Source organism: Tachyglossus aculeatus, chromosome 9 (assembly GCF_015852505.1).
Source record: "Tachyglossus aculeatus isolate mTacAcu1 chromosome 9, mTacAcu1.pri, whole genome shotgun sequence".
Lineage (NCBI taxonomy): Eukaryota > Metazoa > Chordata > Mammalia > Monotremata > Tachyglossidae > Tachyglossus > Tachyglossus aculeatus.
The window spans coordinates 46,430,270-46,502,358 of record NC_052074.1 but is presented as its reverse complement, the minus strand read 5'-3'; the positions used below and the strand labels follow the sequence as shown (position 1 = coordinate 46,502,358).

Here is a 72,089-nt window from a genome sequence, read left to right as displayed (position 1 = left end):
GCTAGAAATTGGAGCAGATTGTCATTAGGCTACATAAAATGCCTTCAGAGGAAATTCTAATTTTAGAATATTAAATAGTATCCTCAAATCCTTAAGATAGAGCTCAGTTTGACTAATTAGAGGGGCTGCCCAAATTGGGGTGAGGTAGTGCGTAAGGTGAGGATGGGGGTTAGGTGTAGGCCAGGAGACAGACTTAACCAAGTTTATGAGGCTGGTACCCCTTGCGCTTTCCTATTGTAATTATCATATTTATTACGCACTTACTATGTTCCAAGCACTAGGGTAGATTCAGAAAATCAGATCAGACACAGTCCTGGCCCACATGGGGCTCACCATCGAAGAGCTAGAAAGAGGAGGTATCTTACCCCCATTTTACAGCTGCGGATGCCCAGACTGATTAAGCGGCACGAATAAGTTGGCCCAGCAAGCCAGTGGCTGAGTTGGGATTAGAATCCGTGCCTCCTGATTTCCAGGCCTATTCTCTCTATTAAATGCCCTGCTACCTCCAAGGCCTAGTCGGTTGTATCATATTAAAATCTTTCCTACTTTAGTATGAAAGTCTGACGCAACAAAATTCATGAAGATAATTTGAAAACTGAGACAATGTTTCTTAAGGAAAAATAATGACTATAATGACCTATCACCCATTTTTATTTTCACCCTGCATAACCCAGGGTTCTGATTCTTTCACTAAAGTTGCTGGGGCAAAGCGGTTTGCAGTGGAGATTTAGAAATGATGTTCCTTTGCAGATTGTCTAGTTCTTTCCTTTATTCTCTTGGGATTTGATCCATTTTCTTTCTGCTCTGGTGGAGAACAAAGCTTATATTCCCGCTTTCATGATTCACAGAACTCGGTTTTGATTTCCTCTCTTCCTAATGCATCACTCACACCACTACACTTGGTTTCCCCTTTCTCTTTCTTGTTCCTGCTGCTCTTCTCTTCTACTGTCTTCCTACCCAGGCTTTATGATCCCAGATTTTAGGCTTATAAATCATGAGAGGTGAATTTCTTGACCTCATCCTAGAATTACAGTTGCCTGAGACTAGATCTTGGTAAATACACCCATGATTTTCTTTTCTTTTTTTTCACTTTAAATAGGTGTGCCATTTAGTTCAATTTTAGGTTTCAGATTTTCATTCAATTGTATTTATTGAGCTCTTACTGTGTGCAGAGCACTGTACTAAGCGCTTGGGAAGTACAAATAATCTACTGTTGATTCGATGTTATATGCCCATTAATTTCAGGAAATGTTTGGTGCAGGCTGTTGACAGTATTACTCATCTTATTGAATATATATTGACATATAATAAACTGTGTATGTGAGAATATGTGTGTAAATACATTTACACATATATAATTTGCACTATATCATTGTGAACTGATTCTGTCCTGGTATCATCCTAGACTAAATTCTCCAAGTAGTTTTGCTTCTGAGTTTTTGCATGCTTAAAGAACATTTTAGAAACCTAAAATTATTGCTTCAAAGAAATATCAAAATAGTTATGGAATGAATTTCAGTGCACTAACACACAATGCTGCTTTTGTTTTAGCTACAGCAGTTTTTTATGTATGTATGGGTTTACACACATACGGATGTGGGTGTGTGTGCATATCCATACCTAAACGTAGAAAAGAAGTCAAATAATGTCTTGCAACATAATTTTATCTTGATATTGCAAGCAACAAATTTGTGTCTTGAATTACTGTGGTAAGGTTCACTGTATATGTAGTGCGGAATTTTAAAAAACCTACACTGGAAATCTGAATGACGGATTGGAGATGATTTTTTTAAACAAATAACCCAAATTATTGGGGATTATTAAAAGCTACAAACTGTTTCAGTATGAAAATTGTGCAATAAACTGTATCCCAGAAATCTGTATGTATTTCCTGGATTTATAAGAAGATGGAATTGAAAAAGTAGCAGTTAAATGAATTGTTTATGCTGGAGAAGAGCTCAAATCCCAAAGAGAAATGAATGGAGTTAAAGCATTTCATTGATTTGCAAGTCTGTGTCAAAGCTGTGCATTTTTTAATAGAATTTTAAATGAATAGGACTACTCATATTTTATTTAGAAATAACAGTATTTTAGAACTTACTAATAACATCTAGAGTATCATTCAAACATGTTTAACATACAGCAAGTCATAAAAGTATTTATTTTAAAACACTTAATTTTATTGTTCAATAGTTCATCTGCCTCTGGTTGTAAATAGTTGTCTAAATATGCATTCATTTTCTGAAACCATATTGTTTTGTAAAGTGGCAATTAGAAATAAAATAAGCACTCCTTGCGTTGTTTCTGTGAAGCAAAAAGCTCTATTTTAAATAAAAAAAGTGTTGTGTCATATAACAAACCTGTCCTTTGTTCTTGAAAATGGCTTCACCAATGGCAAGAGCCAGTTGGTGCACGTGGGTGGGTCTGAAAGGATAAAGGGGTCACAGGCCTTCCATTATCCATGAACTTGCTTGTTGCATTGAGCATCCATTTCTTGTCAGGCTGATTTGGAGCCTGGTATCCTGGTATATTTGGTTATCCTCTTGCTAGCCCAAGCTTGGTGATGAAGACACCTTTGTGAGTAGAGCAAACCCTTGCCCCAACTGTCCCGTGCCAAGCATCCCATTGGTATTATCATGAACAGAATCTCAGGCTGGATGGACCAGTGGTTTGAGTCAGCATACTTATTTTGCTTACATGTTTATGGAGTGCCATTAACACTGTTTCTTTCAGGGAAGGATGAGAAAGACTGGTTGAATGTTTGTTTTTGTGGTTCTTTTGGTGGTTTGATGATGGTAGCAGCAGTCGTAGTGGTAGCAGTAGTAGCAATAGCAGTATTGGTGCCTATAAAATTCAGTGCACTGTAATAAATGCTTAGGAAAGTACAATAGAAGCCCAAGACACATTCCCTGTCCATAAGGGGCATACATTCTATTGGGGGATGTATTAGATCTAGATATGTAGATAAATGCTTTCATATATATATATATGTGAAGATACGTTCAGTTAGTCATTGGAATAAATGATCGAATGTACAGCTGATTTTAAAGATATCAGTAGGCGCTTATAATGGGTGAAAAATAAATACGTTGTGTTAGAGGTGGCTGTTGAATTGATATTACTCAGGGTTGGGGGAGTTTGTTGGGGAGGATTTGTTGGGTAACAATTCTGTTGTATTCTCCCAAGCTCATAGCACAGTGCTCTGCACACAGTGAGTGCTAGGTAAATACCACTGATTGATGTGGGATTGTAGGATTCAACTAGGGAGAGCTGAAGTCTGTTGGATTTGGATTAGGAAAGAATTCCAGGACGGAAAACAGTAGAGAGACAATGAAGTGGAACGGTTGAGGGTGAGGTACAGGTAGAAGGCTGGCTTGGGGAGAGTGGAGAGAAAGAGAACTGAAAGTAATAGGTGATGAGACCATTGATTTTTTCTTACATTTGTCTGTACACTGGAATGGGAAGTTGCAGGATCCAGAGACTCAGGAACGGTAACATGTTAAACAAGGAAAAGGAATGGGCTCAAGCATTTTGAGTCCTGTTTTGGACCTTGTGCTTGGAATTTCATAAGGCTTCTTGACATGGAGAAATTTGGAGTTACTTAATCCTCTGTTCTCCATAAATAAGGGGCTCAGAGAGTTGAGCAATAGGAAACTGGCAAGAACAGCATGTTCAGATATGACCTAAAGCTGTTACTATAAAACGCTTAACCAAGGAACAGTTAAGAATTTGTGGGTGACAATTTAATTCCACCTCTGTTCCTGGTTCTTTCATGTACCTGTGTGCAACTTTGACTTAATATGTAACTTGGTGTGATGCTTTTAAAAATAACTTTCACTTTGCCATATGGGTTATGGGAATTTTGCTTACCACTTTGGGATCCTTCCGGCAGTTCCAAAGATCATTTATGTTGTTTAATCCTGGAGCACTTAGTATGCTTTTCTGCTGTGAACATTATATAAAATTCCCCAAATAAAGCTGGCCATTCACGTTCTAGAGTGTGAACCAAAAGTCATGAAAGAAGTGTGGAATGGGACTAGAAATCAAAGTTTCCCCAAATCTATAGTTCAAGCAACTGCACAATATTTCTTTCCTTTCTGTCTCAGAAGAGGCATTGGAAAATGTTGGTTGTTTCCAGTCACCTCTTCTTCCTCTTAACTGTAAATTATTTTAGAGTGTATCTCCCCTTTCAGTTTGTAAGTACCTTTAGGACGGGGCTCAATCTACTACTCTATTGTACTCTCGCCAAGTGTAGAGTACTGTGTTCTACACACTGTAGGTGCTCAATAAATAGTATTGACTAAGAACTAGCCTGAGGTTACTGAGGTTACCACTTTATATTTCTTGCTCCCTTGAGGCATGGATGTGGAGATGAGAGAAGATTAAGAAAATCCCACATTTTGGAGTAACCCAACTGGACGCTTGAAAAGATTTCTGTTGGTTACTTTTTTAAAATCTCATTTTTCAGTAAAGCACAGGATCGTAGCTGGTGAACTAAAATGGTGATTTCTCCTTTCAGGTATAGACTGTGAACCCATGTAGGATAAGGACTTTGAGCCCATTGTTGGGCAGAGATTGCCTCTTTTTGTTGCTGAATTGTACTTTCCAAGCACTTAGTACAGTGCGCTGCACGCAGTAAGTGCTCAATAAATGCGATTGAATGAATGAATGAATGTGTCAAATATTTTTTTTTTGGTATTTGTTAAGCGCTTACTATGTGCCAAGCAGTGTTCCCATCATTTTCTGTGTCCAATCTGATTGTACTCACCCCAGAGCTTTGCACTGTGCTTGACACATAGAAAGGACTGAATAAATATCATTATTAAGAAGATCTTGTTTAAAAATCTAATTACTTAATGAACTTAACCTAGGTAACTCTTCCCGGCATAGGCAGATTTCCATGGCCAATGAAATCTGTACACATGTGCTTCAATAAATAGTATTTATTGAGTATCTACTGTAAGAAAAGCACTGAACTAAGGACTTGGGGAATATACTACAGTTATTAGACATGATCCCTACCCTCAAGGGATTTGCAATCTTCTTCTTCTTATTATTATTATTATTAAGTGCCATTGAGTCATTTCTGATTCATAGCGACTCCATGGATATACTTTCTCCAGAACTTCCTGTCCTCTGCCATAATCCGTAACCTTTCTAATGGTTCTTCTGTTATTGTTGTTATGGTCTCTATCCCTCTAGCTGCCTCTTCCACATTTTCCCTGGACTTTTTCTAGACATCTAGTAATTGTTAAATGCAACCGTGCTCCACTCTGAAACACTGAGGGGGGAATTCAGGAAGTGATCTGTCTTTCAGCAACCTTGAAGATTTTGCTTTACTGTCACCTGAAACGGGTTGTTCACACCTTCCAAGTAAGCGGCAGGTGGCAAATGAAGGTGTAATTGCAAGGCTTTCAATGCCTGCATACCCCATTTCCTCCGCACAGTTCACCTGCCTCTTTGAATGTTCCCATATGTTCCTATGTGGTCCATATGGTTTTTTTACTTAACTCTAGAGTGAGTCTAAAAGGAAGCTTTCCCAATGTGTTTACTTTCTTTTGCGCACAGGACTGCTTCTACACACTCCCTGTTAAAGCCACTCACGTGTCAACTCCTGGTTATTGAAACAAGGAGGTTAAGAAGTTGAACTGCTGAGCTGTTCATCTTTTATGGAGCAGCGTCAGGAGACGCATCATTACCTGAAAGATAACTGAGATGCAGCAGAGAGAAGATTAGTTGTGTTGGCTACATTAGGGGAAAAGAAAACATTTCAAAGCAGATGTTGTCTATGCAAAGTGCAGTCCCTTTATGTACCATTTATTTATTTATTCAAGATAGTGCATATTTATCTTTAGTGTACACAGATTCTTTGTAAGTGTAAATATATCAATTAATCTAAGTTAGCCATCGCCATTGACATTAACTCTTAACAGGTATTTATTGAGCATCCACGTAGTAAATGGGTCTATCCTAGGTACTCTAAGGATGACTAGTTGAGGCAACACTCAACAAGTTGGACAAATACAAATTCAACCTAATGAAGCAGAATCAACAGGACACTAATGCACATGCAAAGCAAAAAAAATCACATTAACCTATACAATGAATTGAGATGGGGCTTTCATTCATTCATTCATTCAATTGTATTTATTGAGTGCCTACTGCATGCAGAGCACTGTACTAAGCACTTGGAAAGTATAATACAGCAGTAGAGACCATCTCTGACCACAATGGGCTCACTTTGCAATGGGTTGAACCCCTCAGTTAATAGTATTTATTGAGTACCTGCTGTGGGCAGAGCACTGTTTTAAATTTGGGAAAGTACAGTATCATTAGTAGCCCTAATCTCTACCCTCAAGGAGCTTGTGGTAGAGTGGGGGAGAGAGACACACTAAAATAATTCACAGATAGGAAGAAGGAAAGCGAATATTTCAGTGAGCGCTTAAGAAATAGGGTGTCTACAAAAGTGTGCGGTGGTGAGTGCATAAGCATATGGTTGTTCAAAGTGCTGAGGTGGTAGTTGGAGGAATAAGACCGAGATTGAGGAGAAATTAATCAGGAAACGTCCCCTGGAGAAGATGTGCCAGCTCTGCCACATGCCTGCTTTGTGACCTGGGGCAAGTCACTTCACTTCTCTGAGCCTGTTTCCTCAACTGTAAAAAAAAAATGGGGATTCAATTCTCATTTAATCATATTTATTGAGCACTTACTGTGTGCTTTGCACACAGTACTTAGCACTTGGGCGAGTATAACAATACAGAGACATATTCCCTGCCTACAATGAGCTTACAGTCTAGAGGGGTAGGCAGAAATTAATATAAAAAAATTATAGGTATATTCATAAGAGCTGTGGGGTTTGGAGGGGGGGATAAATAAAGAAAACGAGTCAGAGCAACACAAAAGGGAGTGGGAGAAGAGTAAAGGAGGGCTTGCTTAGTCAAGGAAGGCCTCTTGGAGGAGATGTGCCTTCAATAAGGCTTTGAAAGGGGGAGACTAATTGACTCCCTCCTACTTAGACTGTGACTCCCATATGGGACAGGTACTGTTTCTGACACAATTAATTCGGCACACGGTAAGCACTTAACAAATAACCGTCATTATTCCTCCAGCCTTAAGCTCGTTGTAGGCAAGGGATGTGTCTACCGACTCTGTTGTAGACTGCCAAGCGCTTAAAACAATGCTCTGCACACACAGTAAGCGCTCAATGAGTACTATGTACTGATTGATTAGGATTGAGAGAAGGGTCTGTGAAAAGAGGGAAGCCGGGGGAGAAAAGAAGGATCTCTTTCAGTGAAATCTTCATGGGTTTTCTCCTCAGGTTTTTGACCCTGAGCCCCTCTACCATTGCACTCTGTTATCCGATTCCTGGACCAGAGCTCACCTTGTTTAGTTCCTTATTTAGTTGAAAAAGTGTGAAGTGTTTGTGTCTTAAGGGACATCTCTCAGTTGGGGGATTAACTGTGCAGGCCGGCTCTTGGTGAGATCAATCTGCCACCTTCTGGTTAGAAGATGGAAGAGAAGGTCTGCCCAAAGGCTCCCTTAAAATCAATTTATTTATTGAGCGCTTACTGTGTGCAGAGCACTGTACTAAGCGCTTGGGAAGTACAAGTTGGCAACATATAGAGACAGTCCCTACCCAACAGTGGGCTCACAGTCTAGAAGGGGAGACAGAGAACAAAACCAAACATATTAACAAAATAAAATAAATAGAATAGATATGTACAAGTAAAATAAATAGAGTAATAAATATGTACAAACATATATTAAAAGATTTTGAAAGTGAGAGCCAGTGAACTTAACTTTGAGATTGGGATTCCTGCCTTTAAAATGGAAGACAGGTGAAACCTTTTAGGTATTTAGGTAAAACAGAAATGTTGTATTTTTGTTGGAGGGATAGGAAAGAGATACATCCAAGCAAGCAGGAGAGAGAAACGAAGGTCCTTCATACAAGGAAATCATTTTGTGGTCTATTGTCGAATTGATGATGATGATGATGGCATTTATTAAGCCTTACTATGTGCGAAGCACTGTTCTAAACGCTGGGGAGATTACAAGGTGATCAGGTTGTCCCACATGGGGCTCACAGTCTTAATCCCCATTTTACAGATGAGGTAACTGAGGAACAGAGAAGTTAAGTGACTTGCCCAAAGTCACACAGCTGACAATTGGCAGAGCTGGGATTTGAAAACCATGACCTCTGACTCCAAAGCCCGTGCTCTTTCCACTTAGCCACGCTGCTTCTCTTTATAGAAAGGATTCGGACTCCAGCCTCTCCACACAACAAATCAGTTTGAATGATTGTTTCCTAGATAATTTTCCAAAGCTGCTGCATTAACCATAATGGTTCCTTGCCGCCATGAATTTGTTTGGACTTTTAATTTTTCCAAGCATTTTCACTGCAATTATTGCTCTTTATCCTCACAACTTCCTTCTGAGTGAGAAGACGGGGGCATTATTTCTTCCTATTTCACAGGTGTGGGAAATTGAAGTTCAGAGTGGTAGGGGGTACCCTGCCCTTGAATCTTTCTGCATGAGCTCACTGTGGACAAGAAACATGCCTACCAACTGTTGCCTTATACTCTTCAAACCTCTTAGTACAATGCTCTGCACAGAGTAAGCACTCGATAAATGTCATTGATGATGATGATGATGATGAGGTGCTGCTCTGCTCTTCAATTTAGATCTGGGACCTTTTTATAAGTATATACTGACTATATATATATATGTATACATATATATATATATATATATATATAATTATGGCATTTGTTAAGTGCTTAATATGCGCCAAACACTGTTATAAGCACTGAGGTAGATACAAGATAATCAGGTTGTCCCACGTGGGGCTCCAGTCTTACTCCTCATTTCACAGAAGAGGTAACAGAGGCACAGAGAAGTTAAGTGGCTCGCCCAAGGTCACACAGCAGACAAGTGGTGGAGCCAGGATTAGAATCCACGTCCTCTGACTCCCAAGCCCATGCTCTTTCCACTAAGCCATGCTGCTTCTCATATACATATTTATCTAAATTGTTCATCAGGATTGTCTTAGAAAATAAGAGATTTGAAGGCAGAATCCCCATCCCAGGGATTGTACTTGGGAGAATACAACAGTTGGTAGATATTCTCTGCCCACAACCCGATTTGTACATAAACGCTGTGGAGCTGAAGGTATCATGTTCTATAAATGTACAACTCCAAGTGTAAAGGTAACACAGAAGGGAGACAGAGAAGGGGAAATGAGGGCTTAGTCAGGGAAGGCCTCTTGGAGGAAATGTGATTTTCATAGGCCTTTGATGGTGGGAAGAGCGATGATACGTGAAGTGGGAGGGAGTTCCAGGCTAGTGGCAGGATGTGGGCAGAGGGGTGGGAGCAAGATAGAAGAGATTGAGGTACAGTAAGTAGGTTGGTGTTAAGGGAACAAAATGTGTGGGCTGAGTTGTAGTAAGAAATCACTGAGGTAAGGTAGGAGGGAACGAGCTGATTGAGTGTTTTACAGCTATTAGTAAGGAGTGTGAAGCAGAAGTGAATGGACAACAACTGGAGGGTCTTGAAGAGTGGGGAGACAGGGCTGAACTTTTTTTAGGAAAGTGATCCAGGCAAAAGAGTGAAGTATGGATTTGAGTGGGGAGAAACAGGAGGCAGGGAGGTCAGCAAGGAGGCAGATGCAGTAGTCAAGGCAGGATGCGATAAGAGCGTGGAGCAGCATTGTAGCAGTTTGAATGGAGAGGAAAGGGCATATTTTAGAGATGCTGCACTCAAAATACATACTCAAACCACATGGTGCAATTCCACATGCCCCACATATGCTTGGTAAACGCAGTTTAACAATTAGATTGACTGATAGGCTAAATGAGAACCGTGTGTGTGTTTGTGTGTGAACACAGTTACAGAAGATTTAGAAAAATGATTAAGGGGGGGGTATGCTCTGTCGACTATAATAGACAATAGAGAATCAACCGTAATTGCACATGAATGATCATAGATTGAAATATTTTACACAAACATTTTCCAGAATTCTCACATTCTACATTCCTATATTCTTATAAAAACTCTGGTAGAACAAAGTCTATCAGTGGCCTTCGACAGCGGCCGTTAACAACAGTATTTATTGAGCATCTACTGAATGCAATGCACCGTACTAAGTGGTTGGGAAGTTTAACAGAAACCCAAGACCTGTTTGCTATCCACAAGGGGCTTACCCTTTACTGGGGGAGGTAGACATAGATATAATCCACAAGCATTGGAATCTGGATAAACGAAATTGAATGTTTTGTGGAATATACATATATACAGAGATGCCGAGAATAGGCCAAAACAAGTAAGAACATCATTTCAGATTGCATAGCAGGTAACCAAATAAGGGCTTCGGTTCAAACTATCTTTGTCTTAAATTGCTAAAGCTGCCACATATCTTCTGGAACTCTCTGAGGCTAAGGGAGACTTTACGTTCTATGAAGAAGACCCAGTCTCTGCGCCGATTATCTTGCAAGTCTGTGGAGTGACGAGATTTATTGTAAACTCATTAGGGGCAGGGATCCTGTCTACTAATTCTGTTGTGCTCCCCCAAATGCTTAGTACAGTGCTCTGTACATAGTAGGTTCTCAGTAAATACTGTGAACTAAGAAATATTAGAAATATTTTGACTACCTTCACAACATTGCTAAAATCCACCCTTTCCTCTCCATCTAAACTGCTGTTATGCGGATCCCAAGCATTTATCCTGTTCTATGCACCTGCCTCCTGGCTGACTTTCTCACCTCCTTCCTCTACTTACTCCGGTCCATACTTCACCCTGATGTCTGGGTCATTTTTCTAAAAAAAACTTTAATGTCCAGTTCACATTTTCCTACTCCTCAAGAACCTCCAGTGGTTTCCCATCCACCTCTGCATCAAACAGAAACTCCTGACCGTTGGCTTTCTAGCCCTCAATCGCCTTGCCCCTTCCTATTTTACCCTGTTTATTTCCTAGTATAACTTAGCACACTCACTTTGCTCCTCCAACACCAACCTCCTCATTCTACCTCAACCTCACATATTTAACTTCTGTCTTGGACTTCCCTCACCCTTCATACTAGACAGACCAAAGCTCTCCCCACCTGTAAAGCCTTATTAAAATCACATCTCCTCCAAGAGCGATCATCCCCTACCAAATAATTAAAATTATGGTACTCGTTAAGCGCTTACTATGTGCCAGGCACTTTACTAAGCCTTCATTTCCCCATCTCCCTCTCCCTTCTGTCTTGCCCTTGCACTTGGATTTGCACCCTTTATTCACTCCAACCTCATCCTTACAGCACTTATGTAAGCATCTTTAATGTCTCTCTCCCTCTCTAGACTTGTTAGCTTCTTGTGGGCAAAGGACATGTCTACCGACTCTTGTTATACTGAATTCTCCTAGGCATTTAATATAGTGCCCAGCACACAGTAAGAGTTCAATAAAAACATTGACTCATTAACACAAAAATTTATATAATGTATATATAACAGTCAACAATATTTACTGTGGGCCTCCTGAGTTCAGAGCGCTGCATTAAGCATGGACGAGATTATATATTAAGATAAATTTCAACCCTTGAGAAATTTACTTTCTGATAGGTACACATGCAAGCAAATACGCACGGGCAAAAATTTTATCTATGCAAAACACAATAGATGTAACACAGATGGTGGAAACAAGTTCTCTTTAGATGATAAAATAATCCAAACAAATGTTTTAGAGTCACACATGCTTACAGAGGATTCTGGGGGTTAGGACTCATAAGTTGTTGATTTGGAAGTAGGGGAATATGAAGTAGAGTTTTCAAGGAGAAAAGTGGTATGATGTGTCAAAGAGAGGGAAAGTTTTATTAGGTTTAAAGTTGCATTACACCATGTTTTACCATAGCGGTAGTAGGTCTAGTGTTTTGACTTCAAAGCCAAGAATGTCTCCACACTTCCTGGGTGAGAATGGAATGGCTTTGGTTATGGGTAGGACAAGATATTCCACTGGTGTTTTTCTAGACACCCTGTTATATACCTGCAAAATCCAACTTTTCCTTTTTTTCTTACCGTGGCTCTGAGAAGCATCCTCCAGCCTTCTTTTGCTGGATCAGTCTTCCTGGTACAGAATGGATCCTAAACTATCAGTCCATTTTTCTGACAGGTAGGTTTATTTGGTAGAGAGCCTGTGATTTTGGAACCCAGATGAGACTCAAAATGAGTCCCACTGAGCATACGGCCCTGGATCAGTTTCAACTGGCCCCTGACCTCGATGGAAAGAGCCGAGTCTTTCAACCAACCACAATATTGCCGCTCTCAGCTCCCAACCCCTTGTGTAGCCCTTCCACCCGGAGTGGTTTTATTTAGGCTTGTGACTGCTTACCCTATAGCCCTGGCTCCGAGGTCTTAGAAGTAAATACTATGATAAGCATCCTAAAGCTGAACTGAGATTTATGGGAACTTAAAATAATATCTTGTAGATTTTGCCTGTGGGTCCTGGGCAAACACTTGGCATTCCTTTAAGCAATCCAGAGAAGGCTTTCCTACTTCAAAAACAGAGCAAACTCTTCCTCCTTCCCTAGCTTTAGAAAGGCAGTGTGGTTTACCAGTTAGATCACTGGTCCAGAACCCAGGGGCCCGGGTTTCATTCCTGTCCTGCTGTAGGTTGGCTGGATGTCCTTGAACTGGCTCCTCCACTCCTTCCAGCCTGAACATCTGTGAAATGGACGAAGGGAAGTGAATATTCTTGCCGTTCTTTTCACCTGGGTGCTGTGAGGATTAATAAGTTAATGTTTGCAAAGCACTCCAAGCTCCTTGGTAGAAAGGAATTAGATTAGCATTGGCCCTCTGCCAAGGTTTCCAGTGTCCCATAAATTCACCACCCCACCCGCTTTCCTCCTCTTCTCCTTATCCTCCTCCTCTTCCTCTCCTGCTATTACTATTGCTGCTGAAGAGCAGCAAATCTGGTCACTCCAGCTAAACCCAGAAGTCCCCGTGCCACATGGGGCTCACAGTTTCAATCCCCATTTTACAGATGAGGCATCTGAGGCCCAGAGAAGCAAAGTGACTTGCCCAAGGTCCACAGCGGACAAGTGGAGGAACTGGGATTAGAACCCATGTCCTTTTGACTCCAGGCCCGTGTTCTATCCACTACACATCCTGCTTCTACAAAGAAGGGAAATGGACTAGCTGAAAGAGCATGGGATTGGGAGTCAGGAGGTCTGGGTTCTACTCCCATCTCCATTTCTTGCCTGTTGTGTGACCTTGGAAAAGTCAGTAAACATCTCTGTGCTTTAGTTCCCTCATCTGTAAATTGTGGATTCAATATCTGTTCCTCTTTCCCCCTTAGACTGTGAGCCCCATGAGAGACAGAGACTGTGTTTGATTTGATTCAGTGTATCTTCCCTAGTGTTTAGTACAGTGTTTGGCAAATATCAAATGCTTAATAAATACCACAATTATTATGGTCTCTTCTTCATGAAGTTTGATAGTAGCAGTGGAAAGGAATGGCCCCTTCCACATCTATTAATCTAGGTTTCTCCTTGGGTTTGTTTGAATTACAAAGCCTCAGATTTGGGGAACTTGTGATTAATAGGCCAGAGGTGATTTAATAATAATAATAATAATATCATTTAATAAGTGCTTATTGTGTGCAAAGCACTGTTCTAAGCACTGGGGAGGTTACAGGGTGATCAGGTTGTCCCACGGGGGGCTCACAGTCTTAATCCCCATTTTACAGATGAGGTAACTGAGGCCCAGAGAAGCGACTTGCCCAAAGTCACACAGCTGACAATTGGTGGAGCCGGAATTTGAACCCATGACCTCTGACTCCAAAGCCAGTGCTCTTTAATGAAGTTGCTATGATAAGCTTGTATCTTGCTTGCCTGGAACAAACCATCCACCCTTGGAAAGAGGGAGAAACTGTTGATGGGCCAAATAGGACCCCAAAGATAGCCTTTCCTTAATCAATTGATGTTTTAGGGTGGTTTATTTGCTTCTCCAAAGAACAGCACCCAGATTAAAACAGGAAAAGTTTGCAGAAAGTGTGCACTTTGACATTTGCGCAGTAGAGAAGTTGTTCCAGGGATATTTTCCCAGAAGAAGGAAGGGCTCAAGAACATAAAATCAAACTGCAGCCGTTGCATGCCATTTGGAAAAATACAGCCATAGGTAAGAAATGTCTGAGGCTCTATAGAGGGGTGAGAACAGGCCTAGCTGATCATAGCAGTTTGGAGCCAGTCTCCGGACCAAGGAAAATCCGGTTGGTTTTGCAGAGAAAGCAAAAGTCCAGGGGAAACAGAACAGAACCATGCTTAGTGTTTCAAATGGAGAGAGAAAGGGAGCGTGTATGTGTGGTTCTGGGTTACGGAAAGACTACAGCTACCTCATCACTTTTTGTCCTACGTCTGGCCTGGAATGCCCTCCCTCTTCAAATCCTCCAAACAATCACTCTACCCCCCTTCAAAGTCCTACTGAAGGCACACCTCCTCCATGAAGCCTTCCCAGACTAAGCCCCCTTTTCCTCAGCTCCCCCTCCCTTCCACATCACCTTGACTCCCTACCTTTGCTCTTTCCCCCTCTCCGCACCCCACAGCAGTTATGTATACATGTATATGTCTATAATTCTATTTATTTATATTGATGCCGGTTTACTCGTTTTGATGTCTGTCTCCACCCCTCTGGACTGTATGCCCATCATAGGCAGGGATTGTCTCTCTTTATTGCTATATTGTACTTTTCAAGTGCTTAGTACAGTGCTCTGCACACAGTAAGCGTTCAATAAATATGACTGAATGAATGAATACATGGAGAGGAATGGGCAACTAATTTAGCAAAAGCAGTGGTTAACAATTGCCTGTGGCTAGATATCAGTCTCTGCCAATCACTAGTGCCTAGACATGGGTTTATGCCCTTCTCTGGAGGCTAAAGTACAGTTTGTGTCAATCGCCAGTGACCAGTCATTGGTTTCTGGCAATTGCCAGAGGCTAAAATTAAGTTTCTGCCATTCACCAGGGACCAGACACATCAATTTCTGCCAATCGCCAGTGCCTAGATATGGTTTCTGCCAATCGCTAGTGCCTAGATGTGATTTCTGCTAGTTGTCAGGGGTTTTCTCCCACTGAGACTGTGAGGCCCATGTGGGACAGGGACTGGTCCAGTCTGATGATCTTGTCAGTCAATCGTATTTATTGAGCACTTTGTGCAGAGCATCTTACTAAGCTCTTGGTAGAGTACAGATATGTACTTAAGTGCTGTGGGGCAAGGAGGGGGAAGAATAAAGGGAGAGAGTCAAAGTGATGTGGAAGGGAGTGGGAGAAGAGGAAAGAAGGGCTTAGTCTGGGAAGGCCTCTTGGAGGAGACGGGCCTCCAAAAAGGCTTTGAAGGAGGGGAGAGAAATTCTGTCGGATATGAAGAGGGAGAGCATTCCAGGCCAGAGGCAGGATGTGGGTAAGAGGTCAGCAGCGCAGTAGATGAGATCTTACTGCACTGTGTCTATACCAGTGCTTAGTACAATGCTTGGTACAGAGCAAGTGCTTAACAAATAATTCTATTTGTTCTGACGATTTTGACACCTGTCTACATGTTTTGTTTTGTTGTCTGTCCCCCCTTTCTAGACTGTGAGCCCGTTGTTGAGTAGGGACCATCTCTATATGTTGCCGACTTGTACTTCCCAAGCACTTAGTACAGTGCTCTGCACACAGTAAGCACTCAATAAATACGATTGAATGAATTATTGTTATTATTATTTTTGTAATTGCTATTGTTCTTATTAGTATTTCTGCCAATCACCAGGGTCCAGAGGTCAGTTTCTGCCTCCCCTTAGGTTGATACCAAAACAAGGGAAATCTGCCTCTTCCAGGTACGCTTCAGTCCACCCACTACACCCGTAGAAACACCCTTTTCATACGCCAGACCTAATCTGTGCTAATGCTCTCTTGGGAGAAGTGACTTTTACCCATCTTGAAAGACACAATGTCATCTCCCCAGGGAAGTAGAGGGTGGGGATATCTGTGGGATGAGTTACCTCCCCTTTTAAGTGTGTTCCACTATCATATTGCACAGCAGGTGGCTGGTTATTCATTTGGAGAAGGAGAAGGGGAAGGACTTCAGACAGACGGTTCCCAGAGACCCAGGAGTCAGGATCTGAAAACTGCCAGAAAGTCCTATGGTAAGCACGTCATGAGCCAGATCCAGATCTTGGCAAAATTGTTCTTTCCAGTCCTGGGGTGGCCTCATGGGATCAGGATGACATGCAACATGAGTGGGTGAAAATACTGAAAAAGATCATTGCTGGGGGACTGCTCTTGTTTTCAACAGTCTGAAATTGAAGCCATCTGATTTCCTGCTGTTTTTCTTTCATAAAAATCCTGGACCCTTATTTGCTTTAGTGGAATTATTCCATTTACAGAGATCTGTCTTCTAACACCTGCAACTGTTTCATAAAACACCAGTGGGCACTTGGTCAGTGTCGCTGTTGCTGCTAATAATAAAACTAACAACAATGTCGAGTTGGCGACTCACAGTAGTTTTCAGTTTGAGAGACGGAGGCCTAAGGTGTGTGAGAGGCTAGCTGGGAGGTGAAAGCTCTTTTTGAGAGGATTGGGGTGGATGGCGAAGATTGGAGAGAGGCAGGACTTAAATTGGGTAGGAGTCCCTCAGGAACACAAAACTCCTTATTTTCTCGGGGAGACACCGAGGGAAAAGACTGCTGGGAATTGCACCCTCAAGGAAGTAAGGGCTGATTTTTTTTTGGTCTTTAGCCCCTGGAGGAAATTCTTTATTTCACAGCAATGAAGGCATTGGTTCTGTGTGACATTGCCCTGCTATAGGAAGGCCCAGGTGGATTTATTACAGGGGTGGATGGAGGGAGCAGGGGGCTGCTTTCAGCATTTTGCAGTATGCTCAGGACCACCCACAAAGTTCCCTCAGCCATCAAGGTGACGGGATACAGGAGAGTTTCAGTGGCAGAAATGCAGCTGCTCCAGCCCATGGATGCTACTCTGTGCCTCGGAACCAGCGCTGGTAGAGAGCATTCCCACCAACCTGGAGTAGAGCGCATGGTGTTTATGACTGACTTCGTGGCTGGCTTGGAACCAAGCAGGTAGAAGCAATAGAACTTGGGCAGGGAGACTGATGGCTGGATCCGACCCATGAGCCACATTTGGTCTCCCCAGCCCCCTGTCGTGTGAGAACAGAAAATTTTGGATTGTCTCTGACAGAGGGAGGCTGAGGTATCATAAATATTCCCAGAATGCTGTATAACCATGTTCCAACTCTTCCCTAACCACTAACTAGTAACACAAGTGCCAGGCTGGAGTTTCTCTTCCTTTAATTTCCCCTGCTGAGAAATGAAATAGGGGTAAGGTGACAGATGGATAGAAGTCGGAAAAGGAGCCGGGATCCTGGATAATCTTCAAAATGAAAATTGGTCTCTGAGTAATCGAGAGTTATTCAAACCTGGAACTCCCAAGGGAATTCAATGTGTTCAGCTTCAATTAGCAGACTCCAGAATGGTTCTTGGGCTAGTCCTTCCATCAATCCTGGATTTCTCCATCTTCTGGAAGGAGCAGGTGTGTGAAAATGCTCTTCACATCTGCACTGATGGTGGAAACTGGGGGTGTGTGAAACTGAGGGTGTGTGACAATATCTTCACAGCCTCAATTATGGGGGAGGGTGAGGTGTGTGGCAATATCCTCATGACCACAATGACAGTGAGAAAAGGGGCCTAAAACTACGTTCAAAAGTGAATACCACAGAAAACAGATAATCTACGTGCTCAGTAATATGGCATCATCTTGTGAACCCACGTAAAACCAGAGCGCACAAGGGGAAATTCAATTTTAATAGAAAAATAACAGAGTCCATTGATTGATAACACTCTATGCAGGCAGAAGCCTTTAAAAGGTGTTAATCTGATAATTGTTGGTTTGCTGCCTTTAAAATAGAGTAGAATGAGGAACACATGAAAGGCTTCAGATGGCCTCAGGGCCTTGTCTAGATGATTACTTCCCATGATATAATTGGCCAAATGCTTTTCCCTCTGAGAACAGAACACAGGAAATGCATTGGTAGGTCAGCTCAATGGTTCATCCACCAGTTTTCTGTCTCTCACAGTGTCATCAAAGGATATTTGGAGAAACAGAGTAATATGGTTGTCCTCCTTGACATCCAACCTAATGTTTAAGGCCGTAAAATCCAACAAACCTAACGTTTTTCTCTCCAACCCCATCTTTCCCTTAACCTAGTGGAAAGAGCTTGCAACTGGGAATTTGGACTTGGGTTCTAGTCTGGGCTCGGCCACTTGCCTTTTGTGTGACTTTGGGGAAGTCACTTAACCTCTCTGGGCTTACATTTCCACATACGTAAAATGGAGAAAAATAATAGTAATAATAATAATGGTATTTGTTAAGCACTTACTCTGTGCCAAGCACTGTTCTAAGTGCTGGCCTGCTCTCCCTCCCTCTTAGACTCTTAGTCCCTCTTGTCCGAAGCGGGCCAGGGACTGAGTCTGATCTGATTATCTCACAATGTTTGGCACAAAGTGCTGAATAAATATTATCACTATTTTTATTATTTTGGACTTGTGACTGAAGACTCTAGACTGCTCATTGTGGGCGGGAATGTGTCTGTTAACTGTTGTATTGTACTCTCCCAAGCACTTAGTACAGTGCTTCATTCACAGAAAGCACTCAATAAATATGATTGAATGAATGAATGAATGAATTGTCCATAAATTTCATTAATATCATCATTGTGGACTTCGTGTCCATAAATTTATCCAAACACCTCTTGAATCTGTGGATATTTTCAGCCTGCACTACTTCTTGAGATAAAGAATGCCTTATGGTCAGTACCCATTGCACACTTTGTTCATTTTAAATCTTTCACCCCCTGGCCATGTTACTGTGGGGTTGGGTGAACAACAATTCCATGTACATCCCATCCACACCCTTGATGACTTTGTGGGCTTCAGTCAGATCTCCTTTTCAGGGCCGATTTCATGTGGCGAGTGAGGAGACAGCAGGCAAGGGGCGGACCATCAGGGAATGGCTGTAGGAATGGGCTGCGGTCGACAAAAATTGGAAAGCACCCAGTTTCCCCCCACCTGAAACTGAAGTGGCACTGGGACCGAGAAGGAATCACACTGCCTCTGGAGCCGGGGGGTGAGTAGGAGGGCATCTCCCTGGACAAATACTCTAGGTTTGGTTAGACTTCCGTATGTCAACTTGTTAGGCTGCATGCCTGGCCGATCAAATGTAGAGTAACACAGTGACATTGTTCGGGATGGGAAGGGGTGGCAATTCTTCCCCATCCAGGGAGACTAAACATCTGAAGCCAACTCTGCTCCTGTCAGCCTTCGCCTTTCTAGATTGATGAGTTCTAATCTTCTCCAGCTATCCTTAAAGAGGCAAACATCAATCCTGCATGGTTTCGGTGAGGATTGCCCGAAGGAAGGGAGCTTGACCAGGTGACCTCTTGGTGTCTCTTCCATATCTAGAATTCTAAATCTTCACTTTCTTAGCTTAGACACTCTCTTCTGTCTATCTGACCACTGCCTCCATTTCCAGAACACAGCCAGGGCATAACCTTTCTCAGTTTCTAGAATAATTTCCTGTTTCCCTGATCACTCTCCCCATCAATCCTGGTTTGCCTTCCCCTTAATGACTTTGGCACTCTTACGCACGCATATTAGTTTGTATATTATTAACTTGATTTATTGTGTTTTTAATTTCTTCTATTCTTTAATTATTTGAACTCATGCATTCACCTGTTCACATTTTCTTGCATTCTCTATTAGACTGTAAGCACCTCAAAGACAGTGCTCACATCCTATATTTCTTCTGCATTTTCAGCCAGCTCCTAGCCTATATTGTTGATTCTGATATTGATACTAGATGGCCACCACCATGCACGAAGATGATGGATAAATATTTTTCTACCCCGTAATATTTTGATACCAGCATTCCAAGAAGCAGCCATGTTTGGCTGTGCATGTGGCTGGTACAGCAGTCTGTCCACCATGCTCAGGCTGTCTTTAAATGGTATTTTGTGTTACACACTCACTACTACTACTACTACTAATAATAATGGCATTTATTAAGCGCTTACTATGTGCAAAGCACTGTTCTAAGCACTGGGGAGGTTACAAGGTGATCAGGTTGTCCCATGGGGGGCTCACAATCTTAAACCCCATTTTACAGATGAGGTAACTGAGGCACGCAGAAGTTAAGTGACTTGCCCAAAGTCACACAGCTGACAATTGGCGGAGCCAGGATGTGAACCCATGACCTCTGACTCCAAAGCCCTTGCTCTTTCCACTGAGCCACGCTGCATCTCTAAATTCCAGGCACTGTACTAAGCACTGGGATAGAAATAAATTAATCAGGTTGGACACAGTCCATGTCCCACATGGGACTCACAGTCCTAATCCACATTTTACAGATGAGATTATTGAGACATAGAGAAGTTAAGGGACTTCCAAGTTCTTACAGCAGACAAGTGGCAGAGCTGGGATTAGAACCCAGGTCCTCCGACTCCTGGGCCAACGCTCCCCTGCTTCTCCTTCCATTCCTTATTGCTATACCTTTGTTTCAAAGTGGAATGTATATTCAGTGCCTTTCTCCTGCGCCTCTCATTCCAGGTAGCTCTGGCTGAGCGATCCCCAAACTTATTGAGGTATAATTACATTTATCCTGCATTAACTTGTTTACCTTGATTGGAAAATAAAGTTGTGTAGATAATGATGTTACTGTCAGCAGTCAAAAATCAACCCGTGCCGTGCTAGAAATGTGAGGCTGCCAATGGCCTGGCAGGTTTTGCCCTGGCACCCTGCAGAGTCACCCAGGCCCATCTAGTACCAGCACTGGAGGAAGAAGCTTTCATCCTCTCTTTTCTGAGCAGAGGTTTGATGCAACTGACCAGAAGATCTTTGATCATTTTTATCCTCATCCCCAGTGTTACTTTCTTGGGGCTCTTCCCTGAGTGTTTAGAGGCTGAGGTGCAAGGATAATAGAAATCTTTTTAGTAGTCTCTTCTGGAATCCATTCCTAGGAGCAGTAGGAAAGTCATCAGTCCACTGGAAGCAGGGAACTGACGTGGCCTAGTGGAGAGAGTACAGGCCTGGGAGATAGAGGACCTGGTGGGGAGAATAGTAGTCTGCTGAATTTGGAAAAGGAGGGAGTTCCAGAGCAGAGGGAGGACGTGGGCAAAGGGTGAGTGGTGAGATAGATGAGATCGGTGTACTGAGAGGTACTTAACCTGTACTGAGGTAAGCTGAGTTAATATGTACTGTTAAATAAAAAAGCATGAATGACCCCAGTGGGCCATGTTGTCTCCAACAGAATCCAAAGGATGTGTGGAGGAAGTGTGATTATTTCAGGAATATTTCATCCCTAACATCCCTACCAATCCCTATAATAATCCTCCATTGACCTATCCTCTGTGAATCTTTCTAAACACTTTTTAAGTTTTCTATCACCTCTAATTTTCTCTCAAATATCCCTACATTATCCCTCTACTAACCTATTATTGTTACCTCTCCTCCATGACTTAATCCAAATCCCTCAAGAACCTACTGATGTTTTTGGCTGGAACAATTTCCTGTGGTAGAAAATTCCTTATCTTTACCCCATATTCTTCATTCTGAACTTTCCACTTTCAAATTTCCATGAGTTCCATGGAGAGGAGAAATTGAAGGGATGTATCAGGTTCTGGGGAAAAAGATTATTGTAAATGGAGTAGGAGGGATAAAGAAAGGAACAGTGTAAGTAGAGTTGGAGGGAGTTCTGGGAAACTGGAAAGATGAAGCAGAGCAATGGAAAGAAGCAGTGTGGTCTACTTGAAAAAGCACGGGCATAGAGTCAGAGGAACTAGTTTCTAATCCCAACGCTGCCACTTGCCTGCTGTTTGATCCTGGACAAGTCTCTTAACTTCTCTGTGCTTCAGTTTCCTCATCTGAGTATTAATTGCCTGTTCTTCCTCCTAACTAGACACTGATGAGCTCCATGTGGGACAGAGATTAGGTTTTACCTACCCCAGCACTTAGCAGTGTTTGGCACACAATAAATGCTTAATGAATGGCACAATTTTTAAAGATATGTGTTTGACGAGGAAAGGAGGGTGAGTGAGAGTGCATAGCTTGGCCTCTGGAATCTTGGTTGTGCTTCATTTGTGAACAAAGTTATTTGGGATTCTGAGGAATAACTCAAGTTTTACAGAGCGATAAGATTACCACACTCTCCAGAGGGGTTAAAGACGTCAGAAAAGTTTGAGATGATTGTTCCCCCAATCTGGCTGCAAGGAACAAAGTCAAATTTTGCTAGCCATGAAACTGACTGTTGGCCACATTAGATGTTGATTTTCCCTTAGACTGGCTACAAGGAACAGTCAAATTTTGCTAGTTGTGAATCTGCCTGTTGGCCACATTTCACCACAACCTCTAGGCACAGTGAGAGTGGGCAGGGGAAGGGGAGGAGCCAGTCAGTTTCACGATTACTTGGCAACACCTTCTTTATCTGTAGGAGAAGGATTCTTCTCTGGCCTTGATCTCTCGGAGTACACAAGTGGAATGTTCGGTTTAGTAAGTTAGGGAAACGGAAAGCTGGCAGTTGGGTATTTGGAAGCAAATCGATGATGGGAGATGGCATCCATTCTATTCCTGCTAGATATTTTGATATGCTAGAATGGTGCATCTATTCCCTCAGCTATTCCCCCCATGATGGAGCTGCAGCTTCAGGGCATTGCTGCCCAATTCCATTGGCACCCAGAAGACAAGGCCTTGCTTTTGAAATCCAGGGTGTCCTACACTGAATGGACCAGTCAGTGGCTTCTTTTCCTCCCTCTCCCACCCAGATGTTTTCAGTAGACCCTCTTAACAGATGTCAGGGTTTGGAGGTTAAGGAACTCAGAGGAAGATTTGCTGGGCAGTGCCAAGCTATTGTGGGGTGGGGTGGGGGGAGCTCAGCAGTAAAATGCAGCCTAGGAATTAGAGTCTAGGACAACTCAAGCAAGATAAGGAGAAAAGACCATGGGGCAGAATGAAGGGAATTCCGTCAGGTGGGAGGTTGCCAGCAGAAGCCAGAACCCCGAAATAATAATGCAGAGTACAGGAGAAGTGAAGAGAATTCACTTTAAAAAGGAGAGCTTAGTTCAGTGCTTAACATTAAAAAAAAGAGAGAGAGGATTTTTGACCCTGCAAAGGAGCCCTGGCTAGTATGTTGGGAGTTGGTGGAGACCCAGGTGGCCTGGGAGGTGAAGAGAAATGTTGAAAGCAAGGGTGAGACACATTGGAAGAATCACCAGTCAGGAGTGATGACAGAATACTGGAGCAGCTGGGAGCAGGGAAAAATGTTGAAATGGTGAATGCTTCTGAGACATTTATTTTTCCTCTCCTAGTCCTTCCAGAGTGGAGGAAATGGACACAGAAATTTGATCTTAAAAGGGGAAAAGCAAGCAATTTTGGGGGGTATTTATTAAGCACTTACTATGTGCCAGGCACTATAGTAACTTCTGAGGTAGATAGAAGATAAATGGGTTCAACACAGTCCCTGTTCCACGCAGCGCTTATAGTCTTAATCCCCATTTTACAGATGAGGTAACTGCGGCACAGAGAAGAGAAGAGACTTGACCAAGGTCACACATCAGAAAAATGGCAGAGCTGGGAATTGAACCCAGGTTTGCCAACTCCCATGCCTGGGCTCTTTCCACTAGGTCACACTGTTTCTCTGGTTCTGGCAATTGGCAGGAGAAGCCAAAGTGTACTGAGAAATGGAAATGACTTTTTGGCAGAATTCTTCCTTGATGTCAAACTCTAACTCTAAATATATTTGCCAGTTGAAATAAGTTTTAAAGGCACAAAATGGAAGTCTAGTTGCGTTAGCATGGGACTGGGAATTAGGATCAATCAAACAATGATATTTATTAAGCACTAATGTTTTGCAGAGCACTGTACTAAGCTCTTGGAGGAGACTATACAGTAGGTAGACATGATCCCAGACCTCAAGGAGCTTCAATCCACTGGGGAATACAGACATTAAAATAAATTACAGATAAAGGAAATAACCAATAATAAGGATATGTACTTAAATACAGTGGGGGTGAGGTGAGTACCTACATGCTTAGGGGATGGGACTAAGTGCATAAGTGATGTAGTAGGGGACGGGTAATAAGGTGAGGGGATGATAATTTAGGGAAGACTTCCTGGAGGAGACATGATTTTAGTAGGACATGGAAGAATTGGAGAGTGCCTGTCTGTCAAATATGAAGTGGGATGGAGACCCCCTAAGAGGCCCAGGTTCTAGTCCTAGCTGTGCCACTGGTATGTTTTGTGACTTTGAGCAAGTCATTTACCCTCTCTGTGCCTCAATTTCCTCATCAATAAAATATACTTAATAATAATTGTGCTATTTAAGAGACCTGCTTTTCTTCCTCTCAGATTGTAAACCCTGTGGGTCCAGGAGGTGATCCAGAAGACTTCTCCTTCTATTGCACCTGCCCCTTTTCATCTCTCAACTCCACTCTCCCTTCAGTGACACTCTAACCACACTATGCCACTTGTCTGCTGTGTGACCTTGGGCAAGTCACTTAACTTCTCTGTGTCTCAGTTACCTCATCTGTAAAACAGAGATCAGGACTGTGAATCCCATGTGGGAAATGGACAGTGCCCAACTTGATTAAATTGTACCTACCCCAGTGCTTAGTACAGTGCCTGGCACATAGTAAGCACTTATAAATGCCATAGGAAAAAAAGGAGGCAAGCAGAGGGAGAATTTCTACAGAATTGGGCAGGAGATGTCCCACCAGGTCATGGCGGAGAAAAACACACCCATAAACAGAACGGATTCACTGCAGGGCTAAGTCTCGTTTCTTAGATGCTCAGTCACCAAAACCTAACAGGAAAAAACAACAGAAGACCTTGAGTCATAGAGGAACTGCAAATTTACTCATCTGATTTCAGTAAGGAAGAAGTTGATGCCATTAGTGTGAAAATGGCCAGGCCAGGAGGCCACCTTAAAACCTCTCTGACTGATTAAGGAAGGCAACAGAGACCTGATGCTCCTTTTTGAATGATTCCACAATCCTCTCACTATAATCTCATTGGAGATGGGGACTGCCATGGGAAATGGCAGGAAAGGTTTTCATTTGGATTTTTTCCTTTATTTTTATAGAGAAAATATAATGATAATAATAATAATTATGGCACTTGTTAAGGGCTAGGTTTTACACGTTCCCTGTCCCACAAGGTGCTTACACTCTTAATCCCCATTTTACAGATGAGGGAACTGAGGCCCAGGGAAGTTAGGTGACTTGCCCAAGGTCACATAGAAGACATGTGGAGGAGCCAGGATTAGAACCCAGGTCCATCTGACTCCCAAGCCCGGACTCTACCCACTTAGTACTCTGCTTCTCAAATGTGTTTCAAGCAGCGTATCACTTTATTGGATCACTGTATTTCTGGCTGTTGGCACATGACATGGTCCATCCCTCCTAGGAATTTATATCCCAAGACCCAATTAACAGCCCCACTGAAGACAATTGGGTAAAGGTGGCCATTGCTCAACAGGCTGGAGTGTAGGTCAGTAATTGGGGTGACAAAAAGATGAAGCTCTGGGAAAGATGAGGGGCTTGAAAAGTCTGGTTGGGGAGAAGGCAGGGTAGTCGAGAGGGTTCTCCTTTTTGTTTCATAGAAATGTCAGCTTTGGAGACGGGGAGACAACGAATAACAAACAGCCTGCCCTGATTACTCACTCAGGTCAGGGTGTTCTGACACACTCATGGTGGTTCCTCAAAGCTGGGGGATTCATCAGACATGTCATTCTGGCACACCGGAGAGACAACGGAAACTTCCTTCTTTGCCATAAATGCCCATGGCTCTTTGGGAGTCCCTGGGACTGACTCAGCCCTGCTCAAAGGCCAATGGAAAGGTCTGGCTACGCAGCCTCTGATATCTACCCTGACAACCAGCCCTGGTTAGAGCTTCCAGGGGTGCGGCGGGGTGGGGGAGGGCATAAGACTGTAAGCTCTTTGCAGGCAGGGATTGCGCCTGGCAACTCTGTTGTACTTTCCCAATCAGTCAATCAATCATGTTTATTGAGCGCTTACTGTGTGCAGAGCACTGTACTAAGCACTTGGGAAGTACAAGTTGGCAACATATAGAGACGGTCCCTACCCAACAGTGGGCTCACAGTCTAGAAGGGCATTTGTTAAGCGCTTACTATGTGCAAAGCACTGTTTTAAGCGCTGGGGGGATACAAGCTGATCAGGTTGTCCCACGTGGGGCTCACAGTCTTAATCCCCATTTTCCAGATGAGGAAACTGAGGCTCAGAGAAGTTAAGTGACTTGCCCAAGGTCACACAGCTGATGTGGCGGAGCTGGGAGTTAAATGACTTGCCCAAAGTCACACAGTTTACAAGTGGCGGAGTCGGGATTAGAACCCATGACCTCTGACACCCAAGCCCGGTGTCTTTCCACTTAGCCACACTGCTTAGTACAGTACTCTGCATGCAATACAGTGCTCTTCTCAGTCAATACCATTGATTAATTGATTTAAAAACTACTACAGCTATTATTATTATTACCTCTAGTAAGTCGAAGAGAAGCAGTGTTGCCTAAGGGATGGTGCACATGCCTGGGAGTCAGAAGGGCTTGGGTTCTAATCCTGATTCTGCAACTTGTCTGCAGTGTGACCTTGGGCAAGCCACTTCACTTCTCTGTGCCTCAGTTACTTCATCTGTAAAATGGGGATGAATACCGGGAGGCCCACGTGGGACATGGACAGTGTCCAACCTGATTAGCTTGTATCTACCCCAGCACCTGTCACATAGCAGGTGCTTAACTAATGTCATTTTAAAAGAAAGCAGAAAAAAATCCCAGTGGTTTTCATGGCATGAATGCTATGCATAACAATGGTATAAAAATATATGAGGACAAAAAAGAAAGTGTCCAGGGGTGTCCTGCCTCATAGCCATGGACTGCACCCCTAATCCTGATTAGCCTGAAACAATAATAATCACTTAACCAATACCATCAAAAAAAAAAACAAACCCTTGCAATGTTGACTCCTGGTCACTGAAGGACTGGCAGAATGTGGATAACTCAGTGCAAACTGTCACTGCTCTTGGAAGAACAATTCAAGGGCCTGTCCAGCTGATGGCAGGACCACCCTATATCTCTGCTCTAAACCACAGGCTTGTATGTTGACCTGGGGGAAATTACTTTAGCTCAAAGTGATTAAAGCTCCGGTTTCTGCTTTTGTGAGTTCTCCAGGGAAGAAAGCTTTCCCTTCCCTATTCCCACGCCCCCAGTCTAGACCTCACCAATTCCCAGCCCTTGGCTCCTCTGTTTCCCCACCCCGAACCCTGAACTTGCTCTTCCTTTCTCTTCAGTCTCCCTAACCCCCTAATCTATTCTATTTCTAGTCTTCTAACAGATATTTTTAAGAGCTGCTGCAATGTTTAGTCAGTCAGTCAATTGTATTTATTGAGCGCTTACTGTGGACAGAGCACTGTACTAAGCACTTGGGAGAGTTCAATATAACAGTAACTGTTGCTACTTCTGCCTCCACCCAAAGCCCTTCTGCCTCTTCTGCTTCCTCTGCATCTCATACCTTTCCCCCTCCTCTTTCTGTCTTCCTCCACCCCAGCCTTTCATCTTCACCCTGACTTTGCTGTAAGTGGAGACCTCAAGCCTTGAAAGGGAGGGGCTGCTAGCAGAAGCAGAGGCCTTGGTTGCAGAATTAAGGTTCACAGGGGAATCCAGCACCTTCTGAAACTGTTAAAAGAACAGAAATAGATCAAGGGTGATAGAAACAGAAGCGGCATGGCCTAGTGGAAAGAGCCTGGGCCTCTGAGTCAAAGGATCTGGGTTCGAATCCTTGCTCTGCCAATTGAATGTTGTGTTACCTTGGGTAAGTCACTTAACTTTTCTGTGCCTCAGTTCACGTGTTCACCCTCCTTGGACTGGGAGCCCTATGCTGAACAGGGACTGAGTCCAACCTAATTGACTTGTATATATCTCAATGGTTGACACACAGTAAGAGCTAAATAAATACAATAAAACAAGTAAAACAAACAAACAAATAGATCAAAGGTGGGAGAGTGATTGGGAGATAGGGAGCGAGTTCAGGATGCAGAGAAGGGGGATGGGGAAGACTGAGGGGGAGAAGGGAAGTGGGAAAGGCTGGGTTTTCATGTCTTGGAAAGAACAGAGTTAGCTTTCTATACCATGAAGGGCAAGAGATTGTGCTTTCTTGCTCTGGGCTTCACCAATCGATGATCCAATGCTATTTTCATTCTGGTATTTGTTAAGCACTTACTGTATGCCAGGCACTGTACTAAGCACTGGTACAGGTTGGGTGCAGTTCATGTCTCACATGGGGCTCACAGTCTTAATCCCCATTTCACAGATGAGGCAATTGTGGCTCAGAGAAGTGAAGCGACTTGCCCAAGGTCCCCCAGCAGACAAGGGGCAGAGCCAGGGTTAGAACCTAGGTCTTTCTGAATCCCAGGCCCGTGCCGTATTCATTAGGCCATGCTGCTTCTCTTATCTCCAATCAGTCATTACTGGGCATCAGGACCTTGACCGAACGCCAGAGGAATTGATGCTAGTGCTAATGGCTTGCCGAGTGTCACTCCCCCTCTTATCCCTGACAGTCATGTTGTGGGGTCAGAGAGGGCAACCAAGGAATAAATGGGTGGGAGGGTGGTGGGCAGCTCAATGAAGAGGGCAGTTCATTGCCAAGGGCCAGTATGGTCTTCAATCATCTTAGCCAGCTCCCAGCAGAACCAAATTGGAACCCAGAACTCCTGATTGCCTGAGCAGTTCTCTTTCCACTGAGCTAGCAGCCGGGTGCATTTCGTGTTACCATGATGGCTTTCCCAGTCCAGTGAATTAGTCTGTTGACCGCAGGTCGCATGTCGGGCCCAGTCTCAATCCCCATTTTACAGATGAGGTAACTGAGGCCCAGAGAAGTGAAGTGACTTGCCCAAGGTCACACAGCAAAGAGGCAGAGCTGGGATTAGAATCCATGACCTTCTGACTCCTAGGCCTATGCTCTCTCCATTATGCCATGCTGCTTTTCACCTATAACACCCTCCTGGGGTACATTTTCTGATTCCTTTTATCATTTTTTGACATGTAATTTTGAACTCACAGATTGAAAAGAGAAGGGTAGCTATGGCAGCAGTCTTAGAATGACTGTGAATCACTGCTCTGGCTCCTCTTATGGTATAAGCACTCATAAAGAGAGGAGCACATCCAAGTTCCAAGCATAGTTAGCTAGGAACCAAGCAGTTAACCAGGCACATAGCCCAGGACACTCTCTTACTGTGTGATTGTATGTTCTATTATTTTATAGATAACGGTCTCTGTATCATTTTCTACATCTAGCATCCAGCCAACCTGCCAGTAAAGTCACCACAGCCACCCATACTATTATGTCAGTGGCAGTGAGATTAGCCTGGCAGAGCCCAAGCCCACAGCGTAATTATTACTTAATTTATCCTGTGTTTTCCGGCCCATTTATTGCTCACAGATTGTTCCCCTACCCTGAAGATAGCCACAAGCCTAAAATGCTGCCCTTTTTGTTCATTTTAGATATTATCTCTCCTGGAGATTCCAGACACATGAACCAATTAGTCTAAAGTTCATAAAGTCACTGTGATCGAAGGCTATGAATAAGAAGCAACATGAAGTAGTGGAAAGAGCAGGGACCTGAACGTCAGAGGACCCGAGGTCTAATCCCAGCTCACCCACTTGCCTGCTGTGTGACCTTGGACAAGTCACTTAACTTCTCTCTGCCTCGGTTGCCTCATCTACAAAATGGGGATAAAGTCCTGCTGCCTCCTACTTAGACTGTGAACCCCGTGTGGGAAAGAGATTGTGTACAATTTGATTTAGCCTCTATATATCCCAGTGCTTAGTACAGTGTTTGGCACAAAGTAAGTCCTTAACAAATGCCATAGATGTAATTATCATCATCTCGTCAACATCATAATCATTATTGTTATTCAGAGAAAGGACTGCTCAGCTATTCTTATTGATCCCTCCCAATGTGTAAGAATGCCCTTGGTTGGGACAATTGGATATAAATATCAGCTGCAGTTATTTACAAGCTCACCACTCTAGTGTCATTATCATAACCATTCACAGAGTGTATACATTGTGTGAAGCACTGAAGATACTGTTCTGTCCCCAAGGAGTTAGTTGTCTTGGCAAGGGGCTATTGTAGTGTGAAAGTCCCTTATCTTCATAGAAGGAGTAGTGTGGCCTAGTGGAAAGAGCACAGGTCTGAGAGTCAGAGGACCTGCGTTCTAATCTTCATGCTTCCAATTGTCTGCTGTGTGACTTTGGACTAATTGCTTAACTTCTCTGTGCCTCAGTTACCTCATCTATAAAATGGGGATTAAATCCTACTCTCTCCTGCTTAGACTGTGAGTCCCACGTGGGAAAAAGACTGTGTCCAACCTGATTATCTTCTTTCTAGCCCAGTACTTAATACAGTGCTTGCCTCATAGTAAGTGCTAATCAAGTTTTTTTAAAAAAAACAAACTGTGGGCAAGTGGCCACAGGAAACAGGTCCGTTCGTTTGATGTGCAGCAACTACAAATAAGCAGAGGCTCAGGGAAGATCATGATACCAAGAAGAAGAAAAGTGAACAATGCCAAGTACTGTGGGTAAAATATGAAACAACACAGCAAGGAGAAATCTTTACTTGCACTTGTAAGCTCATTGTGGGCAGGGAATATGTCTGTTATATTGTACTCACCCAAGTGTGTAGTACAGTGCTGTGCACACAGTAAGCACTCAATAAATACAATTGACCGACTGACTGGTGGAAGGGATTGTCAGTTCTGCATCGATTTGATCAGCTAAACTGGCAAACACTGACAAAATCTCCCTATCAGAAGTGCTATCTTCAAACTCAAAGAACTGCCCTACATGCAGACACTTACAAACTGAATCAGGAAGTTCTAAGATCCATCCTGACATCTTTACAGTGAAATGAGTGCAGTAAAACTGCATAATCGATACCAAAATTAAACACTGAATTGCTAAAAACTTTAAATATTTTTTTGTTACTGGAGTTAAAAACATCCTTTCCCACTTTGCTCCCCCAGTGGTATAGCTTGAGAGGAGAATGGAACCTCTTACCTAAAAATCCAGTTTCATGTGAAATGGTAAGCAAGTACATATATGTCACTGCAGATGGGGATGTTAATTTAGCAATATTTAAACTGGGTTTTATGCTGAATTCTACCCAGATTATCACTGTTCTGACATTTCCTTCATTTTTCATAGCAAACCCAGTGATCTTGATTGATTTTGCATTTCTATTTCGCTTTTCCAAAGACACTGTTAGGTAAAATGTTAGGAGATCAAACCAAGTTTCGACATCCAGCACCCCTGAGAGGAATTTGTCCATGTTTTGACTAGTGCTGATTGCTGATTGCTGGCTAGCTGGAGTCAGCAAGAACAGTTACTAATGAATGGCGCACAGGGTACATTACTCCATGTGATTTGATCTGTAAACACATTGAAAACAGTAGAAAAAAGGGAAAAAAATTGACAGTTACTGAGGTGGATTATTTGAAAAACCCCGGAGATTCACCACACTGAATCCACAATAGCACTGTGAGATGGAAACATGAGTTGCTCAGTAATGAGCACCAATTTCTCTGAGCGTTGACCTCCTCTCACCATTTGGTGGCTATTTTTAACTTCACACCAGCCCTCTGGCTAATGATAATAACAGTTGTGGTACTTGTTATGCGCTTAGTGTATGCCAAGCACTGAACCAAATGCTGATATAGATAAAGATAATCGAGTGGTAAGGAGTCCCTGTCACAAGTGGCTCACAGTCTGAGAGGGAGGGATTTTTAAAGATGAAGAAACTGAGGCACAGATAAATTAGCTGCCTTGCCCAAAGTCACACAGCAGTCAAGTAACAGAGCTGGGATTCAAAACCAAGTCCTCACGCCCAGGCCTATGCTTTTTCCACTAGACCATGCTGCTTCTCCACGATGTTCGTTATACCTTTTCTCCTGACCATCTTGGGAGATAATTTTAGGCCTGCTTGGCTAGAATAAAAACTGGACTGTTCCAAATTCTATTAGATGTTGGCCAAGATGTAGTGCCTAAAATTACCCTTGTTTTTCAATCCTGGTGAAATGTTGCTGACTAGCCTCTGGCACAAAGACTTCGGTCTCTTCTTGACCACTTAGTTTTTGTCACTTTTTGAGGGCTGCTCATCAATCTCCATCCTTTCTGTGGTTTATTGAAGTTGTTAATGATCTCCTCTCCTGCTGCTGTTTTACAAAGGGTACTTTCGAATGCTAGTTGTAATTTATTAATATGAATTACCCATAATCTATTCATTTATACATAGCGTCTGTAATTTGTTGATATTAATGATCCATAATTTGTTTATTTATATTTATGTCTGTCTCCCTTCTAGACAGCAAGCTCCCTGTGGGCAGGGTATGCATCAACCAACTCTGTTATATTGTACTGTCCCAAGTGCTTAGTACAGTGCTCTGCACACAGTAGGTTCTCAATAACTATGATTGATTGATTGATTAAAAATGAAGTTCATCTGGAAGGATACTTTGGTCATTCATTTTGGGAATGATGCCTGCATTATTAGTTTGTGTGAGTCGAAAAATGCCATTAAGAGAGGGCAAAATTCCTGTCAAATGAAAGTTTATCTTCATCTTTAGGAGTTGGACAGCTTTGGTTCCACCTTGGAAATTTGAGAAAATCCCTCAGGGAGACTCTGGACATGCGATGAGGAATGGACTGGATGATTCCACTCTAGGTTGAATACCACATCTCAGTCTTTTATGATCAAAACTCTTCTCTGGGGTTTAAAAAAAATTAGAAAGTTCCTTCCTTTTCAGAGAGGAATTATTTGAAAATGGAAACTGCCCCTCAGATCTAGCATTGCTGACACTGACCGGCAATGCCAATGTCCACACTTCTTACAGATTTTAACAGCTAGTCTAACCTATGGTCCAAGCAGTCAACACCTGGAGGCCATATATTTAGGAAGACTTCTTTAAACTTCAGACTGAACCACCTTTATAACCCATCATGTTGGCTCCACCTTCTGCTTCTTGTCTACTAACCAGACTTATTGTGCTCTGCACAAAGTAAACACTTAGTAAATGCTATTTCTACTACTACTAACTAAGGGTTGAAGCTGACCTCTCACCCACATCCTGCCTCTGGCCTGGAATGCCCTCCCTCCTCATATCAGACAGACAGTTACTCACCCCCCCTTCAAAGCCTTATTGAAGGCACATCTCCAAGAAGCCTTCCCTGATTAAACCCTGCTCTCCTCTTCTCCCACACCCTTCTGTCACTCTGTCTTTCTTCCTTCATTCATTCTCCCCTCACAGCCCCATGGCAATTTATTTATATATATATATATATATATATATATATATATATATATATATATATATATATATACACACACATACATCTGTAATTTATTTATTTATTTATATTAATATCTGTTCCTCCACCCCCCTGCCCTGACTGTGAACAGGGAATGTGTGTGTTTATTGTTGCATTGTGTTCTCCTATGCACTCAGTACAGCGCTTTGCACACAGTAAGCGCTCAATGAATACGATTGAATGAATGTCACTGATACTGAACCCTAAAATTGCTTCTTTAAGGGTGTCCCTTTTGTATCACAGTGGTGACTGCTTTTGTAAGGCTTCAGAGATATTCTGTTCTCAGGCACACAGCCTGCACCTATTCTTCCTATCATCCACTTTCCAGGCGAGGCACAGGGGACCAGGTGAGAGAGTGTGTATGGATGAGTGCGAATCATCACCACTGCTGCAAGAGAAACTCAAGCACATAACTTGTTAGTATTAGACATGCCTTTCACCTCTTAACCTTTGGTGTCTGACCAATACTGATCCAAATGCTAAGAGGACAGAAAAGAGGCACTACTGCATGTTCATGGTCAAAACGCACAGGAGATTCTTACAGACTCTCACGCTCCAGGAAGCAGTTTCATCATTGGCAGTGCTGTGGACACCTCTTCATTTGAATATATGGTGTCAATTTCCTCCCGAGATTCTCTTCACTGCTTAAGACTTGGTAAGAACTGGTTGTGGTGGCCCTGAAGCTATGGCCCTGAAGCTAAGAGAAGCACCATGGTGTAGTGGATAGAGCACGGGCCTGGGAATCAGACAGTCATGGGTTCTAATCCCTGCTCTGCCACCTCTCTGCTATGTGACTGTGGGCAAGTCATTTTACCTCTCTGTGCTTCAGTTATCTCATCTGTAAAATGGGGATTGAGACTGTGAGCCCCACATGGGACAGGGAAGGTGTCCGACTCGATTTGCTTGTATCCACCCCAGCACTTAGTGCAGTGCCTGGCGTGAAGTAAGAGCTTAACAAATACTATTACTATTATTATTTTATTGTCTAAGTAACCCCATGCCAGACATCAGGGACTCCAGGATAGGGCTGAACGTAACAATTTGATGGAGATGTTGGGTTGGGGGACCAAGCTGGAAAGATCATCTACTATCAAGCTTTGCCAATGCCTCCAATTGTAGAGATTGCTTTACTATATACTGGCCAGCTCACTTTTACTAGTAAATCCGAAAACAGTCCATGAAGAGATACGTCATTCATAGTCATAAATCCCCTACTGTTCCATGGATGTGCTGCAGTGGATCTCTTGGGAGATTTGTTAATTACCAGTTCTCTGTGAGACAGAAAAGGGGAAATACCAATGTAGAAAAGTGTTGACGTAGTTCCTAATTTTGCACTCACGCAGTTTGGCTTTGACTGATGTTAGCAACAATGAAACAAGGATGGAATTATAACCACACTCCAGGTATTTTCCAGCCATTAGTCTCATCTCCTGCAGCTCTACTAAGATCATGTTTCCCGATAACTTCCTAGCCAAACCCAATAAACCATCATTGGCTATGTACCTAGTTTTCCTCTGGTGGTGACTTGGATAAACTCATGATCCAATTCACGTTGACTGAGTACTCACTGGGTGGATGGCATAATAATAAAATAATAACACTTGTTAAGCACTTACTACGTGCCAATCACTGTTCTAAGCACTGGGTAGGTACAAATTAATCAGATTGGATACAGTCTCTGTCCCATATTGGGCTCACAATCTTAATCCCTCTTTTTACAGATGAGGCTACTAAGGCACAGAGAAGTTGAGTGACATGAGGCAAGAGGCATGAGACCAGGGGCTTGGAATGGATAAAGGGAAAAGTTTCCTTTTTAAGTCCTGTGCTGTACAGGGTAGAGTCTTACAGGAAAGAAAAACAATGCAGAATTTGATAGCATAATCCAGGTTCATTGCCCTTATATTTTCTATTAAGTTCATTTTGTCCCTTTTTATTTCCATGGGATCACTCTGCTCCATTTACTTAGTGAAATAAAAATTATTATTGCTTCTTTCCCAAGCAGAAGAAAAGGAAATCTAAATACCTCATGGCACAGCCCCTTGGAGAATGGCCAGCTCAGGGGAGATTTGAGATTGAACATATTCCACTGATCAGTTCAGTTCAGGTCAATTTACCCTTGACTTTAGCATCAGGCCCTCAGAAGTCTCATGCTCCTTTAAAATCCATAATTAGATGTACAATGACATTGAAACCATTTATGCTTTGACCAAAAATGGAGATTTTGGTCTGGGAAAATATGAAATGAAGGTTTCAGAGCAAACATCAATGTTTTTGGTTTGAAACCATTCAGACCCGGGAATCGGAAAATCCAATTATCAGTCCAAATATGATATTCTGCCTCATAAAATGGACTTTAAACATAAGAAAACAAATAATCCCATCTTGCAACAAGCCATTCTGCCACCTTCATGCTCACTATCAACTCATTGTCCCGGCTCCACCACGTATCTGCTGTGTGACCTTGGACAAACTAACTTCTCTGGGCTTAAGTTCCATCATCTGTAAAATGGGGACTAAGAGTGTGAGCCCCATATGGGACAGGGACTTTGTCCCTGATTAACTTGTATCTGCCCCAGTGCTTGGAACAGTGCTTGGCACATAGTAAGCACATAACAGGTACCATAATTATTATTATTACCATTACTATTGAAAACTTGCTTTCTCCATGCCTGGCTGTATTCCCTTTCCTGGACATTGCTAGCACTGTGGCATGGCAGTGCTCACTATTTACTTCTAGCGTGATCAATCAATCAATAGCATTTATTGAGCACCTAATATGGAAAGAGCACTGCACACTGTACTTGGGAGAGAGCAGTAGAGTCAGTAGACGTTAGCTCTGCACTCCAAAAGTTTACAATCTAGCAGGGGAGACAGGCACTAAAATAGTTTTTGAATTGGAGGAAGAAGGAAGAAAAGGTATGAATAAGAGTTGGTATTTAAGTAATAGGGTGTGTAAGTATATATATAAGTGCTATGGAACTTTGTGAGTATCCAAGTGCTTAGGTGGTGCAAAGCATTGAAGTGGCAGTTGGGAAGTGAGGGAGAACATAAATTGGATGGATATAACCAGCTTAACTTCACCATCAGTCTGGTTGTCCTTTCCCTCTGCCCTGGATTAAGAAGATATAACATTTCTTCTGGGGCCAAAGTACAGTAATGGAATCATGTTAAAAAGGATTGCCAAATGGTCACAGTCTAAGCAGAAGTGATTACAATGATTGTTATGGTATTTATGAAGCATTTATTTGTGTGTCAAGATAATCTGATTGGACACGGTGCTTGTCTCATCTGGGTGTTGCAATCTAAGAGGCGGAAAAAACAGGTGTCTTATCCCCATTTTAAAGATGAGGAATTTGAGGCCCAGAAAGATTAAGTGAATTACCCAAGGTCACTCAGCAGGTCAGTGGCAGAGGTAGCACCGTAACTCTTTCCACTAGACCCCACTGTCTCCCTGGAGTGGCTCCAATGGGGCCTTGCAGGTGGGAGGAACACACTATGGGATAAGTTTGGGAGGAGGCTCCAATTCTTCCCGATCTGAACAGGCCTGGAATGAGGGCTCATTTGGGCTTTTTACTGCCCTGTGGATTTGAGAGGTGGGGAGGGGGTTGGGAAACAAATGGCAGGATTTAGTCAATCAAACTTGGGAGAGTTTCGAGAGCAGATGGTATTTTGAACACAAACTGTCAGGGAACATGAAAGCATAAGAGTTCCCGGCTGCTTCCAAGAGGAAAAAATAAGCCGATTTTCTTTAATTGCAGAAACGAACTCTCTGCACTCCCCTGGGCTTAAAAAAGCATTGAGAAATACCAGCGATCTGCAAGAAGGGATTTGTGTAACAAGCACCTCAAACCACAGACGTCACATGGCCTCGTTCCGTTTTGCTACTTTTGATTGCTTGTCAAGGTCGTTATACTTTTCGTCTTCACAGTCCGGGAATGCCATTTGGTAATGAACTAGTCTGAGTAACCTTTATCCACGATGTCTTTACAAAGACTTATGCAACAGCAAAGCAATGGCACTCTGGAGGACTACTGCATGGGTCCAGTTTACGACCCTTTCTCTGCGCCAATTGGGAGCTCTCAAATAGATAATAAAAGGATTCAAATGCTGGCAGATACTGTGGCAACTTTACCCCGGGGACGCAAGCAGGTATGATCTCCAGTCGGGGTGTTTTAGGACGATGTGCTCAGTGCTTTCTGGAGCCTGTGTGATTAATTGTCTGTCCGACTGCACCGAATTTAGCACAGTGCTTGTTAAATAAGACCTTGGAGACTTTCTTTAGAATGAGGGAAGAAGGGTGGGAAAGTGGATGAAGATATGGGGGGCAGGTGGGTAGACGATGAGGTGACTCAAATTTAACTGGGAACAAATGTTTTTGGGTGATTTTTCAGTGCTGAGTTTAAATCTTAGGGCACAGCAGATCTACAAACTGTTGCGGATCAATCATACAGCATGGGAACTAATGTTTCCCTTCATGTATGGCCATGTTGACAGGCACCAAATATCTCGAGCTCTTATTCAAGTGAAGACCTTGAATCTTGAGAAGCTTTTACAGTTTAATTTAGTTAGTGGGATACTTTCTCAGCTTCAGGGTTTGACACCCACACCTCTTGTTGACAGTGTGTGTCTATCTGGTTTAAAGTGTTAAGTGACGGGTGAGAAGGTATTCTGGAATGGAAGAGAAAACTTCAGGGGACTCATTTTAGACTTGCTTTCTTTTTCTAGTTTTTCAAAATAGGAGAAATGTATTTGCTAAGTAACTTGGCAAAAAACACTTTTCCAAGTATCATTATTCTCATAAATTGGCAGTAAACACCCCCTTGTCCCGATTAAAACATTTGTAATTTGAAAATATTCTCGAGACATTATTTGCTCAAACGGGGCTGCACTTAAGCCTGCTCTTTTCTAAACAACAGAAAAGATAAGAGACGGCAAGCAGAAGACAGATTAGGAACTTTTTCTGTGATGCTGGGGGCTGATGTATTGTTCTCCAAGGGCTGCTTTAGATAAAGGTTTAATTTGTTAAGGTTTTAGGGTGGTACTCTTTTGGGATTCAGAGATACTGTTTCCCCCTATGAGGATGGTCTGATGGTGATAAAATCAAATTGCAACACATTTAGTTGACAACCTAGTTACTAAGAAATAAAATCATCTTTTACCTTTTGCTGTCTGTGGTTTTCAGCAGGGCCTGTTTCTGCCTGTTTACTGTTGGGCTTATTTGTAGAAGCATGAACTAGAAGCTGGGGGAGAGTTGGTGGTTAAAATTCCACTTTGACCTTTCTCTGGTTGAGCACTTTGTAGCCAGAGGTGGTTAACTTTATTAGTAAAGTCTCCAAACCTTTTTAGATTCTGCCCCTCACTTCTCTTCCCTCAGATTGTAAACTCCTCCATTAGACTGCAAGCTCCTTGAGGCCAGAGAACAGATATATTGCCTCTGTTGTTCCATTCCAAGTGCTTATTACAGTCCTTTTCACTCAGTAAGCCCTCCATAAATGCCACTGACTAATTGGTTTCCTCTGCTCTCCTGACATGTGTGTATACACACACGCACACACACACACACACACACACACACACACAGGACAAACTCCTCACCCTCGGCTTCAAGGCTCTCTATCACCTCGCCCCCTCCTACCTCACCTCCCTTCTCCCCTTCTACAGCCCAGCCCGCACCCTCTGCTCCTCTGCCTCTAATATCCTCACCGTGCCTTGTTCTCGCCTGTTCCGCCATCGACCCCCAGCCCACGTCCTCCCCCTGGCCTGGAATGCCCTCCCTCTGCACATCCGCCAAGCTAGCTCTCTTCCTCCTTTCAAAGCCCTACTGAGAGCTCACCTCCTCCAGGAGGCCTTCCCAGACTGAGCCCCCTCCTTCCTCTCCCCTTCTCCCCCTCCCCATCCCCTCCGCCTTACCTCCTTCCCCTCCCCACAGCACCTGTATATATGTATATATGTTTGTACGTATTTATTACTCTATTTTATTTGTACGTATTTATTCTATTTATTTTATTTTGTTACTATTTTTTGTTTTGTTCTCTGTCTCCCCCTTCTAGACTGTGAGCCCACTGTTGGGTAGGGACTGTATATGTTGCCAACTTGTACTTCCCAAGTGCTTAGTACAGTGCTCTGCACACAGTATGCGCTCAATAAATACGATTGAATGAATGAATGAATGAATGAACATAATTATCCTGAGCATACAGCCACACTCATCCATCTCTGTATATGTGGGCTTCCATTCCTCTTTTCCCGCAGTCTACAGCATCACCACTTTCCCTTTCCCCTTTCTTCCAACTTCCTTTCCCCCCTCTACCCTATTTCAGGGTAGAAGGCTCTGCTGTTACATTATTCTCTTCCTCCCTTCAAAGCCCTACTGAGAGATCACCTCCTCCAAGAGGCCTTCCCAGTCTGAGCCCGCTTTTCCCTCTCCTCCTCCCCACCCCACCGCCCTACCTCCTTCTCCTCCCCACAACACTTGTATATATATATATATATATATGTACAGATTTATTGCTCTGTTTATTTTTCTTGTACATATTTACTATTCTATTTATTTTGTTAATGGTGTGATATAGCTTTACTTCTATTTGTTCTGACGATTTTGACACCTGTCTACATGTTTTGCTTTGTTGTCTGTCTCCCCCTTCTAGACCTTGAGCCCGTTTTTGGGTAGGAACCGTCTCTGTATGTTGCAGACTTATACTTCCCAAGTGCTTAGTACAGTGCTCTGCACACAGTAAGCGCTCAATAAATACAAATGAATGAATGAATGAATATTACAGGTTCGAGTGAGCCTAGTCTTCCTACAGCCTGTTGGTCTCTGTGCTTGTGTTTGTCTGCAAGGGCGTTGGCCAAGTTAAGAGAGGGCTTTCTCTGTCCCAGATCTTCTTTTGGATGCCCGGTCTGGTAAGAGGGTGACACCCTTTCTGGTATAAGGGTGGCATGGCAGGCAGGAGCTGGATTGGATGGGCTGTGCGTGGGGTGGGTGGTAACACTTGTGCCATTATGCCGCCTGGGCCACCTTCTACAGCACGAAATGCCCCTTCCATCTCCATCTCTTTCTTGGAGTCAGAGTCAGTAGTGAAGCAGACTAATCAATCAATCAATCAATCGTATTTATTGAGCACTTACTGTGTGCAGAGCACTGTACTAAGCGCTTGGGAAGTACAAGTTGGCAACATATAGAGACAGTCCCTACCCAACAGTGGGCTCACAGTCTAAAAGGGCACACCATTGTTGAGCTTGTGGCCTGGCCCCGGTAATGTGCCACCTCCTTCCCAGAAATATTTTTTTTATGTCACTCTGCCTCCTCTCTACAACCACACACCTGCCCTCAGGGCTTATTTTTAGCTCCTCTGCCCACCCAGTGGATTTGGAGGCAAGGGTGGGCAAAGAAGGCGGCTGGTAAATGCCACTAGCCTCCCACCTCAGGTTAACATCCCCAACAAGGAGAGAGACGTACTGTTGGTAGGGCTTTGGCCCAGGAGCCATATCCCACTCCTCCTGGAGAAGCAGCATGGCTGAGTGGAAAGAGCATGGGCTTGGGAGACAGAAGTTGTGGGTTCTAATCCTGGCTCTGCCATTTATCAGCTGCGTGACTTTGGGCAAATCACTTAACTCCTCTGTGCCTCAGTTACCTCATCTATAAAATGGGGATTAAGTCTGTGAGCCCCATACGGGACAACTTGATTACCTTGTACCTACCCCAGATACTATGTGCCAAACGTTAGAACAGTCCTTGGCACATAGTAAGCACTTAACAGATAATAATAATAATAATAATGATAATAATGGCATTTATTAAGCACTTGCTAAGTGCCATGCACTGCTCTAAGTGCTGGGGAAGTTACAAGTTGATCAGGTTGTCCCATGGGGGGCTCACAGTCTTAATTCCCATTTTACAGATGAGGTAACTGAGGCACAGAGAAGTTAAGTGACTTGCCCAAAGTCACACAGCTGACAGTTAGTTGAGCCAGGCTACCATAATTATCATTAAATTATTATCATTAAAATTATTAAGTAAATTATTATTAAATACCATTATTATTATTATTACTATTATTTTGCCTTAAATCGACATTTTTGGGAGGGAGTACTCCTTCGAGGAAAAGAAAGCTGCCGCCATCTGTCTAGCCTTCTAGCCTTACCAGCCTTCAAAGCCATTCCACAACAGTAGCAAAGTGAGTCCCTCTGTCAAGACCAGAATTGTTCAAGAGGGCCTTCTGACCTCCTTCCCTGAGCCCCTTCTTCACCCCTCCATTTTTGGAGACCTTTCAAAAAGGTGGAGGTGGTATCCATAATCCTCCACCCCTCACACTCCTCAACGAACCACTATTTCTGCTTCTCGATCAGAGGTTCCAACAGCACCAAGATCTCACCAGAAAGTGACCCCAGCCTTTTCCCATCAGGAACAGACTGTCTCAGGCCCTGGGCCTACTACCTCGCCTACCCACTCCCAATCTGCTTTTCGGTGGAAACCATTTCATAGTCAGAATAGGGAAGGTGACAAGAAACAAAATACCTTTTTATTTATCAGTATCAGTGGAATTTTTTGGTTCTACCATCTTGTGGGAAATGAGACATGAAAGTAGAATTAATTCCAAATGTTTCAGAACCTCAGAAAAGACTCATTTAAGAACATTGGCAACAATCTGGGGATTCCCAATTTTTCCATTTTGGTGTTTCTGATTTTTTACAGCTCATATCTAGAGAAAACTTGCCCCCAGCCACTGATGGGCAGGATTAGAGCCCCAGAGCTGACAGATTTTCCTTCATTCTTGCATCATTTTCAATATATCAGTAGCTCATCTATCTTGTTAAGGGTGACTTCAGAATCTAAAGAAGTTTTACTAGGCTGATGACAGCTTTCAGATACACCTTCAGGCTCCTCAACATATTTATCTTTGGAATCCCTATAAAAATAGACTACGTGTATGCAACACTTATTACCTGCAGTTTTCGAAACTGCCAGACTTACTTGCATGTGCAAATGGTTGCTATTTTATACCTGGTATTTCTAAACACACTTTTTGAGAGACCGCAACCCTACCGTGGAAGAGAATGTAGGAGGATGAAGCAGGTGGACAAAGGAAGAGTTGCACTTGGTAATTTCACCATAGTGATTGAAACCTTCTGTAAGGCAGATGGCTGAAATTTCAGTAAAGATTCGGGCTTCATAGCTGGGCCTCGTGAGTTCAATTGGAAGCAAGTTTCCTTGTGGAAAAAAAAAGTCATCCCTCTGTTGGTGTAGCCAGCAACTTATGTTGCCAACTTGTACTTCCCAAGCGCTTAGTACAGTGCTCTGCACACAGTAAGCACTCAATAAATACGAATGAATGAATGAACTGGCTGCAGATACTCAGTAAAAAAGAATTGTTAATGGTGCTATGGGAGGCTCATGGGTGCCTGGAACAATAGGCAATAATTGGATTGTACTTTACAACCCTAGTTGTTGTGATTATGCCAACCATTATAGATTGTAAACAGGGATCATGTCTATCAACTTCTTGGCAGCAGTGAATAGTGTCTTGAACTTCTCGTGCATTCATTCAGTCGTATATATTGACCACTTACTGTGTGCAGAGCACTGTACTTAGTGCTTGGTAGGTTCCTCAAGCTTCTAGTACAGTGCTCTGATTACTGTAGGTGCCCAGGCATAGAGGCTACTGACACATACACATCTATTGCAAAGGAGCTTTCATCCAAAATACCCCAAAAATTTGATCTGAGACTCCGTGTTGTGCTCAAATTTTTGAGTGCCCACGGTGTGCTAGGGGCTGCATGTACCGTAACCACAACTCAGCCCCTTCTCCTCGGAGCAGACATTATGAGGCAGCAAAATGCAAAGATCACACTTAAAGCACATAAATCTCACATACAACAAAACCCCACAAATGTATACTGAGTCCATTACGGTCAGCACTGGAAGAAATCAAACTTCTTAGTTTTGATCTTTGATCTTAGCAAAAAGTGCGGGGAGTTGTTCTGGTGTCTGTGAGGTTTGCCGAGTTTCATAGAAGTTGAAATACTAAAATAAGGACTGGGCCAGAAGTCTTCATAGAGGAAGTAAACCCTAGTTCCTCTGTGTTGATCTCACTCAGAATTGAAGAAACTCAGACTGCCTCCTCTCTCATTTTCTAGGGTCTCCATATCCTAGGATTGCTGATTGAATGCCATATTGGGGTGGGGTCTTGGGGGGCTAACTCTATTCCAGATTTGAAAATATATTGCAGTAAAAAAAATCTTATTCTGAGCTGAGGAGTCACTGGGGAAGGGCAGGCAGGAACAGAGACTGTGCTCACTTTGTTTTGTAAATGAAATGCACTTTTGTGAGTGTGTGGCTTGAAACTCATACAGGAAATGACCATGCAGAGTTTAGCTGTGAACAGCAGCTGTATTCCTGCTACTCGGCCACAGACGTGGGTTCTGTTCTGAGCTGTTAGCTCCTCAGGGGCACACGTACCCCGCAAACTCTGAGGGAGGTTCATATGCCTTATCCTCACCTTCTGGGTTATGACAACCAAGGTCTTTGGGTTCCTTTTCCCAGAAGAGAGGAACATGGTGAGAGGTACATATACATACATAATCTATGGATCTATATGGCGTTATAGCTGTATATAGTAAGTATTGTTGAGAAGCAGCATGGCTCAGTGGAAAGAGCACGGGCTTTGGAGTCAGAGGTCATGGTTTCAATTCCCGGCTCCACCATTTGCCAGCTGTGTGACTTCGGGCAAGTCACTTAACTTCTCTGTGCCTCAGTTACCTCATCTGTAAATTGGAATTAAGAATATGAGCCCCTCATGGGACAATCTGATCACCTTGTAACCTCCCCAGTGCTTAGAACAGTGGTTTGCACATAGTAAGCGCTTAATAAATGCCATTATTATTATTATTACGTGTATTCTACCTAGATATATCAGTGTTATGAACCTGATCCAAGGGAACTTCCAGGGGTTAAATAGATCTGAAGTTACAAGCTAAGTGTGTGGCTTACAGTCCTGTCAAATCGCCAAGCCTGGAGTTCTCATATTAGATAATGTGTAATGCAAGGCAGCTGTTGCCAGCATATGCTGTGCCTCACACCAGCTCCCTGTTGATGTTTTTGGCGCCATAACTATGACACTGAAGAATGCTGGCAGATTCTAGGGCTGTTTGGGGTTTTCTTGTTGTCCTGAGGTGATCCCGAGGAGGGATATGAGAGAACCTACTTAAAAGAAACTGGATTTCTAAGCACCAGGGCCTAGGATATTGCTCATTCTCCCTTTTCAGCTAGTAAAAAACAGTCCTCAAGAATCTATCAGGGGCTCAGAGAACAAGCACTCAATCAAAACTTTGCAGATGACCTTTATATCTTGACATGCCCAGGGGTTAGATATCCCATGGTACTCTGAGTTGGAATGTTAGAGTTGTAGTGGTGATATTTATTGAGCACTGGTGCAGTGTAAGTTCTAGGCACTTGGGAAGAACAGAATGAAAAAGTGGCATTTTCCCTGCCTACAAGGAGCTTTTGCTCTAACAAGGGGGCTGCCATAAAAATATTTATAGAAGTAGTCAAAGTAAATAGTCCACTGTACAATAAAATAAATGTATAATCAATCATTTGTATTTACTGAGTTCTTACTGTGTGCAAAGCACTCTACTAAGCATTTGGGAGAGCACATCAGAGTTGGAAGACACGTTCCCTGTCCACAGTGAGTGTATGGCCTAGAGATGAGTTTACCATGTATAGTGAGTGCTGAGGATAGGCTTCTTTCTCTGACAAATCTTTCACAGCTTTCAGTTAAAGTATCTGCGGTCACTTGCATTATACCTAAATCTATGGCAATCTGGTCCCTTGGACTGTAAGAATGTGTTGGCCTGCAGGTTGTTAAGTTACATATTTACTTACTACTGTAGCCTCCAGCATCAATGTAGTAAATGATTATCAATCATCTAGCTCAGCTTTTCATCATAATCATGACCATCATAATTAATCATCAAAAAGAATTTATTGAGCTCCTTGGTATGCATGGGTCCCCTCTAGACTGTAAACCTGTGGGCAGGGAATGTGACTGTTTATTGTTGCACTGTACTCTCCCACACCCTTAGTGTAGTGCTCTGCACACAGTAACGGCTCAATAAATATGATTGAAAGAAAGAAAGAAGGAAAGAAAGAAAAAAAGAAAGAATGAACAATAATAATAATGGCATTTATTAAGCGCTTACCATGTGCAAAGCACTGCTCTAAGCGCTGGGGAGGTTACAAGGTGATAATAATAATAATAATGGCATTTGTTAAACACTTACTATCAGGTTGTCCCACAGGGGGCTCACAGTCCTCATCCCCATTTTACAGATGAGGTAACTGAGGCCCAGAGAAGTTAAGTGACTTGCCCAAAGCCTTACAGCTGACAATTGGCAGAGCCAGGATTTGAACCCATGACCTCTGACTCCAAAGCCCATGCTCTTTTCCACTGAGCCACACTGCTTCTCCTCAGGTCATCGCTTCGAAACCCTGGAACTTTGCAGCCAGAGCTGAGGCAAAGGGAGGCTGGAGCTGAAAAGAAAAGTACAGAAAATAAAGTCACCTAGTATCACATCTGTACAGATAGGGCACTAACTAGCTGAAAACCAGACTATCCGGTATGAAACCAGACAAAGAGTCCCCCTATAAACGCCTGCTAGAGGATCTTGGGAGACTTCTTACAGTGCTTTGCACATAGTAAGCGCTTAACAAATACCATCATTATTTATTATTTATTTATTTCTTCTAGCTCTATGAGTCTATTTCAGATCAGTGGCAACACTTAAATCAGATCGGGGTGGCCCCAATGTGCAGAAGGTTATAGGCGTTAGGGATGCTAGCTCAGCCTTACTTATTACAATAGAGGTGTTAGTTATTGGTGTTACTCCTGGTGCCTTGAATAATTTCTCTAGCTTCTTTTATTTCTCAGAGGAGTCAGATTAATGGGAAAAAAACAGACTCTTCAGTACCTGAGAGGGCCTTGCATTCTCTGATACTACCCCTCATCCCCACCCAAAGGATTTCTTTTCTCCCACATCCTTCTGCTTTGCCCTGATTTCCTCCTTTTATTCACCTCAACCCTCAGCCCCACAAAACTTATGTACATATCTGTAATTTATTTATATAAATGTCTCCCCCTCTAGGCTGCAAGCTCGCTGTGGGCAGGAAATATGTCTACCAACTCAGATTGTTATATTGTAAGTGCTTAACAAATACCATAATAATTATTATTATTACTACTCTGCAAAGCACTTAGTACAGTGCTCTGCACACAGCAATCAATAAATAGGATTGATTAATTGCTTTGGCCACCTTCACTCAAGTGGGCTCTTTCCCACTTGACTAGGGTCTCACTGTGGCCATTTGAGCAGCAGGGACAAACAGCGTGGCTCAGTGGAAAGAGCACGGGCTTTGGAGTCAGAGGTCATGGGTTCAAATTCCGGCTCCACCACTCGTCAGCTGTGTGACTTTGGGCAAGTCACTTAACTTCTCTGGGCCTCAGTTACCTCATCTGTAAAATGGGGATTAAGACTGTGAGCCCCACATGGGTCAACCTGATCACCTTGTAAACTCCCCAGTGCTCAGGACAGTGCTCTGCACGTAGTAAGCGCTTAATAAATACCATTATTATAACAGGCGACTTCAGAGATTTAATGAAGATCTGGCATTGAAGCCAACTCCATCTCTCGGGGTTCAGACGAGTGCTCCAGATCCTACCTGTTTCTCTTGGATCTCGTTAGAACCTCAACTTTTCCCATACCAGATTTCCACAAGCTGACACTCTTGCCTATCCCCACTCTACCTCAGCTTTACACACACACACACACATACACTCTGACACTCTTGCCTATCCCCACTCTACCTCAGCTTTACACACACACACACACACACACACATCTTCCTTCATTATTTCCCATCCTTTCACTTGGTGAACTATTCTCCCAAGCCTTCCAATTTTACTCCTCTTGGTTTTCAAGTGCCTTTAGTTACTGAGTGGCCTGAGTCATTTCCATTTGTTTTCTCCTTCTCAAGGTGGCCCCGATCGCTACTCCCCACTCTCCATGCACTGAAATGGACCACACCTTTCATCCTTACAGGATGTATTTCAAAATCCACTTGCTCTTCAGTGCTCATCCTGGACTTGCATTATCCTAAATCAGCCATCTGGCCTGAGTTTCTCAATAAGAGTTGTTTCCTCCTCCATCAAGGCACCAATTAACTCATACTGCTGGAGACTAATTTAATTCCAATTACTGAGTTATTATTTCTCAGATTACTATAACAAGATGATCAGTACCCAAGGGCATGATTCTGGTCTATTGCTGAGATAAAAATCTCCTGGTTGTGACTCAGCAGCGTGACTCAGTGGAAAGAGCACGGGCTTTGGAGTCAGAGGTCATGGGTTCAAATTCCGGCTCTGCCAATTGTCAGCTGTGTGACTTTGGGCAAGTCACTTCACTTCTCTGGGCCTCAGTTCCCTCATCTGTAAAATGAGGATTAAGACTGTGAGCCCTCTGTGGGACAACCTGATCACCTTGTCACCTCCCCAGCACTTAGAATAGTGCTTTGCACATAGTAAGCACTTAATAAATGCAATCATTATTATTATCCAGCACTTAGAACAGTGCTCTGCACATAGTAAGTGCTTAGCAAATGCCATTATTATTATTATTATTATTATTATTATTATTATTATTATTATATCTTCTGAATCGGAACCAGGTCTAATGAATCCACAACAATTTCATTAATGTTTGCAGAACCACCCTCAGTCACTGCAGACACCTGCTGAACTTCAATCTCCACATTTGTTTCAGCAACTTTACTGATCCTTGCACTATTTTTTTTTTGTGGATCTCCTGGACTATTTCCGCTTTGGGGCACTGAAGTCTCACAATAGGCTACACTATTTTAAATATATCAAAGAGCAGAATGTCTGCTCTGTGGCTCCGAATTTGTTGGCCAATTATTCTAGGACTAACCATACATACTTTACACTGGCTATTAGCCAACATAATCCTGGGCTCATACTTATGGTAAAGTGTAACTTTATTTATTAATTTGAAATTGAGGGGACTGCTGATATTCAATTTTAATGACACATATGTCAGAGCATGTCTGATTTAAACTTGTATCTACCCCAGTGCTTAGTGCAGGGATTGAAACATAGTATGCAATTAACTTCCACAGTTATTAATCCCCAGATGTCAACCTAAGGCCTCCTTCAGTTGTGGCAAATGTCTTGTTAACCATTACGCATCACCTGCATTTATCTTCAAGCAGGTTTTCCTTCAATATATTCTAGTTTTGGGGCTGATGATTCTGTTCTGGGTCACCACAACAACCCTCCAGACTCGCCATTAGTTTTTATTATTATGGTTATTCCTTTATGATTTGAGTAACAATGGAGTCAGTCTTGCCATCTTTTGAGGCCATATAGGTTGGCGTGACACCTCCAGGTCTTCTTGTCTCAATCACATTCTCAGGTCCCTTCTAGTTTCAGATTCCTCTATGGTTTCATGATCCGAAAGGCCACAGAACTCTTAGCTCTTTTGAAGATTCTGGCTGGGCCAGATCATTATGAATTCCCAAAGACTTGTAAATTGCAGACGATCTAGAAAACATCTGTAAGAATGTGTCATCCTACTTTATCCTTGTTCTTGGAGAATGAACTGGAGGCCTCCCCCCTCCAGACTATAACCTGGAGGGCAGGTAATGTCTTTTTATTGTTGTATTGTATTTTCCCAAGCACTTAGTACAGTGCTCTGTACACATTAAGGGCTCAATAAATACGATTGAATGAATGAATGAATGAATGAATGAATGAATGGGAGAGACAGGTGTAATGGAGGTCAGTGAGGAGGCTGATGTAGTAGTAGGAGGTGGGATATGATAAGTGCTTGAAACAGTATGGTAGCAGTTTCAATGTTGTGAAGATTGAACCAAAAGGATTTGGTGACAGACTGAATGTGCAGGTTGAATGAGAGATGAATCAAAACTATTGCCCAGGTTTGGGCTTGTGAAACCGTAATTTATTTTAATGTCTATCTCCCCCACTAGTTTTTAAAATCCTTGAGGACAGGTATTATATCTACCAGCTCTACTGAACTCTCCCAAGTGCTTAGTATGGTGCTTTGCACACAGTTTATTGATCAATTAGCTTTCTAATTCCCACATTTCTCTACTAGATGTCTCATCACAGTGAAATCAATCACTAGTATTTATTGAGCGCTTACTGTGTGCAGAGCACACTCCTGAGCACTTGGAAAAGTACAATGGAGTAGATATATGATGCACTAACTGCTTTATGCACTTAGGGAGTGTCTGCTGATATTTGCTGTGGCATTACCTTTATCTAACTTAATTTAATGTGCCGATATGGGAGGGCAGGAGCATGTTAGTACCGATTAGAGGTTGAAGTCGACTTTTCTTTCTCTGCCAAACCTTTCATAGCTTTTAGTTAAATTATCTGCAATCACGTGCAATAAACCTAAGTCTAAAGCCATCTGATCCCCTGGATTGTAAGAATGTGTTGACCTGCAGGTAGTTAAGTTACATCTTTACTTCACTATTGTAGCCTCCAGCATTATTGTAGTAAATGATTATCAATCATTTAGATCAGCTTTTCATCATCATCATGACCATCATAATTGCCATCATCAAAAAGAATTAATTGAGCTCTTCAGTATGCATGTGTCCCCTCTAGACTGTAAGCTCATTGTAGGCAGGGAATGTGCCTGTTTACTGTTGTATTGTACCCTCCCAAGCACTTAGTATACTGCTCCACACACAGCAAGCACTCAATAAATATGAATGAATGAATGTGTTCATTTCAGGAAGAATAATATAATAATAATAATAACAATAATGATGGTATTTGTTAAGCACTTACTAAGTTCCAAGAAAATATATATTGCATATATATATATATATATATATTTCACAAATATATATTTCACATGTAGATTTCACATGAGAAGCAGCGTGGTGTAATGGTTAGAGCATGGGCCTGCAAATCAGAAAGTCATGGGTTCTAATCCCGGCTCTGCCACTTGTCTACTGTGTGGCCTTGGTCAAATCACTTCACTTCTCTCTGCCTCAATTCCCTCAACTGTAAAATGGGGATTGAGACTGTGAGCACCACATGGGACAGTGACCATGTCCAACCTGATTTGCCTGTATACACCCCAGTGTTTAGTACAGTGCCTGGAATATATATTAAGTGCTTAAAAAATACCATAATTATTATTAGAGAAGCAGCGTGGCTCAGTGGAAAGAGCATGGGCTTTGGAGTCAGAGGTCATGGGTTCAAATCCTGGCTCCGCTACCTGTCAACTGTGTGACTTTGGGCAAGTCACTTAACTTCTCTATGCCTCAGTTCCCTCATCTGTAAAATGGAGATTAAGACTGTAAGCCCCACGTGGGGCAACCTGATCACCTTGTAACCTCCCCACAGCTTAGAACAGTGCTTTGCACATAGTAAGCACCTAATAAATGCCGTTATTATTATTATTATTATTACTTTATGCCTTCCACATCCTGCTTTGCCTTTAGACTCATAGTTGAAACTGCTAAATTGCCCAGATAGATGTATATTCATTCATTCATTCAATTGTATTTATTGAGCGCTTACTGTGTGCAGAGCACTGTACTAAGCGCTTGGTGCAATTAGGGATCAGATTTCAGAAGCTATTTGGAAAACAGAGGGGGCACAGAATCTCAAATCATCCAGGTAAGCGTCTGTGGTTGGCAAATGATGACCCAATCAATCAGCCAATCACTAGCATTTATTGAGCACCAACTGTGTACAAAGCATGGTACTAAACTCTTGGGAGAGTATAATAGAATTAGTTGACGTGATTCCTGCCCAAAAGGAGTTTACAATCTAGCGGGGAAACCGACATTAAAATTAAACTCCCTATTAATATTGTCGGAGTTGTGGAGGAGTGTGTGTGTGTGTGGGGGGGGGGGGATATAGAAGTATTAGGCATTCATTCATTTAATCGTATTTATTGAGTGCTTACTGTGTGCAGAGCACTGTACTAAGCGCTTGGGAAGTACAAGTGGACAACATATAGAGATGGTCCCTACCCAACAGTGGGCTCACTTCACTTCTCCGGGCCTCAGTTCCCTCATCTGGAAAATGGGGGTGAAGACTGTGGAACAAGCTGATCACCTTGTAATCTCCCCAGTGCTTAGCACATAGTAAGCACTTAAGAAATGCCGTCGTTATTATTATTATTATCAAAAGCGATATCAGACGTGCTTTTAAGATGGGCTCGCTGGATGTGAAGGGGGGAACGAGGGTGGTTGGGAGCGAGAGGAGGCTATGGCTTCCAGCCCCCTTTAAAATAAATGTCTGGTTAGGAAATTATCAGCAGGCGGGAAGCAAAAGGGAAAATTTCCAAAGCCATGCTGATTTCAATATGGAGAAAAATAATTAGGATAAGTGGTGAGTATTTTACCAAATAAGCCTTGCGGAGGACACTCGAAACTTTCACTTGATGTTCAGGAAATCAAATGCGATATTCTGTTAATATACTGTTATTCAGGTAGGAGGAGAATTCTTCAAGATGTTTGAAAACGGATTTGATCATTTCTTCTCTATCACTATCCTTTGTGCCCTCCTGCCGTCACCAGAGAGTGGATGGAATAAATGTTTTTACATAAACACCTCGTGAAAGAATGTGATCAGAGAAAGGACCTTTAATTTTCACAACATGTTACCAAGTAAAGAGTGTGTTTAGACCTTCTGGTAACCATGGGCCTTTTGTTTTTGTTTCTAGCTTGCTGTGACCAGATCAAGCTCCTTAGGTGACTGTACCTGGCCACAGAGGTAAACAGAGCCATTAATTTGCTTCTATTTCAGCCTCTGGCTCTTTGAACTGTTGATAAAATATACAGCACAGTCCCTCACATAAACCAACAAACTGGTTCCTCTACAAACACACACACCCAATCACATGTAACACACACATATGTGTGCGCAGCGTAGCTCAGTGGAAAGAGCCTGGGCTTTGGAGTCAGAGGTCATGGGTTCAAATCCCAGCTCCACCAATGATCGGCTGTGTGACTTTGGGCAAGTCACCTAACTTCTCTGTGCCTCAGTTCCCTCATCTGTAAAATAATAATGGCATTTATCAAGCGCTTACTATGTGCAAAGCACTGTTCTAAGCACTGGGGAGGTTACAAGGTGATCAGGTTGTCCCACAGGGGGTTCACAGTCTTCATCCCCATTTTACAGATGAGGGAACTGAGGCACAGAGAAGTCAAGTGACTTGCCCAAAGTCCCACAGCTGACTAGTGGCGGAGCCGGGATTTGAACCCATGACCTCTGACTCCAAAGCCCGGGCTCTTTCCACTGAGCCACGCTGCTTCTCTAAAAATGGGGATTAAGACTGTGAGCCCCCAGTGGGACAACCTTTGTAACCTCCCCAGCATTTAGAGCAGTGCTTTGCACATAGTAAGCACTTAATAAACGCCATTATTATTATTATTATTATTATGTGTATTGATATATTCATACGAATAAATCATGCAGTTCCAAACCCAACAATATTTTCTTAATTACATCTGTGCTTTTTTAATTAAATCTGTCCATTTTGATGCTTTGAGCTTCACGTGCAGTGTTTTCATTGCAGAAGGCTGGTTGCAGTGGAAAAACAGGACAATGGAACTTTTGGATTTGAAATTCAGGTCAGTCATTTGGAAACTTGTCAGCCATTTTAGTGAGAAAGCATGAGAGGCAGAGGGTTAGTGATATCAATATGGGGCCTCTGGCAAGGGGCTGACTGTGTGGAATCCACAGGGAGGGACGGTCAGGGACCGACCGGCCTGGGAGGAGGGGGACAGGCTGGGCCAGAGGGGTGCAAGGGTCTGGGTCAGGGGCCAGAGTGAACCAGAGGAGAGATCTGCCCTGAGAAGTACAGTTATGAAAGACCTGAAAAACTTAAGATTCACATGAAAACCTTCAATCACCCACCATGATATCGCTTTGCCTTTTAAACTTCTCCCCAGAGAAGATTAAAAAGAAGACACACAATTAATGAAAAGTACTTAACAACTGGAAATATGTTTAATGTTTCTATGTATTGTAGTCTCCCAAATGAATAGTGTTTGGCACACAGTAAGCACTTAATAAATGCCATTGAAGGATGAATTGATTTAACATGGAGCCACACTTCACACGTATACACATATATGCCACATCCCTTTGATGTAGTATTTTTACAGTTAAGAACAAAAGAAATGCAGTACTAGTCAGACCAATAGTTCATCCAACTACGTGTTCTACTTCTGACAGTGACAACAGAACCAGTAGAGGAAACAGAGAAGAAGCATGGCCTCGGAGTAGCAGCCTTGGCCTAATGGATAGAGCACAGACTTCGAAGTCAGAAGGACCTGGGTTCTAATCTCATCTCCGCTACTTGTCTGCTCTGTGACCTTGGGCAAGCCACTTTACTTCTCTGTGCCTCAATTACCTCATCTGTAAAATGGGAATTAAGACTGAGCCCCATGTGGGACATGAGCTGTGCCCAACCTGATTATCTTGTGTCTATCTTGTGTACAGTGCCTGGTATACCATAATAATAATTGAGGCATTCTGTTAAGCACTTACTATGTGCCAGGCACTATACTAAGCCCTGGGGTGCATATAAGTAAAATGGGTTGAACACAATCTCTGTCCCACATAGGGCTCACAGTTCCGATCCCCATTTCACAGATGAAGTAACTGAAGCACAGAGTAGTTAAGTGACTTGCCTATGGACACCCAGCAGACAAGCGGTGGAGCTGGGATAAGAATCCAGGACCTTCTGACTCTCAGGCCTGTGCTTTACCACTTAAAAATACCACTTAAAAAAAATGACAGATGTCTTTTCCCTTGTTCTGAACCCAGATTACCTGCCTCCAATGTATAGTCTAGATTTAGATGTAGACATTAGATGAATGTTGAACCCTCATCGTTAAATAGCTATCTTCCTTTTAAAGTAAGGAATGGGTAGTGCCACTCTGAAAAAAAGGCTCATGGGGAGGAGGTGTCTAATTTCTTTGTAAGTCCGTAACAGCACTGAGTAAGACACGAGGGTGTTAATGAGACATAGGGCCAGCTTGAACCGCCGTGTTTCCTTTCCTAACGTTCTGTCACGTCTAGAGCTCTACTGTGATCTTACCAACGGCTTGGGAATGACTGTCCTCTCAAATGGCAGACTTCCTGTTATGCCGCAGAACTAGTAGAGTTTCTGGGCCTAGTATCAGGCGTGAAATGCCAGCAGACTTGAGATGGTAACTACAGCAAGCTGAGGCACTACATAGTCTCTCCGCAGGCTATACGGTACCCTCTCCATACGCACAGCTCTCTCCCCTGACTTAAACACTCGTCACTTGCCTGAATTGCCTCTCTTGACTGAATCCTGTCCACAATAGCAGCAGTTAATCATCTTTGCTTTGAATGGCAAAAAGAATCTGCCCTCTCTCAAAAATGGTGATCAACTTTTAGAAGCATGCCTCGTTCATATCCTGCCTGTTCATTTATTAACCTCATATCTCTTTGGTGCATACAAAATCCTAAAATACTATAATAATGATAGCATTTATTAAGCTCTAACTATGTGCAAAGCACTGTTCTAAGCGCTGGGGAGGTTAGAAGGTGAGCAGGTTGTCCCACGGGGGGCTCACAGTCTTAATCCCCATTTTACAGATGCGGGAACTGAGGCCCAGAGAAGTTAAGTGACTTGCCCAAAGTCACACAGCTGACAAGTGGCAGGGCCAGGATTTGAACCCATGACCTCCGACTCCAAAGCCCAGGCTCTTTCCACTGAGCCACGCTGCTTCTCCAAAGCACTGTACTCTACTAAGCACATAGTATGGTGCTCTACATATCATAAGCACTCAATCAATATGATTGATTGAGTGCATTCGACAGCTACCCATTGTACTAAGAGCTAAGGGTAGACACAGAATAATCAGATCAGAAATGATTCCATAAAAAATGAGGCTTACAATCTAAAATGTTTGAATAACCAAATAAAATTGGTCATACATAGTTTTTCAAGGTAGCCCAAACTAATTTAGTTTGACTAACTGAACTTTCAGTGATCTGAGCTACCAGGTTGGTTAACTAGTTTCCACTGTTTAAAAAATCCAAGTACCATTTTGGAGTATGAAGAATGATTTGTTTGTGAGTATGTCTAAATTACAGGATTGAAATTACAGCATTGAACTAGTTAGTTAACTAGTTTCCACTGTTTATAAAACCTAAGAACCATTTTAGTGTATGAAGAATGATTTGTTTGTGAATACTTCTAAATTACAGTATTGAAATTGGGTCACTGAAGAGTCAGGTCTCCCGTAATTAAAGAAGGTGAGGGAGAAAGGTCCATTTGCTTTAGATATTAGGGTAGCGTGCTTACTAAACATTTACTACATAATTCTGCACAGAATTAAAATTAAATTTTTGCTAAATTGATACAATAGGAGAAGCATAACTTGCTAATTTAGGTCTGTGACTAATGAGTCTGTAGGTATTCAGGGCGGGCACACCAAGGAGAGCTCAGAAATGACAATTGAGTCAACTACTGTGCTTTTGTATAAACACAGGGCATATTGTCATTATTTGTGGAACTCTGATTAAAAATAATTATTCTTGGAATATTTCTCTTCCTGTATGCACATTTCTACCTGTTCTTATGAATCAGTCAGTCAATGGCATTTATTGAGTGCTTACTATGTGCAGAGCACAGTACTAAACGCTTGGGAGAGTACAGTACAACAGAATTTGCAGACACATTCCCAGCCCATAATGTATGAAAGAAGAGTCCAAGTTTAAAAGTGTCCAAGGAGGTTTGGTCCTTTGTGGGTAGTTTCCCACCTCAGTACATTTTGGAAAATAAAGAGCAGCTTTTCACTTTCATAAATAGTGAGCTCATTTCTCCCCAGTTTTGAAGGGGTTGCCTAGTGGAGGAGTGGAGTTGGTTTAACTCTAAGGGACTATGTGGGATGAAAATGTGGCAAACCTACAGAAATCACTGATAACTTCTAAACCTCCACATTACTCCCCAATCCCAGGTACCCCAAATCAATCAGATTTATTGAGCGCTTATCACAACACCTTTAAAATGGGGAAAGTTTAGCAGTGTGGTAGGTTCTAGTGATTTCTCAGAAAAAATCCCTCAAGGGCAAGGGTCATTCATTTTGAATCTGTTATATATTTACCAGGCAAAAAGCACACTGCTCTGAATGCAATAGGTGCTCAATACATATGGTTGATGAAGATAGTGAAAATGAGACCAGAAGAGCCAAACTATTTACCCACCCTTTACCTCTCCCCATCCAGTTTTGAAAGTATACTCTTGATGGAAAATAGGCCTCTGAATCCCCCAGGATGTTCCAAAATTGAGCATGGTCCATGTGACCTAATCTACACAGTGTTGGGTGGGGAAAGATTTGACAAGATTGCAGGCTCCCTGCAGCAGGCTGCTTAAACCAATAGGGAGAATATTGCTGGAGAATGATGGGCCTTGAGGTTTTAAAAGGATAACTTCACCTCTTCTGAATTCTTACAGACTCGTATACAGCCGTTATACAATCCTTGCTCCTCAGAGATATACACTTTCATTTGCAAGGTGCAAGAGGAGAGTCCTGCTCACCGCTCGGGACTGCAGATGGGTAACTTTGCTTTTTATTTTTCCACCCATCCATTACTCTCCTTTCCTTTGCTGTTTTTTATTTCTTCACTGAGGGATTTGTAAATGGTGACAGAATCTGACAAGGGGTGGAGGAGGGGGAGGGGAGAGGAACAGGGGTTGGGGGGAACTAGACTGTGAGCCCGTTATTGGGTAGGGACCGTCTCTATATGTTGCCAACTTGCACTTCCCAAGCGCTTAGTACAGTGCTCTGCACAACAGTAAGCGCTCAATAAATACGATTGAATGAATGAATGAACAGGCTGCCAAGTGGCAATTCCAGCAATCACTCAAGCTGCCTTTCTAGGCTGGTGAGGGGCTTCGGCCTGGCTGGCTAGGTTTTCTTCAGCTGCACGTACATCTGCCTCTTCAGCCTGGGAAATCTAGTTCAGGAGCTTGGGCGATAGCAGTGGCCATTAACTCTGTGGCCCAGTGGCCCAGAACCTTGCTCCCACCTCTCCTAGGTCTTTAGAACCTGGGATAGAAACCCCCAAACAATATTGATAAGGCAGTACCTCTGGCTCCTTAATGATGGGGAAATGGGGGTCAAATGGCCTAAGGAGTCCGTTGAGGGGGCGATCCAGGGATGATGTCACTTTTGCTCAGGGACAAAGCGACAGCGACATTCATCTCTCTGTGTCTCCCAGGTGACATTCTTGCCAATATCAACGGAGTGAATTTGGAGGGTTTCAGTCACAAACAAGTGGTCGACTTGATCAAAGCAGCAGGGAACCGACTCAGGTAATCAGTGGCGAGCACATATAATAATAATAATGATGGCATTTATTAAGTGCTTACTACGTGCAAAGCACTGTTCTAAGCACTGGGGTGGTTACAAGATGATCAGGTTGTCCCACGGGGGGCCCACAGTCTTTATCCCCATTTTACAGATGAGGTCACTGAGGCCCAGAGAAGTTAAGTGACTTGCCCAAAGTCACACAGCTGACAACTGGCGGTGCCAGGATTTGAACCCATGACCTCTGTCTCCAAATCCCATGCTCTTTCCACTGAGCCACACTGCTTCTCTATGACGGCAAGCTTTTTTTATCCTCTTTACTTCCATGGCTTGTTAAGCTCCTCGAGGCAGGGATCATGGTTACCTACTGCTCAGTAATCTCCCAAGTATTCAGTACAGTGTGCTTCATGTAGTGGGTGCTCAATAAATGCTAGTGATTTACAAAATACAATTATTTTCTGCTGGCCCATACTCAGAGTGAATCTCTACGAGGCAAGTGTTTTCTCACAATATTGGTGGAGATGGGAGAGCAGCATGATGTAATGGAAACAGCACACAAGTCTGAAAGTTAAGAGATAGCCAGACTGCTGAGTGTCCTCTGCCAGGTCTTTCTCAGGGACTACTTTGCCTCAGTCTCCTCATTTATAAAAGGGAAATAAAACTAACTGCTATTTCTTACCACCCAAAGATGTGGTGAAGATCAAACTAGAGAATTGGTATGAAAGTTCTATGGCAAAATAAAAGTACCATCCAGGAATTATGTCTTGAACTACTGCAATGTTCTCCAAGCACCTAGAACAGATGCTTAGGAAATACAGTTAGTCAGGATGATGAAATGAGACATTACAATTATTTATATTATTATTATTGGAATATTTGACCACAACTTGTTTCTTTTCTCCCTCCCTGTCTATCTGAAAGCTAATCAGATGGAGTAAGTCTTAAAAATGGATGAAAACCCATGTTAATTATTATTAGTATTTTGCATTCGTAAAATATAAAGAATTAACTATATTTAATTGTAAAATATTATAGTGCCTCTTTTATGAGGCAGTCTCTACTCCCCTCCACTGTTTGGAAATTTCCCAATAAGTTAGGTTTTAGTCTAGATGCAGGTGCCAATCAATCAGTCAGTCAATCAATCAATCATATTTGTTGAGCATTGACTGTGTGCAGAGCACTGTACTAAGTACTTGGGAGAGTACAGTGGAACAGAATTGGTAGGTATGTCCCCTGCCCACAAAAGGCTTACAGACTAGAGGTACCAGTAATGCAACTCCTGTATTACAGGGGTTATAGTCTCGCAAAACCTTGCATTAAGCAAAACTCATATTTTAACACTCACCCATATCTAACCTCTCAGGCACGCACACATGCATATTTCACGGTTGTTTCTTCCATACTGTGTTCCAAGAACATTCCCTAATTCCCTAACAGCATTCTAGCCAAAACATGAAGTGGAAATACACTTTAGGTCAGAGCTCAATGTCTGAAGTCCAGCAAGAAGAATTTCTATAGGATCACTTGTGTCAATGACACTCACATGTTTCATTTCTGATGGTATCTTCCCCCTTTTCTCAGGTTAGAGACAGTTAATGGAACAGCGATCCTTAGAAGGTCAGAGCTGGAAGTCAAATTGCAGGCTTTGAAGGTAATTCAATTTAACACAGCGTGGTACATTTTTCATAACCAAATGTATGAGTGGTGGAATTTTTGTCTGATGAAGCAAGAGAAACCTGGGAGAGGACCTGTGGTGGCCAGAAACTGTGGAATGATCAAGTAGTAGACTTACATCTCCATGAATATCAAACTCAGCAAACAGTGCTAAATTGTGCCATGTGTGTGTGTGTGTGTACGCGCGAGCATGCTTGTACACATGTGAGATGTTCTGAAAGTAAAGAAGGGTTTATCTAGATGAATAGTTTATGATTCTGACTATTGGACTCTCAATTTCGATCTTCCTTCTTGAGGACCTAGAAAAGCTTTTGAAATCTAAAAGGAAAAAATGGGAAACTTTGAGCCCAAGAGTGATCTCTGTTAAACTCTCTCTGGGGTCCTGCTTGTACTATAAGCAGCTGCGTCCTTCTCTCCGGCAGCCTCTCCCTGTTGCTCTGGGGCCAGTATCCTTGGCTTTCCAAACTCGAATGCATTTCCTTCCGACACATTGCACCCAGAAAACACCGAAAACCGGAAACCAGGTGATGTAAGAGGCCCTGAAAAGAGATCCAAAATAAGCTCATCAGGATTTCAGGGTGGTGGGGAGTGTGTGGGAGTGGAATAACTGAAAGAGGTAGAACTGAGTAAGAGAATACTGGGAAACACAGATGCATCCCTTCCCAGCCACTCCCACAGTATGGACCCGGTTTTTTCACTACTTTAGGACGGACCACAGAGGCTGTGCCCAGTGCCAGATTGGAGAACGTATTGGAAGTTAACTACTTGAGTCTGTTGAGTCTGTAGTCAGGAGTGTGGTTGGCATGAGGCCTAATGTTGGGAAACAAGGAGAGCCTTAGCTGTTGTTGGTAAGCTCACATTTGGATGAAAGTGGAGTGATAGGGAGGGTGTGGACATTATGTAACTCCCGCTCCTGGAATCCTCAGTGTCATACATGGAATCTGGTCATCATCAAAGGAGACCTAGGGGCAGCCTGGTGCTGCCTTGAATGCAACTAGATTTCCTCACCAAATTGCCTGGCTGGCCCATAGCTGACTCAGCTGTCCTCTGGTCTAGGGACATTCAAGATTTGATTGGGTCTCCTGGCCCAGAATGGAGCTTCTGTGGTCTTCAGGGGAACAAACTGGCATCGCCTCACTAACCTATACCACCTCTTCCGGAAGCATTCAACAAAGGAGGTCTCAAAACTGATTCTATCCTTTTTCCACAGTGCAAGCCTGGCACTTCAGAGAAGGCTAGGGTCAGCTGGAGGATTGAGTTGAAGGTTGGAGATTGGCCCGGAGAGATTCGGCATGCCATTTGCTAGTCAGATGATCTCTGAGGAAGCCAGAGAGTTGTTGGTATATCCTGTCAGCCAATCTTTGGATGGTTTATCTTGTCTCAGGACATGGGATTTTTAGACCTGGCCAGGAGAGCCAGATGGAATAGAATTGCCCTGGGGAAAGATCATAGGACCTAGTCACCTATTAGAAATTGATCCAAAGTCTAGTAGTTTCTTTCTTCCTTTCCAATCTCTTTGTGTCCTCCATTCTCACTGTATTGTTCTCGGCAATGGGAATGCTTCACATTTGGTTAACTGACCCCAATCTGCAGCTGGGACTCAGTGACAGGAAATCAATCTTTTATTGAGACTTTGTCCTCCTGTATTGGGAGCAGCAGGATCTGGTGAAAGACCACATGCCGGGGAGTCAGAAAACCTGGTTCTAATCCCAGATCTGCCAGTTGTCTGCTGTGTGACATTAGGCAGGTCACTTAACTTCTCTGTGCCTCAGTTTCTTCATCTGTAAATTGGGGATTCAATGCCTGTTCTTCTTTCTACTTAGATTGTGAGCCCCATGTGGGTCAGTGCCTGACCTGATTAACTTGTATCTATCTATACCAGCACTCAGTAAGGTGTGTGCCACATGGTAAGTGCTTAACAAATGCCAAAATAATAATCATAAAGCCAAAGATGCTACTTCTTCCTTATTAAATTCAGGGCTGTTTGACCAGGCAGTTTTCCCTCCCATTGCCAAACCTTGCTGCCACCTTGGAGGTGAGGAGCCGTAGGGAGAAGATTTGGGAATTGCATGTGCCTGCAATGCAATGGCCCTGCCTCCTGGTATTGATCTTCAAATGACCCCGAGTTGGATTGGTAACAAGCCCTGTGAGCTAGCAGGCAGCCACCATCATCTCAGAAAAAGAAGGGCTAGGATAAACCAAGCCAGACATTTTATTGTTCTAATTAACAAGAACACAGGAGTTGCATATTGTATCAGCAATCCCCAGCACTGCTGCAAAATCTGATAAGGTCACATCTCCTCCAAGGGGCCTTCCCCAGTTATGCCCTCTTTTCCCTGGCTTGCTCTCCCTTCTGAGTCATCTAATGCACTTAGATCTGTGACCTTTGGGGATTTGATATTCACCCCATCCCCACAGCACTTGCTTACATATCTTTAAATGACATATTATGAATTACTTATTTATTCATATAAATGTCTGTCTGCCCCTCTAGACTGTAAACTCATTATGGGCAAACAATGTGTCTGCTAATTCTTTTGCGTTGTACTTTCCCAAGCTCTTACCAGATTCCAAAGATAATTTCTGGCAAAATTTCTTTGATGTGGAAGAGACAAATTTGAATGACATCTGTGTGCATTATCCTGGTCACCTCTCCTATTCCTTCTCTCCTCAACAAGAGAGCTGCACATTGGGCAAGCAGTGCTTTTAAATCGTTAACTCACCATCTTCCCTTTAGTTCTCCTCCCTCATGCAATTTCCCGCTCCGGTATCCATTTTCTCTCTTTTTTCTAAAAAAAAAATGGTATTTGTTAAGTGCTTAAGCTGAACTATACTAACTACTAGGGTGGATGCAAGCTAATCAGGTTGGACACAGGTCATGTCCCACATGAGGCTCAGTCTTAATTCCCATTTTACACATGAGGTAATTGAGAAACAGAGAAGTTAAATGACTTGTGTAAGGTCACACAGCCAATTAATTTACCACACAATTTGCATAAATGATTCACCTGTTTCCAGAAGGGCCCTCTGCTCTGTCCTCTTAGATTACTGCAGATCTGGAGTAGAGATATTACAAAGAGGAGAGGAAGGGGATAGACAGAGGAAATAGAAGAAAAGAGGAGGAGGAAGGATAAACAAAGTCTTTGACTGGGAAATCATCTCCCTTCTGGCCAGAGAAGCAGTGTGGTTTAGTGGACAGAGCATGGGCATGGGAGTCAGAAGGACCTGAGTCTAATGCAGGCTTCACCACTTATTTCCTGCGTGACCTTGGACAAGTCACTTCTCGTCTCTGGACCTCAGTTCCCACATCTGTAAATTGGGGAATAAAATTGTGAGCCTCATGAGGGACAGGGCCTCTGTCCAATCTGATTTGCTTGTATCCTCCCCAGTGCTAAGCATAGTGCCTGGCACATAATAAGTGCTTAGCAAATACTATTATTATTAGTAGTAATAATAATAATGGCATTTATTAAGCGCTTACTATGTGCAAAGCACTGTTCTAAGCGCTGGGGAGGTTACAAGGTGATCAGGTTGTCCCACGGGGGGCTCACAGTCTTAATCCCCATTTTACAGATGAGGTAACTTAGGCTCAGAGAAGTTAAGTGACTTGCCCAAGGTCACACAGCAGACAAGTGGTGGAGTCGGGATTTGAACCCATGACCTCTGACTCCAAAGCCCGTGCTCTTTCCACTGAGCCACGCTGCTTCTCTATTAGTAGTAGTAGTAGTAGTAGTATCATTTTTATTGCACTTCTCCTCCTCGCCTCTCCCACTTGTCTCACCTCACAGTTTTAGCAAGAGATTAATGACTGGAGAGAGCATGGACCACCCTACTATTATTAATGCTGCTGCCTTGTCCCAACTCTTAGATCCCGGACCTGGCTCTTGGAGCAGGGCTAGAGAGTGAGGTCACTTAGTGGGAGAGGTTATTCTCAGGAAAAGGGATAAGGGCTAGCCTACTTTATGGGAGATCAGATGGGGAATGATTCTGAGAAGCAGCGTGGCTCGGTGGAAAGAGCACAGGCTTTGGAGCCAGAGGTCATGGGTTCAAATCCCGGCTCCGCCAATTGTCAGCTGTGTGACTTTGGGCAAGTCACTTAACTTCTCTGTGCCTCAGTTACCTCATCTGTAAAATGGGGATTAAGACTGTGAGCCCCCCGTGGGACAAAATGATCACCTTGTAACCTCCCCAGTGCTTAGAACAGTGCTTTGCACGTAGTAAGTGCTTAATAAATGCCATTATTATTATTATTATTATTCTGGCAAGCTTGTAAAGACAAAAAAAGAATGCCCAGGAATGTGAAGAATTAGAGAAAGCTGGGTTCTAAAACTAAGAAGAGGATCTGAATAACTTTCAGGTGCGGTGGGGTGAGGGTGTTCTGTGGCAGAAAAAGGTTTAGAAACCACAGTTCTTTTCCTGACTTGTCATTAGAGAATCTCTGGGAAACCAGGCACATTTGCTACCCCCTAATATTTTCCTTCGTGTAGCCAGAAAGTCTTTCAGAATGAATAGGTTATTTTCCACAGCATTGAGATTTCAGGGCACCTATTGACATTTGAAGGTGGTAGGCTCATGCTAAACAAAAGAAAAATTTTTCCCCAGAGTGGGTGGGAAGGATAGAAGATCACTATCTCAAGAGGTGGTGCAGGCTGTAATCTAAATAAATTCAAGTTTACACATAAATTCATAGATCTTAGACTGTCAGAGAAACAGCAAGGCTTAGTGGAAAATGTACAGGCCTGAGAGTCAGAGGACTTGAGTTCTAATCTCAGTCCTACCACTTGTCTGCTTTGTGACCTTGGACAAGTCACTTACCAACTCTGGGCCTTAGTTACCTCATCTGTAAAATGTGGATTCAATCCTAATCTCTCCTGCTTAGGTTGTGTGCCTCATGAGGGACAGGGACTCTGTCCAACTTGATTAATTTATATCTACCCCAGAGCAGAACAGTGGGGTAGAATAGTGGTTGGCACATTGTAAGTACTAAATGTGTATATTATTATTGTTATTATTTTTATCATCATCATCATTATTATCACTATTATTCTTTGGGACAGGGACTCCATCTAACCCGATAATGTTGTATCTACCCCCAGCATTTTCTACAATTCTTGATACATACTAAATACTTAACCTAATACCACAATCTTTATGGCCAGAAGGTGCAGCTATTATTAGAGGAAGAAGGTTAAGAATCTCATAAAGCTAAAGAAGGATTTGAATAAATTCATGGATGACTAGTAGAAAAATTTGGGACATTAGAAAATTCCTTATAAAGAGGATGAATTTTAAGGAGGATTGTTATTACACTGTTTGTCGAAGCATCCTTTCTTGCCAGTGTCAGAGAAGGGAGTCTTGACTGTTTAGAGTGTGAAATGGGCAGAGAAAATGTTATGCCTTTTCTTCGTATATTGTAGTGTATTGCATTGCACCCAGTGGGCATTTAATAAATACTACTACTATTACCCACTGTTGGGTAGGGACTGTCTCTATATGTTGCGAACTTGTACTTCCCAAGCGCTTAGTACAGTGCTCTGCACACAGTAAGTGCTCAATAAATACGATTGATTGATTACTACTACTACTACCACTACTGGCCGAACGATGGCATTTCTTTTGGTGTTGTTTTCTCTGGGTATAAGGACCCTGCTTGATTAAGATAAAGTTCTCTTTCTGGGTAAAAAGGAAAAGAAAAACAAGTTTCATCAACAGTTTCTGCTACTTTGGGAAGAAATGGCTACATTCAAAGAAGCTTGAAAAAGTCTGTGTTTCTGAAAAACTGATATCATGTCTCTCTCACAGCAAGGCTTGAGGCATAAATTGGTGGAGTTCCGATCTCTGCACTTACAGGAACTACGTCTGCTTCATGGTAAGAGCTGCTTTCCTGTTCAAAAACCACAGTAGCATTCCGTTACTCTCACAGTGGCTTCTGCAAAAAAATGTTGTTGAGAGGTTTTCAGGTTGCTTCCATCACAAGGAGATCTGGCTTGGCTTTGCTCTGGCTTGCTTTACCCCCTGCTTAGGAACCATGCCATCAGCTTAGCAATGGAGAAAATGGCAAAGAAGGGGTCTCCCATTCCCTGGACCTCAGTGTCTGGACTACATCCCTGGCCATGAGTGCTGTAGGGATGTGACTGTGGATGGGCTGACCGATTCATCTGAGAGTAGTGGGGACAGCCACAGATCATTATGGAATACCGCAGGCAACTTTAGGAAGTTTGTCCAGTAATTGGGATTGCTCTAGCTAAACTGATCGATCTACCTTGTATCAAACACTTGATGCTCTTGCTGGATTTAAGTGATTTTTCTCCCTCACCCAGGCTGGAGGATGGTTAGTTCTGGCTCCGTTCAGATCTGATAATAATAATAATAATGATGGTATTTGTTAAGCGCTTACTATGTGCGATGCACTGTTCTAAGTGTTGGGGAGGTTACAAGGTGATCAAGTTGTCCTTCGGAGGGCTCACAGATGAGGTAACTGAGGCACAGAGAAGTTAAGTGACTTGCCCAAAGTCACACAGCTGACATTTGGCGGAGCCAGGATTTAAACCCATGACCTCTGACTCCAAAGCCCGTGCTCTTTCCACTGAGCCATGCTGCTTCCTAATGATGATTACTCTATTACTCTATTCATTTATTTATTACTATATTTATTTATTTATTTTACTTGTACATATTTATTTTACTTATTTTATTTTGTTAATATGTTTTGTTTTGTTCTCTGTCTCCCCCTTCTAGACTGTGAGCCCACTGTTGGGTAGGGACCGTCTCTATATGTTGCCAACTTGTACTTCCCAAGCGCTTAGTACAGTTCTCTGCACACAGTAAGCGCTCAATAAATACAATTAAATGAATGAATGATGATGATGATGATGATGGTAGAACAGCACGGGGGTAAATACGGGGTAATCAGGTTGTCCCATGTGGGGCTCATTGTCTTAATCCCCATTTTACAATGAGGTAAGAGGCCCAGAGAAGTGAAGTGACTTGACCAAAGTCACACAGCTGACAAGTGGCAGACCTCTGACTCCCAAGCTGGTGCTCTTTCCACTAAGCCAATCAGTCAGTCAATCAATTGTATATATTGAGCACTTACCGTGTACAGAGCACTGTACTAAATGCTTGGAAGAGTACAATACAACAAAATAAATGACACATTCCCTGCCCACACCAAGCGTTACCGTCCCAGAATGCTGGGGACATTTAAGACTGCATTGTATCTACCTTTCCTGAGTCCTCATAGTTGCCTAGAAGGAATGGAAAGGAAAAGCCAACAATCTAGAGAGCATATTTCTTTGTTTCAATTTTCAACAAAAATTATATCCACCTATACAGGGATCACTCCACCACACACAGCTGGGGATTTTTACCCTTATTTATCCTGTTCCCTCCTCTCCTGTTCAAGAAACCCCTTTTAAATTTCCTTCAGAGAAGACCTCTCTCAAACTACCTCTGAAAGAAAGATGGCTGCAAGGCCACCAATGATAACGAGTGAAGTGGATGGTAGACGTAATGGCCCTACAATAAAGTCCACATATTTCCTACCATTTTGTAATTTTACAGAAGACGGGCTTATCTTCAAAACCACCCATCAATTTGACATTTACTGTGACTGGTGTAGTTTAAGGAAAGAGCTTGGCTGTACAGATAGTTCAGTTGAAACCACCAGCTGTGTGGGTGTGAATTACAGGTTTTTATATTCTCAAATAACATCATTCAAAGACTGATCTCTGCAGGTCATAATACCTTAAGTAATCGATATCTCTCTTTATGCTTTCTTAAAGGGTATAATCCTTTAGCTCTTGATTTTAAGGATACTCATTTGTCCTTTGAAGTTTGAAGTTGAAGCTCTCCTTAAAAAATGTAGAACACACAGTATTCATAGATGTATTCATTTTCTTATCAATTTCTGAAAATAAATTGGTGGGTTAGGAAGTTTGTAAGATAGATGTGGCCAAAATTTGGACAGTTGGGTAGAAAATAAGATCCAGCCAAGAAATAGATCCCCAAAATTAATATTACCTCAATGTTTTAGAGAACATTTATCATCAAATGCTTTCTCATATTACTTATCTCATTTTTGACCACCCAACATCCCTGTGAGGTAGGAAAAGCCAGGTATGTTTATCCTCATTTTACAGATGAGGAAACTTGAGGTGTAGAGAGGTTATGTTCCCAAAGTCCCCCAAACTGGGACTAGAACTTGGGTTTTCTGACTCCCTGACTGCAGTGTTTTGCATTACATCACCCTGCCTCCCTATCGAAATTGACCAGTGTCTTTGAAATAGCAATCTCAAGGCCCTGAGGGAAGAGGTTGGATATTCCTCAATATATATCCCTGAGGTCTGAGGAAGGATTGCATTTTCTTGTCCCAACTTTATTAATAATACTGCTACTACTACTACTACTACTAATTTGGCATTTGTTAACTGCTTACTGTGTGCCAATCACTGTACTAAGTGCTGGGGCACTTAGAGCAGACATAGGCCATGTCCCAAATGGGGCTCACATTTTAAGATGGGAGAGAACAGCCTCTTAATCCCTATTTTACAGATGAGTAAAAATGAAACCCAGACAGTTAAGTTACTTGCCCAAAGACAAGCAGCAGGGTCAGTGGTGGCCCTGGGATAAGAATTCAGATGTTCTGACTCCCAGAGCCATACTAGACCACATAGGTGAGCCCTGACCTGTATGTCTCATGGGGAGAAGGTGGGCCGGTAAAATATGCATTTATTTGAAAGATTGTTTAATATACATTCTGTCTACTTCCTCCTTCAATTGCCATTTGCCAGTCGATGAAGTGAACTGCCCAAGCCTGGAGTTAGAAGACTTTTATTTGCCTGGAAGCCCGGCCTTGGTGGACACAGCTTATTTGATCCAAAACCGTTTCTCTAGCACGAGCAGCTGCAGGAGCTGGTTGAGTTCGATGACAGTGGATAGTGAGGATAGCTTCCAGACCTGTATTTCTGAGGATTCGGGTAGAGAGCCTGTCAGCCGGCAAACCAGTACAGATGACGAATGTTTCCTCTCCAAGGACGGTGACCTGGTTCTGAGGAAATCTTCTCTGAGGAGAAACAGAAGCATCAGCACGGCAAGTAGCAGCTCAATGTCTCCCTTGTGGGAAGGTGGGGGCAACTTCTCTAGTGTATTTGGGACCCTGCCACGGAAAAGCCGAAGAGGAAGTGTCCGAAAACAGCTCTTGAGATTCATCCCCGGCCTTCACCGTGCAGTGGAAGAAGAAGAGAGCCGATTCTGACATCGTGGGGGCCTTCCCAGTAATAGCTCATTATAGAAAGACTCACAGCATTAAAAATCTGTGGTGGCAGTCACCCCTCACTGCTTCGTGGGGCAGATTGGATGAATTAAGGAACTGCTTGTCCCCTCTTGTTTTCTGTCACCTGACCTCGGGCAGGAGTGGCCTTTATTTAAATGCTCTGTGTGTGGGTGTTTGAGTGGGTTTAATCTTCTCGAACCAAATCATTTCAGAAGGCCCCCAAATTTGGAGTGCATGGTTAAGTAAATTTAGACTTGAAAATGTGGTTAGAGGAAAACACCAATTCATTTTATTTTTACATTGCCTACAGAAAAGAGAATTCTGTGTATTCCTAGATGATCAAAATTAAGTCAAGATGGCCACAATAACATTTAGGATGTGAATGGTGCAGTAAATAGGACTGCTTTGAATAGCTTTTCATTGATTAATTAATTTCTGCAGACTGTTTGTCAAAGGCCCAGCCTTCCTTTGGGATGGCTGAACTCTAGAAATCTTGAAGAGTTACACTCCAAGGGGATGACTATCAGCCATTCTCCAACTCAGCTATGGAATAAACAAGGGAAAATGATTTTGGTTGCAGCAGGAAGGATTTTGGTGTGCTAGAAGCCAGAAATTCATGACAGGAAGGGTTGCTACACTTTGGAATGGGTTTTGGAGGAAGGGTGTGACATCAGTTTAATAATTGTGGTATTTAAGTGCTTACTACGTGTCAGGCACTGTACTAGTTGCTGGGGTAGATACAGGTTAATCAGGTTAGACACAGTCCCTGTTCCACATGGGGCTCATGGTCTTAATCCCCACTTTACAGATGAGGTAACTGAGGCACAGAGAAGTTAAGTGACATTCTCAAAGTCACACTGCTTACAAGTGGCAGAGGCAGGATTAGAACCCAGGTCCTTTTGAGTCCCAGGCTTGTGCTCTATTCACTAGGTCATACTGCTGGGGAGGCCTCTGGAAAGGAAGGAGTTTTGTCTGTCTAGGAAGGCTTGGAGTGACTCCCCTTTCCTATTATTCTAGGGTTGTTTTCTAGCCATTGGAGACAGTCATGAGACTCTAATAATAATGATAATAATTGTAGTATTTGTTAAAAAAGGTGATGGTATTTAAGTACTTACTATGTGCGAAGCACTGTTCTAAGTGCTGTTAAGTGCTTACTGTGTGCCAACCACTATACCAAGCACTGCGATAGGGACAAGATAATAAGGACAGATCCAGTCCCTGTCCTACAAGGGGCTTATAGTCTGAGAGGGAGAACAGGTACTTCATCCCCAATTGACAGATGAGGAAACTGAGACAATGTTAAATTAAGCAACTTGCCCAAGGTCACAAAGAAGGCAAGTGGCAGAACCCAGGTCCCCTGACTCTCAGTCCCATGTTTTTTCCACAAGACCTTACTGCTTCTCTAGTTTCTAAATTTCTCCGATGGATCCTCCTAGGGATTGTCAGGATTGAACGTTAGAAAATCTTCCAGTCTTGATATAACATCACCAAACAGTTGCATTCTTTAGGCTCATTTTAGGCTTAATGATGGAGTCCCTGCCTGCAGTTGAGGTCATTTTCACTCTTCGGATGCCCTGCTGAACAGCTAGGGAGAACATAGTTTTCAACTGGCTGCCCAGCTCGAAGGGGTGATTGCTATTTGGGACACTCTTTGATGGGTAGCCTAGGCTTTGAATCCCACCTTTCATCACTGTTATCTGTATTTAGTGAGTGCTTATTTTGCAAAGCCCTGTCCTAGACTCTTGGGAACCTAGAAAAAAAAGTAGAAGACAAAGTCCTAAGGAATTTTATCTCGGGCAACAGACTAAGAAGGCCTGCCAGGCATGACTGAGTTACAGTGAGAAAAGAGAGCATTAAGGCAATCATTCCCGTTGCAGCAGGGTATTTGTGTTCTTGAAAACTCCTAAATATCCAAAAAATTGGATAGTGTCAAGCATTGTTTCAGTGGTGACAAGGGATTTGGATAAAGATGGTTAGAAACCAATTGAGACAGTACATGAGGGGTGTTAGCAAATGCAAGCTTCAGCCTCTTAAGCTTGTTCCAAGGATCTGCATTTTTTTGTTTTTTGTTTTTTTGTATGAGAATCACTGTATCAGTTCATTAGCAATGTACAGGAAACGAACTTTGAAATCCACTTAAAATTCACACAGTTTCTGGTAGACATATGGTAACAGTGATCTTTAAACACTTACAATTAGTCTCTCTTAGAGGGATTCTGATTCATTCATATGGCGTGATGGCCAAATCAGAGACACGTTGAGGAATTATAGACAGTTTTCCTATATTGCAGGGTTGTTTTCAACAAACTTTGCAATAAAGAAAACTCGCATAATATTCATGCTTCAAATGACACCACGTGCTTGCATGCACACAAACATTTCTTCCAACATCATTTTGCGTTCTACCCATATCAACATGCACCACGGGAAGATCATTCCCTAATTCTCCAAAAGGGTTCTATCCAAAGCGTGTAGTGAAAACAAACATGCTTTATGAGACAACTGACTGAATTTTCCCCTATTCTTCTATTGTGGTCTGTCTAAACAGTATAATGAAAACACATATTTTAGCAGAAATGACTGCAACTATTTCATTATATTACTTTAGTGCTACTCAGCTTTCACTGCTTAACTTTTCATGCATTTGAAGTGTCCAGGTCTGAGATTTTTAGCTTTCTCTGGGTAGGGAACACCTCTACCAATTCTGTTGGATTGCACTGTCTCAAGCCCTTAGTACAGTGATCTGCACACAGTAAGCACTCAATAAGTCCCATTGATGATGATACCTGAGTCACTTGGACATCTCTCTGAGAGGGATTCTCCATGGAGGGAACAATGTCTGGTAGGTGCTTCATGCTGGCTGAAATCTTCTTGGGCTCAGGTGCTGATCAATGATTGTCACAAAATAAGCTCTTACAAATGCCACAGTTATCATTATTAGGATTATTATTAGGTCTGAAATTAGGTTGATTAGACCCAGATCAATTAGTCAGTGGTAATTACTGACCTCCTATTGACTAAAAGTCCCTTGTGGGCAGGGATTGCATCTACCAACTCTGTTGTATTGTACTTTCCGAGGTTCTTAGTACAGTGTTCTGCACATAGTACTCAATAATTACATTGATTGATTGGTTGATACTACACAGTTGGGGCAAAAGAAAAACAAACCAAAAAAATTAGCCTAAATGCATTATTGTAAATAAATCCTGCCTCTTTCCAGTGAATAAATTAATCGTGCCTATGTTAAGGGAAATGGGTTTAAAATTCATTTTGGAAAATTGTGCCTG

At 42.7% G+C, this 72,089-nt stretch overlaps 1 protein-coding gene across 1 annotated transcript; it reads left to right on the top strand.

Annotated features, from left to right (window-relative positions):
• Window positions 1-37,345: 37,345 nt before the first annotated feature.
• On the top strand, window positions 37,346-69,548 carry LOC119932403 (cytohesin 1 interacting protein). Its single transcript, XM_038751563.1, has 8 exons — window positions 37,346-37,585; window positions 52,223-52,272; window positions 53,078-53,132; window positions 56,999-57,101; window positions 57,766-57,859; window positions 59,436-59,505; window positions 65,331-65,397; window positions 68,321-69,548. The coding sequence occupies exons 1-8, from the start codon at window positions 37,415-37,417 to the stop codon at window positions 68,782-68,784; spliced, it is 1,074 nt and encodes a 357-aa protein (XP_038607491.1). The 5' UTR covers window positions 37,346-37,414; the 3' UTR covers window positions 68,785-69,548.
• Window positions 69,549-72,089: the final 2,541 nt, after the last annotated feature.

What these genes read in the sequence shown, in the direction of transcription:
- LOC119932403 (XM_038751563.1), top strand. Translation starts at nt 37,415, where the DNA reads ATGTCTTTACAAAGACTTATGCAACAGCAAAGCAATGGCACTCTGGAG. An exon ending in CCGCTCGGGACTGCAGATGG is followed by an intron (nt 57,102 to 57,765) that starts GTAACTTTGCTT and finishes TGTGTCTCCCAG; the next exon opens with GTGACATTCTTGCCAATATC. An exon ending in GGAACTACGTCTGCTTCATG is followed by an intron (nt 65,398 to 68,320) that starts GTAAGAGCTGCT and finishes GCCATTTGCCAG; the next exon opens with TCGATGAAGTGAACTGCCCA.